This window comes from Mustela erminea, chromosome 19 (genome assembly GCF_009829155.1).
Source record: "Mustela erminea isolate mMusErm1 chromosome 19, mMusErm1.Pri, whole genome shotgun sequence".
NCBI lineage: Eukaryota > Metazoa > Chordata > Mammalia > Carnivora > Mustelidae > Mustela > Mustela erminea.
This window is the reverse complement of record NC_045632.1, coordinates 41,138,781-41,199,728: the sequence shown is the minus strand read 5'-3', so window position 1 is coordinate 41,199,728 and position 60,948 is coordinate 41,138,781. Positions and strand designations below refer to the sequence as shown.

The window sequence follows — 60,948 nt, the reverse complement described above, 5'->3', positions numbered from 1 at the left end:
CACTTGGGATTCAAGAACCGTTGATCTTGCCTCTTTCTTTCTTCCCTCCGTCCCTCCCTCGATCCTTTCTTGCTTTCTTCCCTGTTTTCCCCTTTCCATTTTCCAGAGTTGGAAATGCTGGCTGAGAAAGAACGAGATATTCACGGCAGATCTTGGCCCCAAATCAGTCACCGAATAATCTTTCTGCGAGGCCACTGTCTTGTTGATTTTAAACCCACAAATTCCCATTCAAGGGGTCTCCAAAGAAAACGGTTCTAAATTCCCTGAGAGGCACTGTTGCAGATGGAGACATGTATTTGTTGAATCAGTGTGTTGACAATGATCATAAATTCAAACAGGGACAAAAGTGACAATGATGAGTGTGTAGATTCTGGGCCAGACCCTGGACAAACTCTCTCATGCCTTTTTAAAAATTTTTCCTTACAAGAAAAATGTGATATTTGTTTTTCTATCCCTACTTTGCAGATGAGGAAAATTAGATTCAGGGGCAAAACTTTTTGTAGCAAGTAATAGATCAGGGTAAGGGGAAGTTTTTACAATAAAGAGACCTGAAAACACAATGTCTTAAATACAGTGATTTGCTTCTTCCTCATATGACTGTCTCCAGGAAAGTGATCCAAGGCAGCTGCTGGGCATGTCCGGGCTTGGTTCAGCCTATGGCTCCCGTCTCTCCATCTGTGAGGGCGATCATCTCCCAAAGAGCAGAGGAGCTTTAGAGCTAGTAAACGATGGGGCCTAGATTTGAACCAAGGCTTATGTGATTCGAAAGTCTGATGTTAAAAGACCCCTGGACAATCCTCCCCCGTTGCTCTGACCCTCAGTCACTGCAGACCAAACAGAAGAAGAAACTACCACCAGCTTAGGTGTTGGGCTTTGCTGGGGTGGCCAGCCCCCAAGGTGGTTCCCTGTGGTTCAAGCCCTTGCGTGGTTCTCTTCACGCTGAATAGGGCTGACCTGTGTGGGCACCAGAATATTAAGGATTTCATAGAGAGTAACTTTTGAGGAGACTAAGTCCCCCAAGACATTGAACTCTCTGCTTAGCTCTTGGATCCCTAGCTCTGGGGAAGCCAGGAGCCTGCTGTGAGGATGCCCACACAGCTGTATGGGGAAAGGTCCCCATGGTAAGGAACTGAAGCGTCCCACCAGCCTCTGGCAGCAACCCCACCCGCCACGGGAGTGTGCCACTGGGGAAGCAGACCCCGCAGTCTCAGCCAAGTCTCTGGAGAGTGATAGCCTTGGCCCTACCCTCAGATCCCTTCCTCAGAGTCCCTGAACCAGAATCAGTCAGCAGGGCTGCCTCAGATCCCTGCCTCATGGAAACTGTGTGAGATCCTAAATGTTGATTTTTATTTTATGCCACTACATTTCATGCTAATTCATTATGCAGCTCTCAATAACTAATCCGTTAATAGAGATGCTAGGTGCAGAGGATGCCCTTTTTAGAGTCCAAACTCCAGCCATCTCCTCAGAAAAGCCTGAACTGATTCCATCAGGGAAATAGCTCCCCGTCTTCCCTCTGTGTGGTCGCTTCTTTAACCACTCTCGGGGCCCTCAAAGCCGAAATCCGTACTTTTACGGGTCAGTTTCCTTCTCCAGACCCCTGGTTCCTCGATGACAGTGTCCTGTGTTCAGCCTCATCTTCCCTGTGGCCAGAAGGTGCCAAATTAAATGTGTATTTAAGTGACTGACTGAAACCTTGGAACTAATCCTCCGCTTGTTTGTTTTATAATATTATGCATAGATTTGCCTCAGACGCAGGCTCTAGAAGCATTGTCTTGCCTTTTACGTGAAGCCTCTCAGTTCCTTCTTTGTTGTAGTAACAGGCTTTTAACAATGCCCTGTATAAATAAAAGATAAATCTCCTAAGGGCCAGAGAGCATGCTGTTTTAGGAGCTTTTACAAATAGTTGGCACCTCCTTATTCTTGAAAATCAGGCCTGAAATCTCATCAACACAAATGTCCCCTGGAGATCCCCAGAGCTGGGATTTTTTTTTTTTTTTTAATCGCATTCTCTCTTGTCCCATTTAGAAGAGGAGAGAAGGATGGGGCACCTGGGTGGCTCAGTGGGTCGAGCCTCTGCCTTTACCTCTGGTCATGATCCCAGGGTCCTGGGATCAAGCCCTGCATCGGGCTCCCTGCTTGGTAGGGAGCCTGCTTCCCCCTCTCTCTCTGCCTGCCTCTCTGCCTACTTGTGATCTCTCTATATAGATGTCAAATAAATAAATAAAACCTTTAAAAAAAAAAAAAAGAAGAAGAAGAAGAGGAAGAGAGAAGGAGATCTGCCACGACCTTGCTCAGCTCAGGCCTTCCCTGTGCCCCTGGCCTGGGGGCTTCTGCTTGCTGATGGGCCCACCTGGGACATCACTGAAGCTACCTCCATTCCAGACTCTAGGAAGTTTGGGCACTTTGTCGAAGTTACATGGAATTGAATTTTGGTTCAACAAAGGGGGAAGTCGAAATGTTTTCAGGCGTGAATGTGGCTTAATAAGTGGAAAACAAAAACAAAAACAAAAACAAATACAGGGTATTTCGGGATGGACCGTGTTGTTCCCTTGCTGAGGAAGCCGTAGACACAATTCCTCCTGTGTATCCACATTCCCACCCTGACTGAGGGTTCAGGGCTGTGAGTCCGGATGGATCTGTACCCTTCCTCCTCCAAAAGCTGCATTTTTAAAAAATTAAATAACACGAAGGAGCATATTTCCTTCTTTGCCTGATTTTCATGGTGACCTTAATTAACTCACATGGGACGGTGATTAAGATCATGTTTATGAAACAGTCACGCGTCAGTGCATCCTCAGAGAGAGGGGTCGTAAATTTTAATCCCCCAAAACTGCCCCCCCACCCCAAACACTCCACACAGTGCGTCCCAAATGGGAAGTCTTCATATCTCAATTATAGACATTTTCCACACTTACCCAGATTGAAGACTCGATCAATCCACATCATTGATTGAAAAACATTGTATTCTTCCCCCCCCCTTTTTTTTTAAGGAAAAAGTCATCTACATTAATTCCTGAATCATTTGTAAGATGCATCCAGATTTTTTTAAGACCTAATGAAAATGGAAAAGAAATATTTGTCATATGTGTAAGGATGTTTGATAAGTTTCTTGAGAGGTAAAAAACTCCTTGATTTCTAGAGGTGATCAAGCGGAAACGTGAATGGAGGTTAATGGGCTAGAAAAAGGGCTCGGAACACATGTCAATATGCCTGTTTCCAACATAAGCCTGAAAGATCTTTGAGGGAAAGGATGATGTCATGTCCACCGCTGGGTCCCTAGCCCCTGGGTCGATGCCTAGCTCCCAGAGTCACCTGATTGATGATTATTTGTTGGAGGAATTAAATACTGGAGATCCCAGGACCTCCCTTATCTCTGCCAAGTTCCACCTGTGCCCCCGTTATCTCCCCGCCTCGCCAGGCTGTCACAAGCATCGAAGGGGATCACGCACCTAGAAAGTCTCAGTGCAAGTCCCGCTCCCAGCTCCCAGATGTCCGCTCGCTCCTTCGGCTCCTTTTCACGCTCCCCCCTTCCTTCCATGTTCTTTGCCTACTCAGGATCCTTCAACAGAAATTAAATTTTGCAGACCAATTCCCCAGGGCCTTCCCGAAGACATACTCTTTCTGGGAGAAAATGAGTTTATTGACTTTTCAGCCTCAGGAGAGCATGAGGTACAGCTCGCAGTACGGGGGTCTGGGGTCCGCACGGGGGCTGCTGGGGGCCCCGCTCCCTCGGGCTGGGCAGGGGGCAGCAGCCAGCACCACCGCAGGCTCCTTCTCCCCGTCCAGGCTGCGCTTCCAGGTGGGGTGACAGTGGGCTTTCCCACAGAGGGGCTTCTGTCACGTGCTCTCTGAAGGAAGCCCAGGCTCCTGGGTATGGCACTCAAGGCCCAGTCCTTTGACCTCAGCTGTACTTTTCTCTTTGTTTTCATGCTGTATCTATCGCATGCCTGGGCTGTGAGCAGAGCTCAACACCTTCACATGGGAGATGTGGAGAAAGAATCGTTCTCTTGCTCGTCTGTTGTCTCACCGAAGGGTGCTAGAACCAGGGTCACTATGGTTTGAAGCCCAGCTCCAGCCTTGTCTGAGCCCCCTGCCTTGTGCACTCCCTACCCCCCCCCATCTGCCCCCGATCGTCTTCCTCCCTCTGGAACGGCCTCCGTTCACAGCCTCCCTTATCACCTCCAGGCTGATGCGGCTCACAGCCTGTCACCTCCTCCCTGCAGCCCAGCGTATCAGCCTTTCTGGCGGGAAAAGGTCAGCAGCCTCCGTCTGCCGTAAAGGCGGAGATGGACCAGGCGTAGATGGACCTGGGATGCCGTGCTGGAGGGGAAGATCGTCGTGTCCCCCAAATGCAGTAGAAGCTGAAGAAGAATTGAAAGCCGGGGTTGGCAATATCAGGCTTGCGTGTTGCACTCTCAGGCAGCGTGCTGGCGGGCAGCTTCCGCAAGCGAGTGAGCAGAGGCACTGAGATCACTTAGGAGCGGAATCCAGTTTGGGTGTGCTGGCCTCCAACCTGTCCCTGGCTTCAGAGGGAAGCAGACTGTTCCGTTTCTTCCTTCCTTCCCTTCCTGCTCCTTCGTTCCCTCTTTCCTCCTCCCTCAGACTCCCTCTCTTCCTGTCTCCCTCTTTGTTTTCTGCAAACGCCTGCCATGGCTTCCAGACCCTGCCCTCCAGTGGGGTCCCCTCATGCCTTTGCCCCTGAAGCTTAAGGAAGGCAGCAGCTCCACCAGCCCTGGTCTTAACCACAGTCCTGCTTTCGGTTCCTTCTGTGTAAATACTTGGGGTGGTTTCTCTTTTTCTGTTTGGATCCTGAGATAGCAGTCTCTTGCAGTCATGCCTAGAAAATATGCGAAGGCCTGCATGAGAGTCGCTGGAGAAAAGGAGAAGGTTCGGAGATCCCCCCTAATTAAAATGCTACATAGGCTTGCAATGCCTTGTCTTCTGGACCTAAAGAGCACCCTTTGCCATTAAGACATGCCACCATTTGGAATACTGTCTCCTAGATCTCATATACTATTGTTCTTCTTCTTTTTTTTTTTTTTTAAAGATTTTACTTATTTATTTGACAGAGAGAGACCCAGCGAGAGAGCAGGGGGAATGGGAGAGGGAGAAGCAGGTTTCCTGCCTACTTCCCAGTGCGGGGCTTGATCCCAGGACCCTGAGATCATGACCTAAATTGAAGGCAGGTGCTTAACAACCGAGCCACCCGGGGGGTCCACCGTTGTTCTTTCAAGACCCCTTGTCATATCACTCAGCCTGTAGAGAATGATGCTTAGTCAGGCACAAATGCTTTACTTCGTCACCAGTTTTCATGTCTCCATGGGAGGAAACAGAGAAGGAGACAAAAGATGAAAACGGAATTGAGAGGAGAGACAGAGCATTGACCCGAAAGTTAATAGCCCAAGCATTTCTCTTTATTTTCTTTTTGCTTTGTATCTAGCTAGGTATCAAGCTATCTGTGTGATCTTGGGGGAGTCACTTTCCTTCGGTGGGACTGACTTTCTCCATCTTAAAGAATATGATCCTCATGTATCTTCTAGGCCTGGCCAAAAGTCACCATGCTCTCTACTGTTCTGGGAGCTTATCATGGACACCTCCCATTGACTCAATGAATTCTCACACTCTCAGGGCCTGATCCATGATATTAAAACCTGCATAAATGCTAATAACCTGGTTTCCCTTTGAAAAGCTATGAGAGTACAGATGGATTTTCCAGGCCCCATCTGAGCTTTGCACCCAGCAAATCAAGTATCACACATTTAAATGTCCTTGGCACTCAGTGTAGACAGAAGCCTTAGCCAGACATCGCAGGGAAGGTTGGTTCATTCACCACCAAGTAGTTCAAAGTCAGACCCTCTGTTTTTGAAATGAACCAACTTGCCTCTCACCGTCTGTTTTGTAGGACCTGGAATGATACACACTCTTATTTCCATTTGCAGGCTAATCTGTTCCCAGAAATATGTACTAGAAACCAGGAAAGAAATGTCATCCTTTGGCTGGTTACCCTAAGATACCACAAGCTACCTTCTTTTTATTTTCTTATTTTTTTCTATATTTTAAATTATCATAATTTTCTAGAAATATCTTCACTTGCACATATTTCTTGGTTTGGGAGGATGGAAAAGCGCACTTCTTCCCAGGCTAACACTAAGGTCCACCCTGGAGATGGTATCTCCTTTTTAATTAAGCCAAACCTCATTGGGACCTTTGCGGCACCCTTGCTATGTAAATTTCATGGAGGCATTTCTTTAGACATTGACGGCAACTTACCAACCCCTAAAATCAATGTGTACTCTGTGGCAATAACTTTGCTTATGTTTGGGTCTTCTGAGATTTAAGTTATGTGGCCCCTTTCATTGAGGATCTCAAATCTGATGAGAGAAACAGAGTCGTCAATAGTAAACGCTATCATGGTATTGGATCGCTCAGTGACTCTTGCAAGTCCTACCCTCACCCGAGGCCAAAGAGTAGCCTTGGTGGCCAATTACTGAACTGCAGGTTATAGAACCATGGAGTGAGCTCTCAGACTTTAGGACTGAAATTAGATCTTAACTTCTCAAATCTTGGCAAAAGAATTATTCCACTCATTTCTCCACTGTCGGAGTTTATGCACCTCCATGTTTGAAATGGATATCTGGATATGTTCAAAAGTTTGACCTGTCCATTTGGAGATATGTCTCAAAAGTCATAGAAATGGTTCGTGGACCTTGTCCCAACACTAGGAAGTTATAGATGCACTCAGAATGTAAATCCTATGTTCATTCCAGTGTTATTTACAGTAGTAACAGGAAAAAAAAATCACCTAATTATAAAGCGTGAATTCAGTTATGGTAGAGTGATATGGTAGAATGCCATGCATTGGTGATACAGGAAAGACTCATGGCCAGAAAAGAAACTTGCGATAAGTAACTTGATAAAATAGCAAGTGATGAAATTCAGTAAGTCAGTGAGACTGGATTCAAATACTTGTGTGTGTGTTTGTGTATGCTATACAGTGGTAGACGGAGGCAAAGGCATGGCCGCAAAATGAAAAAAAATGCAGAGCGTAGGCATACTACTGGTATGCAAATCATGCTGGTCATTTCCGGGTGGGGCTATGTGAGATGGCATTATTATTTTATTTTTGTGTGTATGCTGCAATGTACATGAATTGCATTTAAAATCAGAAAATATTTGGGGAGCCTGGGTGGCTCAGTGGGTTGAGCTGCTGCCTTTGGCTCAGGTCGTGATCTCAGGGTCCTGGGATTGAGCACCGCATCGGGCTCTCTGCTCAGCAGGGAGCCTGCTTCTCTCTCTCTCTCTGCCTACTTGTGATCTCTCTCTGTCAAATAAATAAATAAAATCTTAAAAAAAAAAGAAAATATTTTAAAAACCACAGGACTGGCTTCAGGATCTGCTGCAGCAGTGACAGTTGGTGGGGGCTAGCTGGCACAGCCATTAGAGAGATCTTGAGGCTCCGGGTTTCAGTACGTCCTTCCAAAATGAATGCCAACGTTGACATCACTTTGGGCCATTTGAATATGGACATTTCTAGCACATCTGTGTATGTAAGGCCGAGCGTAGTCGTAAAGATCTCCTTGGATGACATGGACGGTTGGTTGGGTTGGACAGACTGACTACGGAGAGCCTTGACCAGATGGAGTTCGCGGAACGGGGGCTCGTGTGAGTGCTTCCATCTGCTTCAGCTCCTTCTCAAGGCACAGCTGTCACAACAGGGGGGTAATTAGAGTAACTCTGAAGACGACCAAGAAGCTGCTCTGACACAGCCTCAGACTTCACTACTAAATCGGGGTCAGGGGACAGCATGGCTCTCCGCTTACCTGAGCCATCCTGGGCGCTGTGCGTTGGAGGCACAGACTGGAAAGCTCCTTACTCCCTGAGACTAGTCAGATGTACCTGGCTGCATCTCAAAACGGTGTCCAGGGGGCCCCATTCCAGAGGGAAAATCTGGAGAATACCTCTGCAAAGAACTAAAACAGCAAATCACCTGTTGTCCGGGATTCTTTGCTACTCATTGTACTCGTAGGTTGGTGTAGTCTCCTTGGCTCCCTTCTACCACGCTTCTCCCTTCTTTCCATGCCCCTTTTTCATGACCAGGAGGGAGGACGGAGGGGCTCATCTGAGCTCGGGAGAGCCGCCGAGACAGGCTTGGCTGTGGGGTGTGGTGACCGACTGTCCTTCACGACCAGTCACCATTCTTGCTCTCCAGCCTCCGCCCCCAGGGCTGGGCGGGGCCGACCCTCCCGGCCAGCTTTCTTCTTCCCTTCCCACTTCCCCTGAGTCCGCCGCTGGCTGGACCGTGGGACCCGAGCACCAGTTTTCGCCCCACTACAGCTCACTGTGCCACGTGAAGCAAGGCTGCCTGCGGTTTTCTCATCCAGGAACTCGAGGGATAGGCTTGGCACCCCCCAAGCTGTCTTGCACCCAGATTTCTCCACCTGCTGACATCTTGGGCTGGATAATTCTTTGTCGTGGGGCACGGGGAGGGGCTTCCCGGGCGTTATAAGATGTTTAGCAACGTCCCTGGCCAGTAACACTGCCCCCTCCACAGAGGGCAACCCAGAATGCCCCCAGAGCGGCAAGACTGGCCCCCTCTGTCAAAACCATGGCATTTCCCTCATGGCTTTCTCGGTGATCTTACACCTTCTGTTTGGCAGTGTTGGAAAGCAGCATGTACCTTCCGGATACGTGTGGGCAGGTTTCTCTAGAAAAGCCACAATTTAAAACTCTCGCCCTAGCACAGAGCCACGTGGAGAGGCCTGGCTCACCTCCAGCGGACTTCAGATACCCTGCGAGGGTGGGTTTCCCTCCTAGGCACCTTCAGCGCAGCCCCTGAGAAGCAAAGCTGGCAGCTGGCCACTGCCAGGGGAGTCGGGAGCCAAGCCTTGTTCTGCTTCCTGGCCCCTGCGAGCACATGGGGATTGGGGGGCTTGGCTCAGGGCCCACAGAGGGGAGAGGCCGGCATGGAGGCGTGAGCAGGGCAGCGATGAAAGAATGCAGGAGTGGGGTCAGGCATTTCCTTAGCTTCATTGGAAACAGATGCCTGGCTGAGGTGGCCGGCCAGAGCTCTGCTTCAGGCCAGCATGCTTGGCGGTGTCTCCTCCCCACAGCCCTCAACCTCCGCTCTGTTCCTCCCCGCCCCCGCAGGCGCCACCAGAGGATTCTTTAAGCGAAGGGCTCTGGTTTTAAGGGAAGCTATGGTTGTGTGATGTAGGAACAAAATCTCTCTCCATGAGAATGTGAGCGTGCGTGATAGGACCATATAAATGATCATAGATCATTGTGATGAAAGAACATCAGAGTTACAACGTCCTTTTCTGGTCTGAGTTCGACATCTCAATCTGAGGTCTGAAATCAAGAATAGTGTCCAGGAATCTAGGATGGTTAATTTTCCTGGTCTTACCCATAAACACCCAAACCTAAAGTCCTCCTTTAAGATACAAACTCATTAAGACATAACTGAGTACCCCTGCCATCCCCTGCCTGTGCCTATGACAGACATTACTAATTGATCACAGAACTCTTTCCTGCTGAGCCTTAATCCTGACTGACGATCCTGTATCTGTACAGCAATCTATATAGGTAGTGCCAATCAGAGATGACGTACTTGCCAGTGATTTGGTCTGTCGGGATCTTTCTAGAGATACAGCTGGCGCTCGTGCAGCATGGTTTTGAACTACGCAGGTCCACTTATATGAGAACTTTTCCATAAATACAGCATAGTGCTGCAAATGTATTTTCTCTTCCTCATGATTTTCTTAATAACATTTTCCTTTCTCTTAGTTCATCATAAGAATAGAGTATATAATATGTATACAAAATATGTGTTAATAAACGTTATGTTATCAGTAAGGATTCTGGCCAACAGTAGGCTATTAGTAGTTGAGTTTTGGAGAGTCAAAAATTATACGGTGATTTTTCACTGCAGGAGGGGTTCGCACCCCTAGCTCAGTGTTGTTCAAGGATCAGCTGTTTGTGGAAGTGAAGACCTAAGACTATGTGTTCATTTGAGATCATCTTTTGAGAAAGAGTCAAAGGAAGTCTGTCAGGAGTATATGCTACTCCAGGGCTTCAGACTTTAATGTGTACAAGAATGACCAGGAGAGGCCTGAGATTCCTGCAGGTCTCATGAGCCCCCAGGAGACACCGATGCAGGTGGTCCGTGGACCACACACTGAGTAACATGTCGTTCAGCCAAGTGGTTATTTTACCATTTGGAAAACTATGATTCCAAGTGGCTGAAGGAAGGAGCCCGGGCTGCTTCGCCATCAACATGACAAGTTGCTTGCTGCAAGAATTTCATTAACCTTTTGCTCATCCTCTGAATCTCTACTGGCTTTTGCCCGTCTCTCGACCTCTCCACTCATCTTGCGTCCACCAACCCGATTAACCCGAGGCATCTCAGAACTGATGTCCACCGAAACTGTGGTATGTTCAGACCCCGATCACAAGGAAGGGCTGTTTGTCTTCACATTTCTGATCCTTCCAGAACATTCTTTAAGATTCTGCAGGAGTCACCCCCTGCTGAGAACTGAACCTTAACCTAGAACAACAGAGTGGTTGGATAGTCACTGAAAGGTCTACTTCCTTTGAGCAAACCTCATTTATTTATGGAAATCCTGCTGTTGGGGGGGAAAAACGAATCAGACCTTATGTGGCCAGGCAAGGCTTAAGGGAAAGAGGTGGGAACTTCATTTTTTGGCTAACTAACCTCTGAATTTGCGAGAAAGTTTTTAAAATCCAGCCCGAGTAACAGAAAAAGGAAGAATAGTGAGGAGGGGGCATTTTCTTTCTCTTGAGTCAGTAATTGAGACATCTCACCTTACTATGGCATAATTATATTGTCAAATGGAAGTGGCTTCAAGTAATTAGCAACATAATTAGTCAAGCTTTTCTGCTCCCCATGTCCTCAACTAAAACAATCCTTGTAGCCAGTGCCCTTTGCAGCATAGGACAATCCTCAACACGTTCTTCCTTTTCTTTTAATGAACAAAGAGAGAAAAGGGCAACGTATGCCGGGTCTTGTAGGGCTGCCTCGGAAAGGCTGCTTGTTCGGCATTGGTTAGCGGATGAAGACTGGCTTTGTGGAAAGAGAACGTTGAGAAGCACATCATGGGGCCTTGGTCAGGTTGTTGTTGCTGCCGTCGTGGCTGTTCTTCGTAATAAGAGCCCCATCTCGTAGAACTTGGTTGTTCTTTTCTCAGAGTTTGCAAACTCACTCTCGGACAGCCTTGTCATCCAACACAAACCCTTGGAAGTTTCAGCCGATTTTGCAGAGGTTGTGACGACGTCTCTTGGTGTACCAGACCCTCCCTGCCCAGCAAAGTGGAGATGCGAATGAGGTCACGTGGGCTCTGGTCTCCTCCAGGGGAGGAATCTGCCTTCTGTCCACCAAACATAATGACATACGGCGGGCATCCAGTAAATGGTGGCTCCGTGAGTGGGAATTGGTACCCAGACCACATCAGCGGGGATACGATGGGGCAAGTTACCGTCTCCTGTGCACTTGGCCAAGAACTTCGCTGAGGCCTTCATATACAATAGCTCGTTGAGTTCCTGTAGCCTTCTGAGCAGACAGCTCTCACTTTTTTGAGAAGGAAGCTGAGGGTCAGTGAGGGTGTGCGGCTGGTAAATTTGCCCCATGCATTCTGCTTGGAATCTCACTGGCCCCCAGCTCCACGGTCTCATGATCATCCCAGTACACTAGAAGGATGATCGGCGTTTCTCACCTACAGGACTGAAGGTTCTGCAGGTCCCTTTCCCTCGCTGGATTCCTCTCTCCTACCCCAGGACTCGCTGGTGCGCTCTGGCTGTCAGTCTCCATGTGGCTTTCTGACTGTCTGGGCTGTGGGGTCTGAGGGAGTTGCGGGGAGCTGGGGTCTGCCGTACTGTGTAGTTGAAGCACGTGCATTTAGATTGAATCCAAGCTCTATGGAACGTGAGGCCAATTACTCCCTCTTTGTGAGTTTCTGATTTTCAGTATATTAAATGGGAAAGATACACAGATGGACATGGACTGATGCGGCCTAAAATCAGGACTCCCTGGTCAAAGGTCTTTGGGGAATTTAACCTGCTCTTGGAGATTCACATAGATAAGAGCCTTTGAAAGATCTTGCAGAAACCTGTTCCATTATCCTTGTTCTTACCATTGAGCATCCAGTGCTACTGAAAACTCTGCTCCCAGAGCCTACATTTCACAGGGGGTGTGAGCTTTATACATGACAGTCCAGATGACCAAGCACGCTCAATGTTACGTCCACTTCCGTGGTCATCAGGAATCTCACACGTGCTCAGGAAGCCTTCTCCAAAGCGATGAGGTGAGAAAAGCGGGGCTGGTATGACCGGCTGGAGCCAGTCATGGATTCCACGGGTGAATAACGGGACTCAGGCAGGTGGAGTGACTTGTCTAAGTTCACACGGCTTGCAGTGGGCAAGCTGGACCCCAGCCCAGGTCGGCCAGTGCAAAGTCGGTTTTCTTAGACCCACATAGACTCCCGCTCTGCAGCCCCGAAGGCCTTTCGTGTCTGCTTGGTTATCTCTCGATGCCAGATCTGTTGAACGAGGCCTGGGCAGACGCATGCGCTTCCCTTTGTGTAACGTGGAAACCCCGAGTGCACTTCACAGCCTGACAAGCGGCTCTCCAGCCAAGGCTAATGGAGCCGAGAGAATGATCGCACTAACGACGGCAATAATTACACCATCCGCGCCTTGGAGAGCCCTTTGCTGTTTCATGAGCCCTTCCACGCATGGCAAACTTTTTGATCACCACAGCACCCACTGCCTCAACGGGGTCGGGGACTTTTCTCCATCTGACAAGGAAGAAAACTGTGGTGCAGAGAGGTTATGGGTAGAGCAAAAACTCACACAGGATGTCAGTGGCAAGCCAGTGATCCAACACCCCCTCCTCTCTCCTGACTGTTTCTAACACTTGGACTAGCATCCAGGAGAGAACATGGTGGCAACAAAGCTTTCTCTGGCTGCTCTGCTTTTCCTTTCCTCCTCCCCCCTCTGTGTTTCCCTCCTTCCCTCCTGAATTCCACATGAAAATTTGAAAATACAGAGATACTCAAAGAGAACAATCACCCATCATCCCACCCTCCAGAGATAACCACTGTGTATTTGCTTCTAGTAATTGTTTGATGCACATTTGCTCTTATTAAATTTTCTCAAAAGCATAATTTTAAATGTCTGCAAAGAACTGCATTTTAGTTTACATAACCCATCTTTTGTTGTTGGGAATGTAGGATGTTTTCACATTTGCTGTAATTTAAATAATGTGCGAAACATCATTACACATAAATCTCTGTGCACTGTAAAAAATATTGTCCTTGAGACAAATTTCTTGAAATTTTAGAGAAAAAAGGGGTTCCAGATATTTAATACTTTTGCTGGATATTTCAAACTGCCATCTAGAAAAGTTTACCAGTTCCCAGCTTCATGAGCAACTGCTTTCCGACACTTAGTATTATAATTTTTCTTGACTTTTAAAAATTCACAGGCATTGTTTCAAGTTCTTAGAAATCTTTCTATATTAAGGAAACTAACATTTATGTTGCAAATATTTTTCCCTGGGTTGAAATCACCATGAGTTGAACACGGTGAGCCACGTTTTTAATGGATAAGAGAACATGCAGGGGAACAGACTTCAGCCCAGGGTTAAGAAGAAAGTTTTAGTGATGAATGAAAGTTATGCAAAGAAGGGATTGGTGGCTTTGTGACAACCCCATTTCTCGGAGAGGTCAGTCAAGACTCAGAGAGGTCGAATAACAGCAAAAAGCCTCAGAAATGAGATTTGAACCCAGATCTGCCTATCTTCACCTTCTATGTTCTTTCTACCATGTGGCTTCTTGGCATATATGGGGGTGGGGAGCAATGCTCCTAGTGGTGCTGCAGATATAAATCTTTTGCTGTCCCCAGAAAGCATGAGACCAGGAAAGAGGAGGAAAATGGAGAAAACTAATAAGAGACTGAGATCAGAGTCCTCAAATGAATACATTCAGAGAAGTGAAGGCAAGGGTGCTCATTCATGAAAGGGAGATGGGCTGACATGGCCAAACCACTTTCCTCAATTCCACGTTCGCCGACCCCCTCAGAACCCAGCCTCGGGTGCTTCTGAAGCCGACTCCTGCCTGTCTCTGGGCTTCACTTTCTCTAAGATCCGTTCTCTTAAGAAGACAGACACAGCGTCACCTTCTGAGCACACCCATTTCCGCTATTTCAGATTCTTTCTCATTTCTATTTCTTTTTATTTATTTTTCTTAAACTGCTGAGCCTGATAAATTAGGGCTATTAAGAGACTCTTTGTTATTCTGTCCTGGGTTACTATTTTAAGGGCTAAAAACACTCATAAATATATGGAGGCTCCAACTGTAAATGGATACGTTTTAGCCAGTGAAAAATTCATTTTCTCTAATATACGTTTTTAAAGTGTCCTGCTGAAATTCCGCACAATATCTCACCATGATCTTTCACTGTTCCTCCCATTTTTATCCGATAAAAGCAGATCCATCATCAATGCGGTGCCTTTTCTCTGCACCATAAATAACAGCTGGGGAAGGGGAGCATCTCCCACAACACAGCAGCAGCGGATTTTTAACCAGTTTGGGGATTTATTGTTAAGCCTTCTTGGGATGGAAGCCAGAAGTACTTGCATGCCCATCAATTACCTCATGGCCTTCCTGGTTTTGGACAAAGGCACTCCAAAGCCCAAGAACGGAGAAATCTGCATCTGATTTTAGCCTCACTTTCTGGATGGAAGATAGGTTGTTACGTGTCCCGGCTCGTCTGGGTCCGTCCTAGCTTATGCTTCTGGTCTCAGTGCAGTGACTGAGAATGACCTCGTTCGCTCTCAGAAGTGCCCTGGTGTAGATGATAAATCGTATGGTCCCCATAGATGTAGGCTTAGAAACACAGGGCCCCATATTGCCTCTCATTCTTTCCCCCACTCTCCACCAGACGTTCATTCTGTGTATTAAAACTCCTTCCCCATCCATCAACCCCTCCCCATAGTTAGGAGACTTATAGTCGTGGGGAACATCTCTGGACTGGAAAAAGTGAGGAAAGAAACACGGTGTTTGCTCCCACCGTGTGCAGGGCTCTATGCCAGAGCCTTTTTGGAAAGGTCATGCTTTCGTTGTAAGATCAGTCCCATGAAGTGCTAGAATTCATCAGTCTCAAGATACGCGTGTTTTTCATTCATTAATATCTCGAAATTGGTCTGTGCCTTATCACGGATGTCACCTTCTCACTGCCGTTGGTCATTCAGTTCCGTGACACACTCAGGGCTGTCTCGGCACGGACCAGCACCAGAGCCCCCAGAATGGATCCCAGAAGCGGAGAGCATTTTTTTTTAGTCCCCAGGAATCAAAGGTTTATGGAAAAGGAGGGGCAGATTTGCAGAATCAGAGGTGGTTAGCAACACCCAGAGAGCAGACAAGGAGAGGAGGCCAGTACCACAGCAATGCAAAGCCAGATCGAACATTCAGCAAACGTGCCTCTTGTTCTTTTAAAGATTCTGTTTAAGGAATGCTGCATCACCAATAATCTTGATGACACGGAGGGCAATTCTGTTTGGAAAATTACCTGTCTGATGATTTTGAATCACAAAGGGACTCTGAATGGGAACAAGGTTTAGGAATACTTTCACCCATTTAATTCGCTTACATTCTTTCCTTCTGTGTGCCCAAGTGATAAAATCTATGCCATGGGGCACCTGGGTGTCTCAGTGGGTTAAAGCCTCTGCCTTTGGCTCAGGTCATGATCCCAGGGTCCTGGGATCAAGCCCCACAAGCCTCTCTGCTCTGCAGGGAGCCTGTTCCTCCTCTCTCTCTCTGCCTGCCTCTCTGCCTACTTGTGATCTCTGTCAAATAAGTAAATAAAATCTTTAAAATTAAAAAAAATATTAAAAAAAAGAAACCTCAGTTTCTCAGTTCAACCTCAAAGAACATAGAAACTATGAAATAAAAACTTCAAGAGATTAAAAACAAGCTCCGAGTTATTTGAAAGTAGCCTTTCTTTCTTAGTGACCTAAAGGACAACAGGCAGGCTACAGCTGACAGTGTCTAACGGTGATTAAATACTGTGGGTATGAGTGAGCCCATCTCACAGGTGAACCTAGAAATATCATGTGGTTTGCTTGGCCTAAAATCACACCGTTAGCTGGGGCAGTGCCAGAGTCAGGTTGGAATGACGCTAAAAGTGATTTAAGTAACAGTCGCAGAGTTGCAACAAAGTACCAGACAGTGTCTGCTGAAACGTTTGTTCTGTGCCTTCACAGAGCTTCCTGTCCTGGGAGGAGAGGGCGAGTGCGGGGCAAAGAGACAGGTGATTGTGATGCACCCCAAAGGCTCTGATGGTAGCCGATGAGCCCCAAAGCTGGGCTCTGGGGCAGCATTCAGCAGGAAGGACCTGCCACAGCAAGAGGGATTGTTCCTAAGAGGAGCGTAATGTGTGAGGAAATAGCAAGGCGCCCAGCAGGACGGCGGGTCCCACACCTGCTGATTCTGCGCACAACCTTTCCGTGACGCACCATTCTGCCTTCTTGCATAGCTGCTGGTGGTTGGTTTGGACAGTAGCCCAGGGTGGACATCAGCTGTCCCCTGGAAAAACAACATTCCTCTGTGTACTAAGGCTTTGGACTGTGTTTCCGTCATTTTTACAGAAGTCGGGGCAGGCATTAAAAACTCCCAATTTGGGCACCTGGGTGGCTCAGTGGGTTAAAGCCTCTGCCTTCAGCTCAGGTCATGATCCCAGGGTCCTCTGCTCAGCAGGGAGCCTGCTTCCCCACCCCTCTCTCTCTGCCTTCTTGTGATCTCTGTCTGGCAAATAAATAAATAAAATCTTTGAAAAAAAAAACCTCCCAATTTTAAGGAAAGAAGAAACGACGTTCAAAGTGCTTCCTAGGGTGCCCAACATCACACAGGTAGTTAATGGCTGTGATTACATCTGAACCCCTATGGACTGAACTCCGAGTGAGAGTTTGTGGGGTGCCAGCGTGGCACAGTGGGTTAAGTGATCCATTCTGGGTGTCAGCTCTCAGATCCTGATCTCAGGGTCTTGAGCTGAGCCCTGGGTCGGCTCCGAGCTGGGCGGGGGGGGGGGGGGGGGGGGAGGCGACTCTCTAACTCCCCTGTGCGTGTGGGTACGCTCGCTCTCTGTCTCAGCCGGCTCTCCTCTCCCCTGCCTTCCTTCCTTTTCCCAACCTGTATTCAAGGTTCGCCCAAGCAGAGCAGACCACAACTTTAGAGCAATTACTTGGAGAGGATCAGGAGGGGCCGAGGGGATTCTGTTTGCTTATTTGCGTGAACCTAAAATGCCTGCTTTCTTAATTAAGCCTTAACTCTGGGTTTTGCCTCAAGCTTTTCATTTTTCCCTCGTTAACAGGTTTCAACTTTTCTTCCTCACTGCAGGCCTTGGGCTTTGCCCACTGGCTTTCTCTTCCTCCTAAGTAGCATCTGCTGCTGCCCCACCACGGAGGACGCCTCCCTTTTTATCCCTACTCCCCAGCTGCTTTTAACATCATAATTATAGCCACGAGCAGTATATAATCCTCGGTGAGTTAAGAGCAAGGGAGGCGGAGGGTTGTCTCCCCAGAGCGCCCGCCTTCCGGCCCGGAGCGCATCTCCAGGTGGCTGCAGGGGTCTGGCGGCCGTCCCTTGGCAGCGGGGTCTGCGCGGGGCACTTGGGTTCCGGCTCTCCTGGACCAATGACTTTGTGCTTTTTGCTTCTCCGTCTCCAGTGGCTGGCAAAGCGTCGCGTACACAGGAGATGTTTCATAAATGCCTCTTGAACAAATGAATGCATCAAGGAATGCATAAACGAGTAAACTGGGTCTGGTATTCAGGTGAGTGCAAGGGTCCGGGGCGGGACTTGTGCACGGTCTGCTCACATCACGTTAGCGACTGCGTTTCCCGTAAGGAGACATTTCCTGGCCACATAGTAGCTCATCGTGTTTTTGTTGGAATATCTACCCAACCGCCTCGGGCTGGACATAATTTATGCATCACTTCCTTCGCAGTCTTGATAGAGTCATTTAACCCCGCTTGCTGGGACTATAAAAATTCGGTTTTGTCCTTAGCTTACCTCTCCCCGCTAATTAGCAACTTCTTAGTTGTCCCAGGTGACTTTGTTTGTTCAATCTCTCAACTCCTGAGCTCCCTGCTGGAGATCCGGAGCCCACGCAGGCGAGCATGGATCCCGGCCTCTTGGGCCCCAGTGAGGTGGTGGGAGACGCAGACCGGCCGCTAGGCACGTTGTGATGAGCGCGGGTTGGGTTTCTTCGGAAACAAAGAGTGGGGGCACCTCAAAGGGACTTTCCTTTGGAAATGGCTTTCCAGAGGAAGGGCCATCTGAGGTAGAGGATGCCTGCAGAGTAGTCAACCAAGGGAAGGGAGGGAAAATGTCTGGGTTATCTGTTAAACTGCATAACCAACTTGCCTCCAAACCCAGTGGCACTGGGCATCACGTCTTGTCTCCCCGTTCTGGGGGTCTGGAGTTTGGAGATGTTTTGGGGATTCTTCTCAGCGTGGTGCTGTGAGGGTTGGGGGGTTCTTCTCTGTATGGTCCTCGGGTCATTTGATAACATTCAGCAGGAAGGTAGTCTGGTCTGGTGGGTTCAAGAGGGTTTCCCTCACGTGCCTAGTGTCTTGAGGACAGCTGGGAGCCAGCCTCTCTCTAGAGTCTCAAAGACTCTACATGAGTCCCCTCTTATGTCTCTAGCCAGACAGTCAGGCTTCTTACATGGTACCTCAGGGCTCCAAGGGTGACAAGGTGGCAGCTGCCAGGCTTCTAAGGTCTGGGACCACAAGCTGGCAGGGTGTCACCTCCCCTGAGCCCCAGAGCTCAAGGCAGTCACAAGGGCTCCCCAGATTCAGGGGGAGCCTCCCACTTGTTGAGGAAGAAGCATCAGAGGATGCGGCGCCATCTTGAATCTGTGTTCTTGGAGAGTTGGAAAGAGGGTTCCAGGCAAAGGGAGCCTGACCAAGCTAGGGAAGCAGACTTAAGTCCTCTGGTTGGACCTTACATGTCCTGAGTCTGGACTTGATCCTGGGACAATGTGAAGGCACTGAAGGATTTGGAGTAGGGGCGTGACATTAGATTGAGAAAAATCTCTTTGGTGGCTGGCTGGCAGTGTGTGGGAAAAACTTGTAGAGATTCTGGTTGGAGCCACAGATGCTGGCATGAAGTTCTGAAACAACTCCTGTGAGAGGTGTGGAGGCCCCCAAAAAGGTGAGGGGTAGTGGGGCAGGGCAGCCAGACAGCTGAGGGGCGGACACTGGGGGCTTGGACCCATAGGAGGACCTGTCCCTCCACTGGCCACGCTCTCTGACTTCCCAGCCTCGCTCCCTCCTGTCCCGCTCTAGTCTCCTGTGGGCCAGAGACCCCACACTTCACCATCAGGCAGTGTGGACGCTGGCCCAGCGCGCACCCAGTGGCTCCTCCGCCTCCCCAGCACGCACCCAGTGGCTTTTCGCCCTCCCCAGCGCGCGCACAATTGCAGGAGCAGCTGCGTCTCCATCCCAGTGCTTCCAGCAAGCACCAGTCCTCTTCTTTGGTGAAAAATGGGGACAATAATATTACTCACGACAGATACTTAACTGTCTCCGAAGCTGTGACCTCAACAGCAGCTTGGGAGGAAATGATAAAGTGGTGACAAGGACGGAAATCAGATTTCCGTTGGAGAGGTTGATAAAACATTTCATTTCTCTAAACAAAGAGTTTGAGATTAAACGGATTGATTTGAAGCACATTTTGGAATCCTCAAGTCCAGAGCTGGGAGGCTTGAGGGTTTCCTTGTCTCCAACTTCTCCCCTACATTTCTGACAGGTAAGTGGGGAGACCCGCAGAACATGGGGTTTCTGGCATGTGCCCCTGGATTTGAAACCTTCCACTCCCCTCCACAGTGGAGCCAGTCATCCTTCTGGGCTTCAGCTTATAAAACAAGCATAAGTGATCCCCGGGTCATACAGCTGATGTGAGCATCAAGAACTAATGCAGATGAATGTTGGACAAGCAGTGCCTAACGGACCCTCAGGAACATTCTGCATGTTCTGTGAGGTCCGACCCAGTTGAGCCGTGAGGGAATGGGGCTCCTACTGGAGAAGCAACTTCTCCAAGATGCTCTCTAAGAGGTTCTGCCACAGTGACATGACTGAGACTCCCTCTGGCTCTGTAATGACAGGCAGACAGTGGGGGCGGGGTACCGCATGGAAGCAGGTGTGAACTTGGTTTAATAACTTTCTGGAAAATAGTTAAGCATGTGTGGTAGTGAGCTCTCCATCGGAAGTGTTCAAGCAGAGGCTGAAGTCACATGGTCAGATTCCTGGTTGGAAGAACTTGGGACTCTTATGTGGGATCAGAACAGAGGACCTCTAAAGCAGACCCTGGAGCAGTGAGTCTTGGAGCCCTAACTTGTCTCAGGAACAAATGCTGAAATAACCACTAGGGGTTCTTCCTGTGACTTATGGACAACCTTTCCACCCCCACCTTGTGGCCTCGTGGTCGGAGGAATTGGCCCTCTGAGGGGTGGTTGGCGGTGACTCCCGACACTGTCTGGGCCAGCTGGGCTCCCCAGAACTCCCCAGCTTCCCATGTGGAACCCTGTTTACCCTACATACTTGCCAGCTTCTGCGGCTGCCTTTAGGGTTGAGGCGGCTGCCTTTAGGGTTGAGGCGACTCTAGGGTCTAGGCTGGGTGGCCTCTCCCCCAGAACGGAAACCCCCAGAGACTTCAGCTACCACCCTGCTGTGGAGAGGGAGTGACAGAAACTAACTCTGCTCTGAAGTAAGCGAGCGGGTCGGGTCCCAGGGCTAAAGATGCAGCACGCAGAAGTGTGTTGGATTTGAAGTTATGTCCTTCTCTCCTGGGTCTCTACTCTAGCCCCTGCTCCCGCTCAACACCAGTTTGCCTCACTTGAAGTGCTCGGCCAGCTCCTTCAGGGGTCAGAAAACTTGTTCTTAAAGAACCAGATAGATGTTTCCCAGCTTTGCAGGCTTTGCAGGCTGTATAGTCCTTGCCACGGCTACTCCTTTGCTATCTGCAAAAACGGCCTTAGACGATATGTCAATAAACGGGCAAGGCTGCACTGTCACTGCAATAGCCACTATGCAAATATGTAGGTGGAGATACACCTTAATTGACGAAAGAGGCTCCAGGCTGGATTTGGCCTACAGGAGTCAGTTTGAGGACTTTTTGAGCTCCGCCTCAAGGAAAGTCTGTCCCTTACACCAAGGACTGTGACTGTTACAAACTTGCTCCTCTGAGTGTGGTGTATGAAACTGGGTCATCCTCACCCTCACTATGTCCGTGGGAACTGTTGGAAAGGCAGAAGCTCTGTCCCTCTCAATCTTCTGCCCCTAAATGCCCCTCCCATCAGAATCTGCGCAGAATTTTCCAAATGATTCATATAAACATTGAAGTTTGAGAAATACTGTGTTTTAAGAGAGCAGTCTCGGGGTAGTGACAGACGCTTGTACACTCGTGTTCAGGTGCTGTGCATGTGGCTGTTGTGCTTATGCTGACTGTGGAGTTGAGAGAAAGTACTACAAAAGTTTAGACTCTGTGAAGAGAATCTGCGTAGAGAGGGTAATTGTAAAACCAATTTTAGCAACTGTTGTGATGATGGCTAGTTTTCACACAGTCTTTGGCATTTTCCAAACTGATCTAACAAAACTTCATGAAATTCTCACAAACCTCTCTGTATGGAAGGGCATGGATCTGCATGTAGTGGCCCTGGAGTTGAACAGTGCACTGCCTGAGCAGCTGTCCACAGCAGCCCTGTCTGTCTCAGGATTTCTGATGGGGAGGCCAGAAGCAAACAAACACATCACAATGGAAATGCAAATCCAAACCACAATGATTTTATCACCTTACACCTGTCAGAATGGATAGAATCCAAAAGACAACAAGTGTTGGCAAGGATGTGGATAAAAAAGAGCCCCTGTGCACTGTTGGTAGGAATCAAAGCTGATGCAGCCACTATGAAAAACAATATGGAGTTCTTTCAGAAAATTAAAAATACCCTACGATCCATTAATTCTGTTACTGGGCATTTATGCAAAGAAAACAGAACCACTAATTTGAAAAAAAATGCATGCACCGCTGTGTTTATTGCAGCATTATGTATAATAGCCAAGAGGTAGAAGCAACCCAACTGTTCATCAACAGATGAATAAAGATGTGTGTGTGTGTGTGTGTGTGTGTGTGTGTGTATGTAGAGGATATGTGTATATTACATATATAATTATGTAATACCTATAATAATTCCATATATATAATGGAATATTATTCAGTCATAGGAAAGGATGAGACCTTTGCCGTTTGCAACAACATGGATGGACCTAGAGGGTATTATGTTAGTTGAAAAGAATCTGAGGAAGACAAATATCCTATGATTTCACTGACACGTGGAATCTATAAAAAACCTCCAGGAATAACCCATAAATACAGAAAACAAACTGATAGTTGCCGGAGGGGAGAGGAGGGGCTTGAGCAAAATGGGTGAAGGGGAGTGGGAGATGCAAGCTTTCGGTTCTGGAGTGACTTCATCATGGGGATAAGCAGTTCAGCATATGGAATAGAGTTGCTGCTATTGTAATAGCACTGCATGGGGACAGATGGCCATGGTGAGCACGGCCTAACGCAGGAGTCAGATCTGTGTGTTGTGTGCCTAAGACTAATGCAATATTGTGAGGCTGGAAGCTTTTGAGGAGAGGGAAGCACCAAGCTCTGCTTTTTTTTTTTTTTTTTTAAAGATTTTTATTTATTTATTTGAGAGAGAGAGAGAGCATGAGAGGAGAGAGGTCCACCAGAGAAGCAGACTCCCTATGGAGCAGAGAGCCTGATGCGGGACTCGATCCCGGGACTCCAGGATCATGACCTGAGCCCAAGGCAGTCACTTAATCAACTGAGCCACCCAGGCGCCCCAGTAAGCTCTGTTCTGAAGAATGATCTTGAATGTGTAGAAGGGGAAGAAGAGGAAAAAGCATTTAGATACCACCGGCCGCGTGGCAAGCACGTTGGGCTTCCGATTCCCAGGATCCTGTGGCGGCGAGAGGGACTGCTGTTCATCCCAGCTTGTGCTTGAGGAGATGAAGCTGAAGGAGGAGTCCGGATTCCCACCCAGGCTGGGACCGCCCTTGGTCTGGTCCCCAGAGGGGTTGTCCTCCCGAGCTTCCCCAGGTGTGCTCCCCTTCCTCAGTGCTGGCGGGAAGGTTCGATGGTGATGGCCTTCCGGTGTCCTGGGTTAGGTTTTTTTTGTTTGTTTGGTTTTTTGTTTTTTTGATCTCCCTGACCTGACAGTTGCTTGGAGAGGGGTCTCCACAGAACACAGACAAGGCCTTTGGAGTGAGGTGCCTGGGATTCTGGGCTCCTCTCACTGAAGAGTGAGGGACCCCAGATGACAGGCTGCTTCTTTCTAAACTTTGTCTCTGGAGGCTGAAGTCATCGTGGGTGGAAGGCCTCAGACATGCTGTGGGTGTTCAGCGAATGTGGGTGGTTTCTCTCTTCTCTCTCTGGATGCTGGCCACGCTCGTGATCTCATGTCTCCCTCAAGAGCAAGCAGAATCCCGCGGCATTTAGAGATCTCCACCGAGTCCTATTTCTGTTTGTGGCCGTGCTCAGCCTGTTCTACCACTGGTCTAAGAAAATCTGTGTTTTGTTCCTTTTCATCTTTAGAAGATGAAGGGTCGCCTCCCCAGATCAGACAAGGAGTAAGCCAAGTCTCCTGTGTCTGACCCCGGGCGGGCCGGCCCTTCTGGGAGAAATCAGGCGGCTGGGGAAGCAGCAGCCCACGGGGAGCTCGGGTCCCTGGGCTGAGCGCCCAGCACAACACGCTGTGTGAGGGTGGATACCTCAGATCCTCTGGGAGCCTCAGCCCTAAGAAGCCAAGATGAGGAACCGCTAGGAGCAGGGACAAGGCCCTGGGGCGGATTCATCCCCGCCTCCCACGTGTTTGGGCCTGTCTGGTCCTGTCACACAGTGTGCTCACTCGTGTTCACCGCACACCTGAAGTCCTTGGAATTCATAGATGTCAAGACCGAATTTCAGATGTTGCATCGCGTGCATGAGGTCCCATAGCAGCTCCTCAGTGAGCCTCTCTGATGCTCTGCTGGACCCTTTCTTGGGAGGAGAAGCTGTGCAGCCTTGGGTTTGCGAAGGGGGCCCGTCCGTGAGGTGCGTGAGGTGGGGGGGTACTCGAGTGTCTCGGTCACCATGCCATGGTGTGTGTGCCGCTGACCCATGCCTGACGCGTGTGGCAAAGCCCTTGTCCAGCTCCTGGACTGTTCGCTTATGGTGTTGCTGAGACTCCAGCCAAAGATGAGGTCACAACTCAGAGGGACAGTACCATTGCTTGGAGGCTCCAAAGCCCTCATGTTCCTTCCAAAGCTCCCTGGTGTTTTCTGCCAAGAAAATATATCGTTGATGCATATTTGAGCACGCATGCATATACCACCTGCGTTCACCAAATCCCGTGTTTCTCCTCCATTTCCCTTCTCTGCTCCTCTCCAGTCTTCCCTTGGATTTCTTTGTACCTGCCCTTTGTACCGGTCCCTGTACCCCCAGGTAAAACTGACCCCGAGAGCTGCACATGGTCTGCATGAACACCAAGGCCACTACAGATGGAGATGAAGCAGTTCCCTTCCAGGGAATGGTCCCCTCCAGGCCCGACCCTCACTGATTCTGCTTATGTGCTGGAGTGTCCCTCCTAAGAGAACCTCCTTTCAGACTTGTGCTCTGCTTCCCTTGCTTTGCATTCTGTCCACGTGGGCGTCCACTGGGACGCTCCTTGCCCTTTCATCAGGCTTCTTGCTTGGCAGGTCCGCTGAGCGATGCCGTGGCCAGAGCTGGGGGCATCCTTCTCAGACCTCTCCTTAGGTTAAATTTCATTTTTGTCACAGGAGGCAAGAGCCTCGGCTTCAGAACTCCCCGTCCAAGTAACCTCAGGCAAGTCTCTTCACCTCACTGGCCCTCTGTTTTGTGTCTGTAAAGTGGGGCTGATAACAGTACCCCCCCCTTCAGGGAATTATTGTGAGGATTGTCTAACATGGTGATTTTTAAATCCAATGCATCCCAGAAGCTTTAGCGCAATTTTAAGCTTTAATAACTTCAGCGGCATAAATGCTGTAAACTTAATGGAACACATCGTTCGAACGTTGAAGTATTTTCATTTTTTTGAAGTATTAATTTTATGAATTGATACATTTTTAATTTTAATTTTTGTTTCGGTCAATACTTGCTGTGTCTAGCTGTGTTTTCTTTCTGGAAAGAAAAGGAAATTTAAAGACTTATTTTGTGAAAAATACTCAAGTGCATAAATGCAAAAGAAACGGAGACAAACTTTCAGGCAAGTTTTTGTGTATTGATAGCATTTGTATCTGAAGTTAGAAGAGCTTCTATGGTACTAAGGCAGTGTTGCCCAGAAAGGAGCGCTCCTTTTAATATTTCTATTATGCTCCTTTGACTATTTCTCCGTCGTCCTCAGTCTCCCCGTCATCATTTGGTCACAGCAGTCACAAAGGGAACTCTCTGATTGTCATTACTGGAGGCCCAGAAATCGTGGCCTGTTTCTGTCACTCTTTTGTGCTGCTCTGGACCCAGAGACCTCCCTGCCCACGTTCCACATGCCCTCCATGGAGCACGTGATCATGGGCTTCTATCATGTGCCAAGTTTCCTCTCTTCTGTCTCCCCTGCCAAGCTCCGGTGAAACATGCCGGGCCTCAGATGGGCAGGAAATGGGGTGAGAGCAGCGTTGCAGAAAACTTGTGTCCATGGTCCATTGTGAACCTAAAGGTCGTTTATTCCATCCATACACTTCCCCTAAATCCCACTCTGCCCTTGACCCTACTTACGACTAAGAGGACACGCCCTCTTGGACTGGATGCTGTCACCTCCTTTCTTAGGGCTTCTACAGCCCCAGCTCAGCCTCTGCCAGTCCTTTTACACCTATTTATTCCGACTCTGTGTTCTGGAACCTCCACTCCAGTGCAGAGTCCCCTGAAAGCCTTCACCTCCCCATAGGAACCTTGATCCTGATCCCCCAGTGGAATATTCCTCCCCCCCAAAGACCTCCACTCGGCAGGAACTCTTGCAAGTCCTGGGATTTTGAGTCCCACAGGATATCCGGTGTGAAAGGCAGAAGCAGAAGCAGCTCAGGGGGAATCTTCCGGCTTATTGCGGCTATGTTTGTCATGAACTCCCCTCCATGAAACAGGCTGGAAATGAATGCGTATGTTCTTGAGCATGGACAGCGTCAGGAGTCCCCAGAAGGCAGGCATCTGTAGGGAAGTCTGAATCTTCCAGAAGACAATCAGGTGGCGTTAGACCTGGGCCGCCCCAGACGGAGGTGCCGGCCGGGCTGTCTGGGAGGCTGTGCAGCATGGGCGGAGAAGGGACGAGGGTGGAGCCCAGGAGAAATACCGGATGGGCTGGCCTGGCAAAGATCCTGGCAGGATAGTGCCTGCGGTCCCCAGTGCCAGAAGCGGACAGCGATTCAGCAAAGGGGCAAGGAGTGGCTGGTCCTGGACGGAGGTCAGGAAGGACACAGGCTGCTGGAGGTGGCTCCGAGGAGATCGTGGGAACTCTGGAAGGAGCAGTTTCAGGAGGATGGGGACGATGGCAGAACACTGAGGGCTGAGAAAGGAGGATGGTGACCACAGCCAACCGTGGCAGCTGGATGGGGCACAGCAGAGGGTTGTAAAGCAGCCTGGACGTGAAGGTGTTGCTGACATGGGGATGTTTTGGAGTAGCGGTTGCCAGAGAGATAAGAGGAACTGTAGTTTGGTGGTGGTTTGGCTCCGCACACCTTTGGAAGATTTGACGGAAGCCAGGACAGACCCACTGTCTGCGAACTTGACCCACATGCCGAGGCCACCCCTCATGAACAGAATTCGCAGATCCTCCGGAGCCTACCCATGACCCCCAAGTCCCTCTGCCCAGGGCCGGCGCTAGGGAGCCTTCCCCTCTTTCTCTGCCTATCCAGCACCCTCTGCCCTCTCTTCTTCACAAGGACTGTCCCCGTTTTACAGGTGGGGAGACTGAGTCACCGAGGCTAGGTTGTGGGTTGCTCTGTTTCACTCCCTTCAGCAGAGGCCCGAAGGCAACCCAAGCTTCGCGAGTTGTCTGGTCTAATTAGCCTCTAATTGAGTTTCCTCTCCTTCCTTTCAGGCGTCACGGTGACATTAAATTACAGGGTTCAAACATATAATTTCCTAAACTTAAATGTGATTTATCTTAATAGGACTTCGTACCAGGTCACTTTATCATGCACAGTGTCAGAGAGCAGATCTATTATTCACGGAGACTATTACCGAATTGGAGAATCTGGAGCTAGGAGCGACCTTGAGAGGTCAGCGTGCTCAACTCAGCTGCCCTCAGCTCTGTGCGGCCCCTCACCCCTAGCCAGCTGCCTGCTCCTGGGCAGCTGGGCTTCTATGTGGGCAGAAGGGAGAAACCCAACATTCACAAGCCCGATATCTTGTTTCAGGTCTTACTTAAAAGCCCTATTGCTTTAGGGACTATAAATATAAGGCTAACCTTGGACTCGTATGCTGCTTTTCCTTCTGTTTGTCTTGATTCTGGCTTTCAATAACCAAGCTGGGCTATTCTTTAGAAAAATGCTTTGGAGTTACGGTACTTTTGAGCAGGAAGACCGTAGGTATATTATATAATTCATTAATTCATCCGTTCATTTATTCAGTCATTTAGTGGTTTATAGGACCTCTGCCAGCATCCCTTGCTGTAGAGATGGAGGAAAAAAAAGCCACAGGGGAAGGGACTTGCCCAAGGTCATGCTGGCCCACACTTAGTAGCAGAGCTTGGGTTCCGACCCAAACCTTCTCAGGACCAGGTCTTGTCCTTCCACAGCTGCCCACCAGCTGACACGGGCTCTTTGAAGGTGGCAGCTTGCATGTGTGTCTTTGAAGGGTGGTAGGTGGCTGATGTCTATCTCCATGATGAATGGAATTCCTGTTGGCAACTTGATCTTCAGCTGTTGCGACTTTGGGAAGACAGAGGGTGATCAAAAGAATCTGTTTTTCCAGTGAAAGACTCCTTTGGAAATCCAACACACCACTCTGTCAGCTCCCCGAGTTGGGGGAGGAGGGACGAAAAAGATCTGTTGTGAGCAAGCCCGCCGTTGACAAGTTGATCTACATGTGTGCAAGCTGTGCCGTCCCTCCCAGAGCCAACCAGAGTCCACACACGTGTTGAAGAAATCCACATGAGGAGGCACGGAGCTAGCGTGGCAGCTCTGGCTCAGGATGCGGCGCTGGAGCGGAAACCCCGGAGGCCGCCTTGACCATCGGATACCCGCGTGACCTGGCCGGGCAGAGGCTTCCACACTCACTGTCTTCGGTTTCCCGTTCTGTAGAGCAGGGGCGGTTGGACAGAGCCCATCAGGTCGTCGTGAGGGTAAAACAAGATCAGGAACCTTAAAACACTGAGCATGGGACCAGACAAATGCACCGTAATGCCTGCTTTTATGACACATGCTGTGCTTTGTTTTCCCAAGTCGCAAATGGATGGAGCTGGTTGGACTGGGCACCATGGTCCTTCCTGGAGTTGCAGTGACGTTGGTTCTTGTGAATCATGAGCGGTGTGGATACCAGGGCTCTGGAAAGTACCTGAGACCCAGGCATTAAGCTCTGACCCCCGCTGAGACGGGTGCTCGCCTTCCATCTGGGACACGCGTGTGGGCAAACTGCCAGGAGCAGGGTGTGTGTGGAAGGGGTACCAGGGGCCGAGGGGCACCTGTTTGAGGGCAGGTCTCTGGGTTCTGGTTGGGGTGGGGGGCTTCATAGAGGAGGCAATCTATGAGCTAATCCTTGAAGGATGAGGAAGTTCTGAGTTTTTAATTCCGTGTGACAAACATGGGAAAATCCCTGGGGAAATTGCATGGACAGTGGCTCAGTCGTCAGCAGGATCATGGCAGGCTCAGGGAGGGGGACTCAAGGGTGTGCGTGTGTGTGTGCGCGTGTGCGTGTGTGTGTCTGTGCACACGCAGATGTGTCACTTGGTTAATGCAGCAAGATGAGGAAGCCTGGATGGGGCTGGGGACAGGTGGCCTTGAGCACGTGACAGGCTTGGAGCATTTACTGCCTCAAATCCACAAGTCACCGCAGAAGCGGCAGCTAGCTAATCCACTCTGGGGTCTGGATGGCTTCTGGAGCGTATGATGTTTAAGCTGGGAACTGACGGCCTGGGGAGTGTATGACCCAGGAGGGGAGAATAACAAGGACAGAATCCCAAGGATTGCAGGAGGCAGGGAGGGAGGGACAGACAGCCCTGTCTCTTCCAGCAGTGAGTTGAGGGTGAGGTTAGAAGTAAGGAGATGATATGTAGGCAGAAGCTGGGGCCAAAGCACTCCGTGCCTTGTAAGCCCTGCAGTGGCTGGGGTGCAAGGCTGGTCACAGGCAGGTGGCAGATGGGATGCAGATTTTTTTTTTTTTTAAGATTTTATTTATTTGATAGAGATCACAAGCAGGCAGAGAAAGCGGGGTGGGGGGGTGGGGAAGCAGGCTCTCTGCTGAGCAGAGGTTCCTGATGTGGGGCTTGATCCCAGGACCCTGAGATTATGACCTGAGCTGAAGGCTGAAGCTTAACCCACTGAGCCACCCAGGCGCCCTGTGATGGGGATTCCTGCCCCAGCTGCCACATGGCCTGAGGTCCTCCTGCACATCCCAGCGGTACATTGCTGTCTGGTTGACTGGCCCTTGACTGTGTGGTCTGTTTACCTGGGCTCAGAGGATGCCAGGCATTGCTTAGGTTTTTAAGTGCTGATGGACACCCCCCACCCCCAACCTTGCTGGGTCTAATGCAGATTTGTGGCTCGTTCCACGGAATTCATTCTGCACTACAAGACTATGATATTACCCAATGTTTATGGATGGCTGAGTCTAAAATATCCATTCTAAAGCCCACTGAAGGATGAAATTCCTTGTTACTTTCATAGATTCTCTTGTCTTATTTTTTTCCCCCTGTGGAGGAACATAAAGCATTTGTATTTTTAGTTCGAGCCTGGTCATTTTTCTAATCACACCTGTGTTAGAAGGAAGGGCATCTGGGGGAGTGGGGAGAAGGGTGGTTTGCTGAAACTGTCATAGCCTGGAAGGGGTCCTCTAAAGCAGCCCCCTTCCAGCCACAGGCTCAGTTTGCCCCGTTTCAGCCACATCTGGAAGCTGAGGGCTGCAGCCCCGAATGTCTCAGCCACTATCCAAAATACCGACTCTCACAGGGGCTTGGGACTCCAATATTAGGCAGAAGCTTCTGCGCAGCCCAGCCTAGGTGCCCACCCAAGAAGGAAATATGATGGGGGCTGAAATCTTGAGTTCTTAGCCCACTTTCTCTCGCTCTCCATGGTCAGCCTGTCTGTGTACTTGGGGATCTTCTCAAATGTCCCAGTGCTCCGTAATTCTGGACTGAACTGCTTTTAACTCCGCTAACGACACTTGTCATGTGTCCATCCGGACTCCTTGCTCCCCAGCAGGTCCTGCTTTCTTGTTTGCCAAATAAGCCTTTCCTGCTGGTCTCAGATAGAATTATCCATCTCCTGCCTTTCATGCCCCAGCATGGCACCTGCCCCCCGTTCTGGTGCCTGATGCTGCCATAGCCTTTTGTCTTAACACCTTTGGGATCTCCTGGGTGGGGTATTTCCTGCTCCCCCCTCCCCACCCCCCATGCATGCTGAAGAAATGCATGAATGGATCGACTTGGAAGCCATCCCATGAATAGCCCGGAGCCGCCTCCACCATGCAGATGGCAGCCAGCCCCCTTGACAGCCTGGCTCCCCTTGCCCACGTGTGCACCCCGTACGTTGCGGTCAGATTGACTGATGTCCTCTCAGTAATGCCATCAGCAGGAATTCTGTACCCTGCTGTGCATGGTGGGGTCCGGAACTATCAGCAGGGGAGTGAGACCCCGTCCTCACATAGGCGCAATGTGGGCTGTGGACCACATGCAGGAAGGACAGAACCTTGGGTGGGACTCGAGCCAGAGCTGATGGGTTCAGGTGCTTTTGAGCTGGGTGGATCACAGCAGACGTAGGTGCACCTGCTTTCTCTCCAGAGGCCTCTTTCCCTTGATTGGGGGCCAAACAGCCAGTGGAAGGTCATCGTCTCTGGGGGAGGGGGTGCTGACCACAGCACCCTGCGTGCCTGCTCGTGAGGCCTCCTAGGTGTCCTGGGGAAGCGCCGCTGCCTCAGTGAGTCAGGCTGCTCCTCCAGGGTTCAGAGAGCAGCCCAGTGTGCCTGTGGGTTGCTGGTCCTCCTATAGCTTCCAGGCATCCTGGCCTTGGGGGTGACTGGGGGGGAAGGCACATGAGGCTGATCACCCCTCGCTCGTGATGCAGATTTCCGTCTGTCACTTAACTTCTCGAGGCTTCCTGGCTCTGCCTTACCGTGGGAATAAGGCTGGGTTTGAGGATTAACTACAAAAGCCTAAGCACGGAGTAGGTGCTTTGTACTGCCATTGCTTTCCCTTGCCGTTACAGAACACCCCAGAACGCCCAGGCCGCTCATGCAGCCTGGGCTAATGATAGTGCCAGTGCTTGCACGACGTCAGCCCTGGGCCATTCCCTTCGCCACTTTGCCGCCTCCGGCCACGTCATAAGGCGTATCTCACAGACAAGGAAACGGAGGCTGGAAGGGGTGACGCTACTTGCCCAGGCTCTCTAGCTAGTAAGCTGGGTTTCGAGCTGGCAGTTTGACCCCAGTGCGCTTGCTTCTGGACCCCGGCCCCGCCCAGGCCCTCCTCAGCCGGCTCCGTGGCAGGGGACGGAGGAGGCCTCTGTTTCCAGCGCTTTCCTGTGTTCTCGCAGGATGCTGTTATCAGCTGACAGGTGGCCCTGGGAAAAGCACACGGTTGTAAATAACCATTGTGGGAGAAGGGGGACTCGTTCTTGACGCCACATCCTGATGCATGTCCTTCTCTCCCCAGGCTCGCACTCAAGCTGGTGGAGTATCTGCGGGCGCCCAGATGCAGGCCGGCCTGGGGCTCAGCCGGCACACCCCCAGGCAGCAGAGAAGGTGACGCTGGGCCTTCAGTGACAGGATCAGATGTTCTTCCGAGGGAGATCCCGACGGGTTCTGGATCAAAGTCCTGCAGGCCTTGCCTACTTCTTCCGAAGACAGGACTCCGGGCAGAGGTGCTGCTTCAAGTCCATGCCCATGGCCACCATGTATGTGCCCGCCGCGTCTCACTAGGTTACCCACAGAGCCGAGCGGGGAGGTTTTCTGGATGAACAAGCGGGCGCTGGGGGGGGGGGGGGGCAGAGGGGTTGATGATTTTGCTCTGAGTGGCACAGATCGTAGGTACCTGCGTCTAAGATTAAAATTTCCGTCTGTCTGGACTCCAATCTATGCTTGTCCGTCTGGTTCCCGCTGGGTTGCTTCTTAGGCGGAGCACTGTGGGCCCAGGACGGAAGTTGTTGCTGTGGGCTAGGGATCGATGGCTGCCCGAGGCGCTTTCAAAACCCAGAGCAAGACCTCAACAGCAGCACCGGCCAGGGATCCCGCGCGGGTGTCCGAGGCACACCGCGCCTCCCCGCCGCCCCGGGCAGCGGGGTGCTATCCTCGTGCCCATTTTACAAGGAAGGAGATGGAGGAGGCCAGCGTGGCAGGAGAAAGGCTGGTCACTGAGTCATGAGGCGGCCCAGGTGAGGGGTCCGCATGGGCCAGGGTCCTGCATGGAGTCCTCGCAGGAGGCGACTGCTGGCTGGGAGGTGGGTGGGGTTAGTAGAGGCAGGGGAGCAGGGACCGGTGTGGGAGCCCAGCGCACTACCTGCGGAGGCCCCAGAGAAGGGGAGGAAGTGAGAGCTGTGTCTCCCGGGCGCCAGTTATCCGAGGCCTCCCTCTGGGATACAGGATGGGGCTGCCTTTGGAGGGAGGCAGAAGCTGTGTTCTCAGGAGGAGGCTGGGTCAGGGCCTCCCTGCAGGAACTGAAGTTTTAGGCGAGGCGTGGACAAGGTGGTGGTGGTGGTGGGGGGGGGGGGGGGTCAACGCTCTGTGAGAGGCCGGCTCTTCTTCTGTGGGCTGGCCTGCGCCTCTCTGTTGGGTCCCTCCGCCCAGCAGTGGGGAGGGGTGCCGCCCACCAGCTCTATACTGATTTCGATTTCTCCCCCTCTCCTGCGGAGCACGTGGCTGCTGACTTCTTTATAAAAGCAGGTTTTGCTTCACTGCCGGGCCCTGCGTGAACTTAAGCTCCATTAGTGCTTCTAGGAAGATGCCCCAAGGGACAAGGGAAGGGGGAGGATGAGCTCACCCTTCCGTTCCCTCTGGATGCACGGCTGAGCGCTGCTCGGATGGCCCGCTGTGAACAAGAAAGGCTCGGCCTGCCTTTTCATAAAGGGCTCTGGATTTTCCCAGCACATTACAGAATGACCCAGTGTCTCCGTCCTCAGGAGAAGAAATGCACCGGCAATAAAAAGATTGGGGGTTAAATGAGAAGGAGAGAGACAGGGACGGAGAATCAGAGTGAGTGGCGGATCATTCCGGGGCCGGAGCTTTAGGATGGCTCGCAACCGTGGTTTGATGTCGAATCCATTTCTGAACCATGCAAGGCATAGTCTCTCTGTCCTGGTGTGCTATGAACCATTGCCCTGTGCCCACTCTGCACGTGGCGCACCCGTGGTCGGCAAGGGGGCTTGGCATTAGGTGAGCTGGGACCTGGATGAGGGGCTCCGTGGGAGAGGTGGCCTTGAACCAGGACTCCTTTGCCTTTGTAAAACGGCTTTCCCTTCCTCTGGGCTATGGCCTCTTGCGTGGTTCTGGCTCCCATCTCTCACCACTCTAGGATTTTCCTCTTCTAACCCGACTGCCCTTCTACGTCTTGCATCTTGAATCTCTCTCTCTCTCTCTCTCCCCAAATCCCTCCCAGCACAGCCTACAAAAATGCTGAACTGCAGACACCAGCCCTGCAACCTCGCAGCCTTGGATCCACCTGCTTCCCCCCCACAGAGGCTCCTCTCTGATGCCTCCTTCACTTCTAGGTCAAGGGTCGTGTAAGAACTACCCACCGTTATTTGTCCCACTGTATTCCCTTTTATCCAGGTGTCATTGTCGCTTTTATCACCCAGCTCTATGGAAAGTTTCCCCCAAATTCCAGGGACCTCCTAGGTGTCCCGTTCTAACGACCCCTTCCTTCTCGTGTTTGACAGCGTGAGATTCTGCTGACGGTTACTTTCTGCGAAGACCCCGTTCTCCTTTGAACTTGGTGACACTTCTCTCTCCCCCTGGGTGCTTCCGCTTCTCTGCCCATCCCCTTGGGTGTTGGTGGTCTCCGTCTTCCTCGTTCCTCTTCTTGCCGTCTGGGTTCTGCTGCAGCAATCTCGAGAAGCCCCAAGGCTTGCTCCACCGTCTGTCTCCCCGCTGATGACCGGGAAACCTGAGCTCCTCACGGGACTTCACCGTGATGCGTCCCTGCAGAGAGGCAGGGGCGACGCTCTTGGTGAGCCAGGACTGGGCCTGTCTCACGGCGGGAGGACGGATGGATGTGGGAACTAAACGAGTTGCTGTGAGTGTTGGCGAAATAATAGCCTTTTGACTCGGTTTAGATAGGAAACAGAAGTGAATTGGAACCTGGTGGCCATAGAGTTTTATTTGCCCATTTCCCGGCTTATCGTGGAGCTTCGTAAATGTCAGTTGAATCTGTTGTAGATCAGTTGGTTATGCATATGGCTCTTTCCCCCCGCTCCTGCTAGTTGAAGGGATGAGAGTGCAGCTCTTGTTGTCTTCAGGTTTTGAAAAAGGTGGGTGAGCAAAATAGTACTTACTAAATGACGAGCTGAACACATGAGCGAGACAGTTAGCACAGAGGAATTGAGATCGCGGGACCTGTGAGTGTGTTCTGTTGGAAACTTAAAGTTAGTTGGGAAAAAAAAAAAACCATCAGTTTACTATAGAATTCCATTTGTTTCCCACAAAGTCGAGAACATCCCTTTGCAGCTAATTCGCACAATTGGCGGAATCTAGAGATTCCAAGGTTCATGAAGGTAGCAGAACCAGGCCGAAAAGACAAAATCATGGTGGATGTGTGCCCAGGTTTAAAATTAAAAAAAAAAAAAAAAAAAAAAAATTTCTTCATTGTGGTAAAATACATGTAAAATGTACCATCTTAAGCATTTTTAAATGTAAAGTTCAGTGGATTCACTGCATTCAAGTTGTGTAGCCATCACTGTCCTCCATCTCCAGAAAGCCTGTCATCTCGCAAAGCTAAAACTCTGTCCCTACTGCAGGACAACTTCCTGCCCCACCCCACCCCCCTCCGCCGCTGGCACCCGCCGGGCCACCCTCTGTGTCTGGGAATCTGACTCCTCTAGGTGCCTCCTGGAAGTGGAATCAGGCAGTATTTGTCTTTTCATGATTGGCGTATTTTACTGAGCGTCCTGCCCTTAAGGTCTGTCTCGGCTGGAGCATGTGTCGGAATTTCCTTCCTTTCTGGGCTGATGAATATTCCGTGACATGCATACGGCCTGCGCCCAGGAGCTCACCATCAGCTTCAAGCCGGAATTGGTTTGAGGCCTTCTTTTGTGTGATAAACGTGCGTGCTATCACTGTCTCTCTCTCTCTCTTTTTAATTACGTTAGTCACCATACAGTAGATTATTAGTTTTCTTGTGTTTTTTAAAGATTTTATTTATTTACTTAACAGACAGAGATCACAAGTAGGTGGGGGGGGGGGGAAGCAGGTGATGAGCAGAGAGCCCGATTCGGGGCTCGATCCCAGGACCCTGAGATCATGACCTGAGCCCAAGGCAGAAGCTTAACGAACTGAGCCACCAGGCGCCCCAGATCATTAGTTTTTGATCACTAGTTTTCCACGATTCGTTGTTTGCATATAACACCCAGTGCTCCCCGCAGTCTGTGCCCTCCTTGATACCCATCACTGGGTCACCCATCCCCCCACCGCCTCCCTTCTTAAACCCTCCGTTTGCTTCCCGGTGTCCAAAGTCTCTCGTGGTTCTTCTCTTACTCTGCTTTCCCCCTCCCTTTCATTTTTCTCTCTCTTCTCCTAGTGCCATCTCTTAAAGGAGCTTTACAGGAGGGGGACATGAAGGTTTAAAAGTAGCTTCCCCCCCCAAAAACGGACCCCTCTTTAGACTCTATGTTCTTGATTTTATTTTCAATTCTTTCTCCCTTACGATTCAGTGAAGTCTTCTCTTTTAATTATGCTAAAGGGAACAAAGAAAGAGGTGGTTGCTGGGCCTGAGTTCAAAGCAGAATACCATGCCCAGGGGCTATTGCAATAGGAAGCAAACTCTGTTACCCCAAGGGAGAAATGGGAACACGGAGTCAGAGCATGGGACCACAGGGACCTGACATCCCGTCCAGCCGCAGGAGTGACTCTGGTAGTTTGGGCCTGGTCTTCCTTATATGTGCCTGAGACCATGCTCAGCTCATGGCATGCAGGGGGGGAAGGGGCGCACAAAGCACACCTCACCTTGGGAGCCCCCCCCTCACACCCCAGATCAGAACCACACCTTTGACAGATTGCTGTTGGGAAGAGAACGTGTTATGTCCCAATTTCTATTTTATGATGTGCCTTTGTCCTTACAGGGCTACTTTTCTACAAAGGAGTATTTGTAGAAGTGCTGGATGCCATAGGAAGCTTTGAAATGAGAAAAATGAGGATTCTGTAAGCCTAATTGGAAACCAAGATTTGCCCAAAAGTTAAATTTCTTTTGAAAGTATTAAACCTGATTTTCCCTGGCACTGGTTAATCGCACATTTTCCCCTAACTCCCTCCCTACTGTCCCCCTTTCCTCTCCCCGCGCCCCCCCAAGTCCTCCCGCCCCCCTCCTTCTCACTCCGTCTTTGTCTTTTCCTCCCCCCCCCCCCCCCCCCCCCCCCCCCCCCCCCCCCCCCCCCCCGTCCCCCGAGCACATACTCACATATGTGCCACACAGGGAAAATGACGCTTGGCTCTTTTGCCCTTGTCCATTGAAAACATGACCCGTGCCTGCTGGCTCTCTGAAAACCTTTCAGGCTTGCCTCCCAGTAGCCCCTGTGAGTAGCTGAATTACCATTTCTCACCCTAACCTCAAAGAGGGTTTGTTAACAAAGCCTCAGGTGCAGAGAAGGCCAAGCAAACCAGCTCAGAGGCAGGTAGAACCATGAGGACTGCAGCAGAAATAGAAATGCTTTTTTTTTTTTTTTTTCCCCCTCTGAAGAAGGATTTTAAAGGTTATCAAGTTATTCCCTTTCAAAACAGAGCAGAAATACCCGATACTACCGTTGTTGAAGGAAAGCTGACTGCCAGTTTGAAGTTGGTCATGAGCTTTGGGAAAGGAAGCCATTCTTACCATACTGAAAGGACATAATCTGAATTTAGAAAAATAAGGTGTTTGGTTCAAACTCCAGCCCTCCTCCAGGGCCTGGTGAACTTGAGCAAATCATTTACTGTCTCTGGACTTCAGCAGAAAGATGCTTCATTTGGTTTCGGGGAAGCCTGGATTTTTCCAGGAGCTATCCGTCTTTAGCTGTGTAGTCTTGGGGATGCCATTTTTGCCATCTCTGTCTTTCTCTGTCCCTCTTTACTTCAACGTGGAAAAAATATAAAGCCCCCTCCTTTGGGGAGACTTTTGGGAGAAAGCTCTTAGTTCACTGAAGGTAGGTGAATGTCATTCTCAGAAAATGCCTGCAGTGAAGATAATGATAACTAAGTAGTACTTGCTGGAAATCGGGGTGCCCTCCCAATTCTCTCCTTGCAGAGTGCAGTGGGCTTTTATAAAAGGAGGCGTCTAACAAAACCTGACTCCGTCTACGTATGGCTCCACTTTGGGGCTTGGCCGCCTTTATCGTAACGGGCCGCGCCATTTTGAAACTGAACAAAACCTGTTCTTTTCTGATTTCTTCTAGAGAGTGTTTATTTACCCAACCTAGGTTGTTATATTTTCTTGTAGCGTATGTCCTTCTCCCACATTTCAAGGTAGAAGAGCCATTACACCTAATGAGAGCTCCTTTCTAGCCGGTGTGCCACTTAGAATGTTCAAGAGTGTGTTCGAATTTTAACCTTTCAATGCATCTTTGTAATGGCATGTCACCCTTAAAAAATGAGATGTCAGCTTCCTGCTGAAAGGAATAGACACTGATTTTCAATCCGAAAACCACCACTCGTCCTTCTAGGAGCCTCATTTAGGTTGAGGATATTATAAAATACCAAGAGATGGAAAGCCTGTATAAATGCTGCTTGTGGAACGCGTCCATTCTCGTGGGATCCGTGTTGTGAATGAGGCGAATACTTAGTGGGGTGACACGTTCCCATTTAAGCACTGCTCTAGGATCCTGCATCACATCGCCTTGAAATGCATTGCTAGCAACCCTGTTTTTAAAGAGGCTTCAATATCACCTAAGTGAATTAACGTTGCCAGGAAAAGCATTTTGAGAATTGATGCATTAGAAATAATTGTCTTCTCGCTGCTCACCAACTTGATGGATTCCTCCTACTCTGTTATCCCCATTGCTGTGGAAGCGGTCCTTCTGCCACTTCTCATCATCATTTACCATCCTGGAACTTTCTCCTGTCCAAGTGAAGCCTCTCTGTGCTCTTCAACCCTCCAGGCTTCACCTGAAAGGGAAAACCCTCCTCTTCTCCCAAGACCCAGTTCAGAAGTCCCATCTCTGAACTCTTCCCAGGTTCCCTAGCATAGGTTATGCTTACTTCCCTCCTTCCTCAGACATCCTCTAGAACTTTCTCACTTGACAGTGGCGCTGCCCATACTGAACGGCAGTCGGCTGTGTGCTTGTCTCTGTGTCTCTCAGACGTAAGCTCAGGGGTCGTGAGGATCGGGGGCTCGTTTTATCCATCTTTTGTCAGCATCTGCCCACTTGTGTCCAGGATATATCTGATACTCATTCAAACTCTGATGTGGAGGGAGGGAATGAAAAAAATGAGAGGCCTCCAAGAGATGCCAAATTGGTTTAGGGCGAGAGAAGCCAGGGATGGCTTCCGATACAAAAACCAAGTGGGAAAGGACTTCTCCTTTATGGTACACACCTACCCCTTCTACGGGGGAGGAGCTTGCCTGCCTGAAGGCACATGGGATCTGGAGCTGGGTCTGTCACTCAGCAAAGCAGCGTGTCCTTCTTCCCACAGCAGGATCTCAAAGGCATTGCCTTGAAGGAAGTGAGGGGCATGAAGTAGTAGTTCCTGGAGCACAGGAAAAAAAGAGTAATGCAGGCTGGAGGTTGCCTCACTCTAGCTCCCTCCATCCTCCATAGCTGTGAGAGACTAGGTCCTAAGGACATGTGTGCTTCCTTGGGACAGGAAAAGACACGTCTGCCATGGAACCTTGTAATGGTGGTCATGGAGTGGACACTGTAGGCCGCCTTGCCAGCTCCCTTCTCCCTTTGCTGTGGCTCATGGGCCCCATTCAGTACCCATGGTGTGTACTTCGGGAAGCTGGTAGGGATTATCCGTGGTGATTTCAATCCTGCATGGAGGTTCTACGCTCCTGCTAAGGCTCAGTGTAAGCAGAGGCATGGGTCATCATTCTGGTCAGTGATGACCGAGAAGGACCATTGCTCGGGTAGAGTGTCCTCACTGTCAAGAAGAAACTCAGCTAGAGTTGCCAGATTTGGCCAATAAAAATATAGGACACCCAGTTATATCTGAATTTGAGAGAAAAGAGTTTTTCAGTGTAAGTATTTTCCATGCAATATTTGGATGCCATGAAACATTCATGAGGTATCTTCTTCCAGAATCCTCCACAGTCTCACAGTGTTTGCCTGTGAAATGTTGGATGTGGAAGCAGAGTCACATGCAACCTATTCAAACTTCCTGGGGCTCAGGAACGACAGATTCCTATTCATGAAACATACTTGCTTTGTTCCCACTTCTGTCTTGGAAGGCTGTTTGGTCTTCAAGAACCAGAGTGCTTATTGGTAGGTTAGTTTTTTTCTAATAGAATTCTCCTCATCCTCTAGCCTCCTGTATAGTTGGCCATATTAATAGATGTCAGATTTCTTATTTCACCTGGAGGTAGGGCTGGGAGCAACTACTTGAAGCTATGTGGAAACATTTGTAGAACATCTGGGACATTCTGCGGACCGGCTTGAGGGGTGGTGAGTGGTCAGTATTTATTCACTGTTCTGCCTAGAGAATTCACTAGTTTGGCTTCCTCATCTGTAATATTGTAACTGACCCCACAGCTTTGTCCTGAGAACAAAAAGGGGAAACACGCAAATCGGTGCAGCCACTTTGGGAGACAGTGTGGCAATTTCTTAGAAAACCAAGCACACTCTTACCATATGATCCAACAATTACACTCGTTACTTACCCAAAGGAGTAAAAAACTTATATCCCCACAAAAACCTGCACACAGATGTTTATAGCCACTTTATTCATAACTGCCAAAACTTGGAAGCAACCAAGATGTTCTTCAGTAGATGAATGGATAAATAAACTGTGATACATCCCGACAGCGGACTACTATTCAGTGCTAAAAAGAAATGAACTACGAAGCCATGAAAAAACATAGAAGAAGCTTAAATGCATGTTATTAAATGGGAGAAGTCAATCTGAAAAGGCTACCTGCTGTACAATTCCAGTGTAGGACATTGTGGAAAAGACAAAAGTAGGTACACAGTGAAGAGATCAGTGGTTTCCATGGATAGGTAGGGAGGAGATGAGTAGGCAGAGCACGGAGGATTTTTAGTGTAATGACACAACTTGTATGATATTGTGGACACATATTGTCATACATTTGATCAAACCCACACAATGTACACCACCAAGAGTAAACTCTAATGTAAACTATGGACTTTGGGTCATTATGCTGTGCCATTGTAGATCCATCCATTATAACAAGTGGTCTACTGTGGTCAGGGATTAGGGTAGCAGAGCAGGTTAGGATAGATATATATATATATATATATATATATATATATATATATATATGGCCAGAGGATATATGGGAAATCTCTGTACCTTCCTCCTAATTTTGCCATAAACCTAGAATTTCTAAAAAAAAACCCAAGTCTATTTTTTTTTTAAGATTTTATTTATTTGACAGAGACAATGAGAGAGGGAACACAAGCAGTGGGAGTGGGAGAGGGAGAAGCAGGCTTTCCACTGAGCAGGGAGCCTGACACAGGGCTCTATCCCAGGACCCTGGGATCATGACTTGAGCCAAAGGCAGATGCTTATTGACTGAGCCACCCAGACGCCCACCAAATCCATTTTTTTTTTTTTTTTTTTTTTTTTTTGAAATAAGAGGTGAACCATGGTGACAAGCACAATGACAGGACAGAGTAACTATTTTGTGAATGGTAACTTTCTTCCCACTTGTCTGTTGGGGCAATGGCTCTGATGAGCTGTTCCAGTCTTCTCTCGGCCACTCTTGCTATGTTGACCTCTCTGGGTCTCCATCAGACTAATGATAATAATGTTGTGAGGAACGATTAACTGACTCAGAGCCAGAAGGCCTGGATTTTTGCCCAGCCTTCCACTGCTTATTAGATAATAAAGACCGGGGAAACAAATCCAGAGAACACAGCTACTGACGTGAAATGAGTGATGATGGTGACGGCGATGGTAATAAACACTTGCATAGTTTTCATTAGCTCTCAGCCTTCCCAAGAGAGAAGATGGCCCAAGGGAGATCTATACTTGACAATGAGACATGAAGCTCTTCACCTCATTCAACCAACAGGCCTATCTGGGGCACCAACATTGTGCCAAATTCCGTGCTGGGTACAAGGCATCCAGATGTAAATGAGACTCAGTTCTTGAATTCAAGGCGTATGAGTCTAGTAGGGCAGAGGTTGGTAAATTCATAATAGTGATGTCATACATTAAGAGCTAACCAGAGGTGGAAAACCTGGGTGGCTCAGTGGGTTAAAGCCTCTGCCTTCGGCTCAGGTCATGATCCCAGGGTCCTGGGATCAAGCTCCACATCAGGCTCTCTGCTCCAAGGGGAGCCTGCTTCCTCCTCTCTCTCTGCCTGCTTGTGATCTCTGTCTATCAAGTAAATGAATAAAAAAATCTTTATTAGCTCTGGTTAGTTCTTTTTTTTTTTTTTTTTTAAAGTCAGGTGTGAAACCCTAGATGAGAACAGCATAAATGAGGCTGCGTGGGAGGAGCTCAGGTTGGGGGTCTCATGGGCCTGGCTCCCTACATGTGATCGGAATGTACTTGAATAGAGCCAAGCAAATAAGAAGAGGGAAAAGGAGTGGAAGTAGATATCTTTAGGGTTAACTAGGACCTGCAGAATCTGTTACTCTTCTCAAGCAATCCGATCAGACTGCTCATAAGTTAGTAAAACTTTGTTAAGGCAAATGTGACTGCTCTGGGTCAGGATTTGAATCATGTGTGGTTGTTAAGTCCTTGGACCATCTTTCTAACAAATCAGTTCCAAAACTGGTAGATCCCATAGCTTCCTAATAAAAAAAAAATGGAAAAGTTTGAGAAATGTAACAAATTTTGAAACCATATTTGCATTCAACCTAGAGTCAAAAATTAAGGTTTTAATAATTCAGCATACTTTGATTCAGTCTCAAAAGTTAATTAATACAAAATGGAGGAATATTCACTATGTATACCACACCAATTGGAATTAAAATCTAGGGGATACCACATGGCATTAAATAAAAAGAAACAGAGGACACATTTGTATAGATCTGTCTCTATCCCTTGTCTGTGGTTCAATGGGAAGGGAGTATGTATTGACTCAGGGATCTCAACAAACTGGAGAGAGTGTGCAAAAAGCTTCACCCAAAAATCTCAAAGATAGCTGGAAGAAGTTGTCCTAACATGAAAACTTTCCTAGGTGAGGAAATTGGGCAGTTTAGGGACCATATTAAAGGAAATAAAAGCAAATGACAAGACTAGCTCCCAATTCATGTATTTAAAAAATTAGATACTTACTTTTCTTCAAGAATGACTCTCTTTGCTAAATATTTTATGTACTTTCTAGAAAAGGTTATTCTGAAATTTTTCATCAAGAACAAAACATCTTAAACCTTAATGGCTTAAGAAAATTACCTTTTATGGGTCTCATAATTCTGTGGGTTGATGGGAAGAACTCAACTGATTTGAGCCCGCACGTGCATCTGTCATTAGCTGGTTTGTTGCCTGGTGACTGGCTGATGGGCTGGGGTGGCCTTGCTCAAATCTCTTACATTTGATTGAATGTCACCTGTAGGGCCTTGGTTATCATCTCTGTGGTACCTCATCCCTAAGCTGACCATGTTGGGGCTGGTTATGAGGTGATAAGCAGATTTGGGCAAGGCTGGTGGTGTTGGTGTAAAGCCCGGAGTTAGACTTTGTATGTTTTAAGTTTGAAATGTCTACTAGACCTTCAAGTACTGATGTATAATTGGAGTCCAGAGTTCAGGGGCAAGGGCTGGGCTAAAGATACACATTTGGAAGTCCTCTGTAAAGATATCATTTAAATCCATGAGCCTAGATGACCTCAACATGCAAGTGTGAGTGGAAGGGGAGTCTGAGGAGTAAGTCCTTTGGCTCACTGCTGCTTAGTTGTTGGGGAGTGAGAAGAAACAGGTGAAGAAACTGAGAAGCGGCAGCCGGTATCGTGGGAGGAAAACCAGGGAAGAAGGAACTCCCAGAAGTTGAGTTGGGGGAAGGCGAGTGTTGGAAGAGGAAGGAGTCAAGTGCTACAAATCGATCAAGTAGAGAACTGGGAAGAACCACTGTGTTTAGCAATGTGAAAGTCATTGGTGACATTGACAAGAACTGGTAGATAGCGGTGGTGAAAGCTGTATTGGAGTGGTCTTACGAGAAATATGAAAGAAGGTGAAAAGAAATAGAGACCGCTTCCACCCCCCCCCACCAATATTGTACTTTAAACATTTTCAAATATGCAGAGGGGTTGAAAGAAGTATACAGAGGATTCTCATTTACCAACCCCAGATTCATAATTAACTTGTTACTAGATCTACCTTTTCATGTCTCTGCATCTATCTAATCCTATATCCATTTAGCAATCCATCATTTTTTATGCTAAAGAAATAAAGAAATGATGCAGAATTGAAGTAGAGATGGGGACAGAAGGTCTCTCTCTCTCTCCCTCTGTATGAATGATTATACATAAGGCAGCATATACTCTTTTTTTAAAAGATTTTTTTATTTATTTGACAGAGAGAGAGGGAGCGGTCACAAGTAGGCAGAGAGAGAGGGGGAAGCAGGCTTCCCGCTGAGCAGAGATCCTGATGTGGGGCTTGATCCCAGGACCCTGGGATCATGACCTGAGCCGAAGGCAGAGGCTTTAACCCACTGAGCCACCCAGGCGCCCCAAGGCAGCATATACTCTTACGTAATGAGATGATCAAGTATCGAAGTCACCTGAAGTTAATATTCAGAGAGATGTCTTTGGGCAGGCAAATGATTTTGTGCATCATTGGACACGCGGTTGTAGGTAGGCTCATCCCAGTAATGAAAGGGTAAAAAAATGTGGACAACTGAATGCATGAGAATGTCCTTTAAAAGCATGAGATCCAGCACCTCCGGCATTCGCTCTGGACCTGCCTTCTGTCTCCAGCTCCCATGCGGACGTGCTGTGATGCTCTGGGAGAGTAGCACAGCCAACCTCTCGGGTCTTCTGGGACCTCCGCTGCAAAATGAGAATAATTATGAATGTCATCCTGACCCTACAGGGAGCTTTGGAAATTATACACTGGGGATGTAGGTTTTGTTGTTATTTTTATTACCCACATTTAGCTAGGAGACTAGCATCACAAGCTATTGCAACTCTGCCCCCTACTCCGAGCAACACCTCCATATCTAGGAACTTCCAGATACTGAATGAACAACTTGGGACTTCACAGACTTTGTTCCCCATTAAGGTCCCTGACTGCTTAGCTGACAGACCGAGAGTAGACTGGAGGGCAGTGAGCTGAAGAGCTGTCCCAGAGGTTTTGAGTCCATTTCCACCTCAGAGCGGTGCCTACTCGTTACACCGAAGGACTATGGTATTGGACAAGAGCCGTCCCTCATGCCCTCCATCTGTCTGTTTCTTTGGATCACCAGAGCGGAGCCTAAGGCCTGCAACTCACTGTGGACTGGGTTTATTCTACCAAATGTGGCCATTTTTATACCAAAGTTTCTTTGTCCTTCGTCTTTCCACACATCTCTTCCTTGGAGTTATTTATGCCTGCAGGGAAGAGAGGTGGCTGACCCGTCAGGAGGAACCACACAGCACAGGACCTTGCTGCAGAAACAGACTGGATAAATTTAGTCCTGCTTAATTAGAATGAGCTGTCTAGGCTTCATTTTCCTTTCTGTATGGTGAAGTTTTTTTTTTTTTTTAAATCTTTTATTTATTTGAGAGAGACAGAAAATATAAGTTGCTGGGGACGGGAGGAGCAGAGAGAGAAGCAGGGTCTCCGATGAGTGGGGGCCCAACACAGGGCTCGATCCCAGGACCCTGGGATCATGACCTGAGCCGAAGGCAAGCATTTAACAGACTGAGCCACCCAGGCGCCCCTGTGGTGAAGTTTTAAATGAAAACCCAAACACTCTATGTTTGTATCCACTGTGATAGAAATCAGGTGAGTTAGGCTGAAACCTGGATTCTCTCACCTTGGACAAGATAGTGCATTACCCAGACTCGGTTTCCCCATCTGTACTCTTGAGTTAGTATTTTTCTCATAAGCGTGCTGGAAGGATTGAATGAGATTGTGTTTGTGAAAAACCCCAGTGCAGTGCCTAGAAAATAACAAGATTCAGGAGATACTAGCACAGTGGATTAATGAGTATGCCACCAGCAAGAATGAAAATAATTGAACACATTTGGTACTGAGTGTGTGGGGGGTACCAGACTCACTGTTCTGTGGTCTTCATGAATGACATTAACCTTGACAAAAAAAAAAGTTACACAGATACTGTTTTCTTTGAAAGTTAACTCTTCTCGATAATTATATATGTGTAACAGCCGATGACATTTGTGTCTCCAACCTCTATTTCAATAAAATCTACATTTTATCCCATTTAACTTTAAAGTTGTTGAATGATTTTCTAATAAGTTTGAAAGGTAAAAACACAGGATGCCCACTTAATTTTGCATTTCACGTAAACAAAGAGAACTATTTTAGTAATAGCGTGTCCCATGTAACATTTGAGACAGACTTAGGGTTATAAAATAAATTGGTCACCTGAAATTCAAATTTAACTGGGGATCCTGTGTTTTAATTTATCGAATCCAGTAACCCGAGGCCCTAGGAGATGCAGTGTCTGATATGCTTGTGTGTGTTCCAAAGGCAACAAAATCTTGACCATTGGGTTTGAACTGTGTGAGTGTGGCAGAGGTCGTGATGACCTTCTGAGAGAGGCTTTCCCTAACGCTGGCATCTAATGTCAGGTGAGCTATCAGCCACCCACCTCTTCTCCTATTCTCTTTCCATTCTTCCTTAACCTTCCACTAAGCAACAATGTATTCTTAGTTGTTATTTATCCCAGTAGATGGTTAAGAACTATTTTGGTTCCATTCATTCCTGTATTGCTCTGCCTAACAGAGGACCTGGTATATAGTAGGTCAATGAAACTTCATTGATTCAATGAAGAGTTGGTATCAATAGGACAATAACACAGGTTGTAATGATCAGTGACAGACTTTATAGACAGGGGATCAAATTTCAATGACCACCTACTATGTTCCAGACTATGGTAGGCAGCAGGATTCTGGGATGAACGAAATAGAGTTCCTGACCATCAAATGGGAAAAATAACGACCGAGACTACATTATTACTTAGTTGAGGGCTAAGGGTGAGTGCAGGGAGTTCTAGGGTTTTGTTGCTCTGTGCCTCAGTTTGCACATCTAGTAATGCGTTCCCTCTGTCTACCACAAAGGATTATGTTGAGGGGAAAATGTTTGTCCACATCTGTGGCTGTGTCTGCGTCTTTGTATCTGTACTGTGTGTGAGCGAGTGAAACCAACTGGTAAACAGTACATTTCCTCAATTAATACCAGTTTCTTTTCCTTTCTTCTCTGTTATGAAACCATGCCTATTTGTGCTTTGTTTTTACTATTTGCTGTCTTGTGAGCAGAAGGGCAGTGCCTTGACCAGAAAGGATTATGAAAGCCAGGACTATAGCACATGGGATTTTTTTTTTTTTAAAGGCTAAACTTTCCAGGATGCATGTTTTCGGTAGCTGAAAACTTGCTCACAGACTCAGATAAATATTGCCACCACCACCTTGCAGAGGGCCTCTCAAAATAGGGTGCTAATGATCTGATAAGATCCCTACCTTTTCTCTGGAGTCTCTAGGGTTTCCGACAGTTTTGTGGGGGGAGGGTGGTGATGAGTTCTTGCAGATGACTATTGTCTTTCATGAGACACATGGCGTGTGAGTCTGGAGTCAATTAAAACCCTGAAACTGAATGTCAAGATTCAGGGAATTTGTACCAATATTAGACTTCCTGTTTCTTGGGAGGGTGATTCTGACACCCTGAAGGATGGCTAGGGAGTTAATAATAACATCTTCAACACATTGCTTTTGTTATTGGAAGCTCATTGCTTTTTTCAAGCAGTTCAAAACCATCCACCAGCTACATGCCTTCAGTATGAGCCTAGGTAGTAAATGCAGACCCTTGGGCAATATAACAGTTTAGTTGAGAATGTGAATATTTCAAGGTCACAGGATTCCAAAAATAAAGACGTACTTATCTGTGCTCTCCCTGGTTCATATGCATCATGAGGCCCTAGGAAGTGCTGGTTCCACGTAAGTGTATGTAGTGTGGATGCATTAAGGTCTTTTTTTGGTCTGTTAGGCTCTGTTGAAGTCATTCGCTTATCTCAGAGGGTTGTATGTCTATGTCCAAGGGCTGCCTTGACTTCTGGGGGTATGATTAGGACAGAGTCTCTGAAAGATCACCAATGAGAACGTGGTCAGAGATTCATCCTACGTTATGGCTTCCTTGCCACATCTTGCTCCATCTGAGGAGAAAGACAACATTCTGAATTCTCTAGACCTTTTACAAACTTTTGTAATGAAAATTAGATTTTTAAAAATTGGGCCCTTTTGTTTCAAACCTACTCACTCCATCTAACAGCTCAGTTAAGCATAATTTTCCTACCTAATGAGAACATCATTTAGGGCTCTATTTGGTAGGGTCTTAATAATCGCAGATTGAAGAAGTAGATATTAGAAAGGAAGTCGATATTAAAGTAGATATTAAGGATTGTTGAAAGAAGAAATAGCAGCGATGAGTTGAATGGCAGAATGAACCCAGCAATAATTCAAACACAATAGAAGGTGATTTCATAGGATTGAAGAATCCAATTAGTTTTTAGATTGGAAGATATTCTTAGATGTCAAACAGAATAAATAAATGAAAAATTAAATCCATACGAGACACTGTATGGTGAAATCTTAGATCAGGGAAGAAAATTCCAGAAGCCTGTGGAGTGAGGCACAGTGGCCTTGGGAGAACAGATTACCTAGAAAGGGATGTGGGGCAGGTTGACACCGGAATTCGCAGCAGCAGCAATGGATGCAACAGATAATGGGGCAATATTTTCAAATGTCAGGGAGACAATTAATTTTAAGTTGGGATAGCTCTATCCAGTAAAGTTTAATTCAAGTTTGAGGGTAAAATCCATACATTTTCTGATATGCAAAGATTTTATGAAAATGTGCCAGTTGCAGATCCCTTGAAAAGAATTGTAAGCAAGGGAAAAATAAGCCCAAGGAAGAAGTAGGATGAAAGAAACAATTGTGAGCAAATAAACCAAAAAAATATGAAAAACCCTTATTTTTCTGTTTAAAAATTAATTTTCCAACAAAAACATTTCATCTAATTTCCAATGCAATGTGCTTGGGCTGTGGAGAGGAGGCAGATGGAATTTAGAGCATGCTGAGAGTCTTGTCTTGTTATGTGGAGAATATAGATGCTGATTATCTCTAAAAACTGTTCAGAATAACCCATATTCAAGTATGTTTATCTAAAGCATAAGGTAACCATTCAGAAAATAGGTCTAGAGTACAATCCTTCAAAGCACTAAATATTCAGGTCAGGGGAAACAGAGCAGAGGAACCTCAATCCAACAGACATCAGAGGAGGAACAAAGAATAAGAAGATAAGAAGTATCAGAAAGAGCAGGACATAGAGAATGAATGAATTCCTTCACAGTATTGTGATTACTAATATACTTGGGCTTACTTATGTCCAAGTATATTAGTAATCACAATACTATGGAGGAATTAATGTCCCTTGTTAAAAGACAGTGATTCCAGATGGAAAGATAAAACCCAATCATGCTCTTGTGCCATTTGCCCCAGGAACACGAAATCACAGTAGAAGGAAGCTGAGGAGGAAGGGACCTAATGTTCCCACAGATAGAGCAGAGAGTACATTTAGGGAAGGGGCTGAGAGTAGGACCACACACAGATCGTGGAGGGCTCTTCAGGGAGTAAGAGAAGCTTGGAATTCATCCTGAAGGGAAATGAGCAGCGATGTAAAGAATTTAGTGACTTAATGACATTTACACTAGAGAAAGATCACTATGGCAGCTGGGAAAGCCTGGGAGGCAGCTCAAGTGAGTGTGTGGGTGGCACTTAGGAGATAGTCAAGGTCCTCATGCATGAGGTGATGAGGGGCTGGGCCACGTTGTACAGTGGGAGTTGGGGGAAGGATGGTAAGTAATAGCGATTTTAAGAATATAGTCTCTATAAGATCAGTGATGTGGGGGAGGACAGCAAGCAAGATGGCACACGGGTTTCTGAAGTGAATGACCAGGTGGCGTCTACCACCAATATAGGAACACTCAGAGAGGAAGGTACAGGGAGTGGAGAGATGACGAACTTGGGCTGGTGGTGTCCCCAGATGGATGATAGTCAGATCTCAGGATACGGATTTTGGCTGGAAGGGCAAATCTTGGAGCCACTGTCTCACTGATGGAAGGGAGTCATCATGAATTCATACAGAGAGCTGGCATCACAGGGCTCGCCCATGAGAGGTCACGTTCTTTGGATCTGTCATGTGAGAAGCTGGAACTCTGGCAGGAGTCCTAATTTGCTCCCTTTACCTTCAGTAGAAAGAACACTGATTGAAAATAATCATGTCTTCCTAAACCCAATTAGGACTGTTCAAAGCTTGACTAAGCAAAGATCAGCATCTTGCTTCATTCTTTCCTCTGAATCCTTATGTCCATACAGGATGGGAATGATGTAGGTGAGAATGGGAACGGATGGTTCCTGATGCCGCCTCGCATGAAATGAACACTAATAGCAAAACATATAGGAAAATTAAGAAGCCCCTTGTTGCTCAGTGAAGAAAAGTAGTAGCCCCTTGGGTTAAATGGTTGCTAATTATTCTCCTGTCTAGTCATCAGTAGCATGTGATAATTGACTTCGTACCTTGCAAATGACAAGCCTTCTCTGAGCTTTCCCCACTGCCCTCCCCACCCCCCACATATAAAGTGAAGACACCCACAGTACAAGTGAGGGAGTGTCACAGAGAGATGGGCTTGGACATTCCCAAAGTCATTGTTGGGATAGGACTGCTAAGGTTTGAGAAGTTTCTCATTTACATTCCTTAGGCTTTTGAAGAGTTTCCCAGATTCCTCCTTTTCTTCATGCTCAAAAGCACTTCTGGGACAGACCTACATTTACATGACTTGTCAGATGCCAAATACAGTCACTTCCCAGGTCAAACTGTGTTCCCAAACCTATCAAAAGGAAGTCTGGAGGGAACCTAATGACCTTGTTTTCAGTTGTTGAAATTCACTGCACTTTCCGGAATCTTTACATTGCTCATTGGAAAGTCTTCCCTAAGGAGATGAATATCGAACTCCAACTTGAAGGAGGAAGGCATTTTCCAAGAGTGGAATGGCTTTAGGTTACTCTCTTTCGGGAAGAACTGAGCTCACCCTCTCCTCTGCTTCCACTGCCTGTGCAAACACTTCCATTATAATTCTCCATGTTCACTGGATTCATTTGTACAAGTGTTCGTATCCCTGACTCCTAGCAAAGTGCCTGGTGTAGAGTAGGACCTTGGTGGATTTTTATGGGGTAAATGAATGCAAAGGATAAAGACAAGGTAGAAAAATCTGCTTTATTCTGAAGTTTATGCTTTGAACAGCAAGATGTAGTCCTAAAAGTACTAAGAACTTGGAATCTCCTGGATAGAGCTAGGCAGTCTATTCACACAAGCAGCTGATGAGTGTGGATGAAACAACGGATGTACTTGGCAATGGGTCAAGGAAGTAGGGAGGGAGGAAGACCTGGTCAGTGGAGCGGTGGCCGTAATTCTGTGTCTATTTTCATTGAGGAAAAAAAGGTTTTCCCAATGGATTGCAATGTCTGTGAGGCTAGAGGGATAGGTCATCTTGAGAGCCTTTGCATGAGGAGAATGGATTCCTCAGAAAGACTGAACCCCCAGAGGAAGAGTATTGGGGATGTGAGTCTTCTTCAGTGTGAGCGGGTTGAAGACAGACGATAGGGCACATCTGAGAGCAGCAGTGAACTGGTCAGCTGATGTTTGGTCCCTTCTTTGGTCCAGGCAAGAAGGAAATCACAGCTTCTGAGAGAGATGTGCAGAGCCCAGGGCTACTCTGTTCTGGGTAAGCCCCCTCCTCAACCAAGCCCTCGGTTGTCCACAGTAACAAGAGGTAGGGTGTGCTTGTCCTATCAACAGTGGTGGCTTGGGACGAGGCAGAGAGGCTGAGCAGGAGGTCGGGGCTAACATACTGAGCTTTCATTCCGTGCAAGCTCTCGCTCAGAGCAGCTGGTATACACAGGACAGGACCAACATTTTATCTCCCAAGGAGACAGGCATAAATATGACCCCTTTGACAAATGAGGAAACTGAGACAGAGGTTCACTAATGCGCTTACGCAGACGTGTCCCTTAGCTAGGGTGTATGGACCCCACTTCAGCATTTTATTTGAGCGATAATACTTGAAGCTCAGAGGATGAAGCTTTTTTCCTAACAGCTCCTCAGCCCAAGGGCCACGTTTGGGTCCCGAGGTGGGTAGGGACAGGGTGGTCTGCATAGCAGTGAATGTAAGAACCAGAACTATCAGAGTCCAGTGGGCAGGTGCTCTGGAGAAATCCTGAGGCCAGAGACCAGTGGCATAGCTGTGTTTACAAAACTCTTAGCAGGCTGTTTCTGGGTCGCTGTAAGGTCTGTGGAAGGGTCCCACAAAATGGATGGATAGATTCGTCATGAGGACAAGTCACACACACTTGAGGTGGAGGATATATCGCTTTTGAGGTTTCTGTGCGGCAGTTGTGCACCAGAACAGGAGCTTTGGAGGCAGCAAGGAACAGGGTGTTGTGTGACGGATTAAAATGGACTTTAATCAAGAAGAGTAAGCCTTGTATCCCAGCTTGACCTTGTATTAGCTCTCTGACCTTGAATAAGTGACTATCCTTGCCGAATCTCTCGTTGCTCGTTTTTACAATGGAGACCCCCGGACTGTCGTTGCGCGCTTGCAGGGAGAGTTCCCCGGGATAGCGCAGATACAGCATCCGCAGTACTTGCCTCCTTCCACGTCCTCCCTCTTCTGGATGCCGTCATCTTGGCTGACGGAGCATAAACAGGGAGCACAGCGCACACTCCAGCGGAGCCGACTGAGCTCTTTTCAGGAACACCTGAGTGACACCCTCCGCTCATCCCAGGACCATCTGGGAGGGAAAGCGCAGGACGCTGGGACCTGTGCCATTTGAACCTGCTGCACAGCCAGCAGAAATCCCTTTTTAAAGGGTTACCGTGGACTTATTATCCTGCAGGTTCGCATGACCCTGGTCCACCCCGGTTCTATTTAAATTGGAAAATAAAATACACAGAACCACGTTAAATACTTACCGGGAAAACACTCGGGCCCTCTTGCTGGCAAAAGGATGCTGCACACTGAGATCAGTCCCTGTGAAAAAGGAGGGAATATCTGCTGGCCCTTTCCTGGGTCAGAGCCCAGCCTGGCCGAGGGCCTTCCAGCTGCTGCCACAGGGAGAAGCAATTTGTCAACTTTATACCTTTCTGCTTTATGGTCTGGTGACTTAATAGGATTCGACCTTCCCTAGATTCCATTTCAGTTGGGTCAGACACTGCACTTTAAATTAAAACTTGGGCTCTGAGACAGGTGATGAGGAGCCAGGAAGGTGTGCGGGCACGTGACTGGGGGAGGACAGTGGCTTTAGATGCCCTCAGCCAGCATGATCAGTCCCTGTGCTCGTGCTACGACCCAGCCTGAGCCCTGGACTTCTCATGATGCCAGAGCCATTCGGTCTTCACCTGGCACTATGGCGGACCCCAGATTTGGGGGAGTCTATCCATCCACCCACCTGTGGAGAGGAAGACTTGATTTTTGCGTGGTGAGGGAATGGAATTCAAAGATGGGCAGAGACCTTGCCACTGCAAAGGGTTCTTAAGATGCCATTCTTTACTTGGCCAGTCAGTAATTAGGAACACTCTGTGTCGTCACCATGGCAGGTAGTGAAAGGGACAGGGGATCCAGCCGTGCTGTTAAGGAGATTGTAGTTTGAATGAGACAAAGTCAAGAGCACAGCGGACTATAACAGAAGGCGTACAGTGATTGGACTAAGGGGTGGGGGGCTTTAAAACAAGGCGAGAAAGCAGGAGTTGGAGGTGTTGGAGGATAGGTAGGAATCTTGGAAGGCTTTATCATGGAAGTACCATTTGACTGAGTTTTTGAATAGAAGGACTTGGGAAAGCAGGCACTGGATTAGGGAAAGGTCCATCTGAGGGGAGGGAGGGGCACGGGCAGGGGAGCAGGGGTTTGGCATCACGTGCAGGGAACAGACCTGGGGCATTGCAGGAAGACCTGGCCTTGCACTGGGTATGTGGCCAAGAGCAAAAACTTAGTAAGGTTCCTCAGAGATCACTGTGGGCCACTGTTCTAAGCAACTTATATGTCCAGCAGAACTACAGATCTGGTATTGATATAAACGAATATAAACTAGACTTATTAAATCTTTATATCCCTAGTAGTAGTTGTTACTGTGTTACTGTGATTTTAAGGAAAATGAAACTGAGGTTGAACGAATAATACATCTAAGTAACTTGTCTGATGACACAGCCAGCAAACAACAGAGCTATGTTTCGAGCCTGGCGGTGTGGTTCTAGAGTTCAGGCTTGCACCCTCACTGCTGTTTCGATTTTGATGAAAGTTAGATTTGTAGGGTCACTTGCAGCTGCTCTACAGAACAGGTTTCAAAGGGGAGAGGCAGTAAGAAGCAGGGAAAGAAAGGTCGCTCTCTCCCAGGACCGACTCTTGCTGTGAATGGGGTCCATCGCAAGCGAATTTCTGGGCAGAGTCGGCTTGTGCAATGAACAGTTACTGCAGGGTGAGCGAGAGTCAGGCTAGCCCCTGTTCCCAAGTCAGCTCTGCTTCTCCGAGTCTCTACCATGGGCTTTGTGGCCGCGGGAGTCTCTGAGGCAGGCGCCCTTTCCGTGCATTATCTCCTGCTCCTGTCATGGGGTTGATACCTTTTGGCTGACACCTTTTGAAGGTGTCACTGAGACACCCAGCCCGGAAGAGATCCTCATGCAGCTTGAGTGAAGTAGGAAGGGGGTAGCTGGGGCAAGTGTTCTTTAGTGGACCTGAGGGCCTGTCATCTGCCCATTGTGTCCAGAGATGCATCTCAAGGGTTGACTTCCAAAGGGCAGAAGGTCATTTTCTCTTACTTGTTTAGAATTCCTGCCGGGGGTTGGCATCTACACCTGACCACTCACTAGGTTTTCCTCTCCCCCAAGAGCAACTGAAAGTAAGGGGTACGAATTTCTGGGGAAGATGGCCTTGGTCAACTTTTGGGACTGTCCCTCAGAAATAAAATGGGAGATTTTCATTATAAATGGTTATTGTAGTACTGTACGTATTAAACACACACACACACACACACACACACACACACTCTGAAAACCACTAAAATGACATCAATCCATCAGTAGAACTCATTAAATAAACTGGTATTTTGGTGCATCTGCTCTGTAATATAACAGAAACTACTTAAGTGAATGAGAAAGATCAGTGTGTGTTAATGTGGAGAGATGTCCAAGAAAACAGTGTCAGTGAACTAAGAAGAGTCCGCAGGATAACGTATGTGATGTTCTGATTGTGTGTGTGTGTGTGTGTGTGTGAGAGAGAGAGAGAGAGAAAAGAAAGGAAAGGGAGATGAGACAGAATAAGGAATCCTATCTGTGTATGTCTGTGTGTCTGTAAGCACAGCAAGCGAGGAGCAGAAGGAATAAAATGATAGGATTTGTTACCTTAAGGCCATGGCTTAAAGGAAAATAAATTTTAAATTCTTTCTAAAGACTTCTATTTAACTTCATAAAAATTATGCATTTTATAACTGAATCCCAATAAACCAGGCATTGTTCATGGATGATAGTGAAGGAGGAAACAAAGTGGAGTTAAATTATGGCATATGTGAAGTTCCAGAATATAGACTTCGGGCTTCGTGTTACACACCAGAATTTTTAAAGGCAGTTTCTGTGTGACCTAAGTATCACTGGAATACTGCTAAAATAGTTTTGTGATAAAATAATTTTTGGAAAAAAAGTTTTTGGAATGTTGCCTAATACAGGACACCGTGGAACTTCAATACACTTGCTTACCAACATCTTACCAAAGGCACTGAGAAGTTCTGAAATTACGAAGTATTTTTTTCAAAGTATTAATCTAGCTTCCCACATGTATTTTTTTTTTTTTTTTTTTTAGAAAATCTTTTTGTATTACATGCAGCCTGCAGAACACTTAGTAAAACCCTTGAGAATAAAATCTTTGATTTTATGTGAGGAGCTTCTGGTGGTTTTGAGGCAGAACAGTAAGACCTGAGCTGAATTTTAGGGACCTGTGTAGCAAAAGGCTGATGTGTTGGAAAGGTGAAAGGGGTGGGGAGCAAAGAGGACCAGCTGGGTGGATGTTTCAGCAGTTCAGAGAAGATGTGATAGTTGCCTAAAAGGACAAAGCTGTGGGCTCTCTACCTGGCTCTGGTAGAGAGCGATCCTGTCTCTCTACCAGGATGTAACTTAGAAGGATCATGTTCTAGGGGTTGGCCAAAGAGGGGCCAAGGAAAGATTGAGGAAAAGGATATAAAGAGGTTGTATGTTTGGTTGCTGGGTATGTGGTGCTGCCTTGAAGTGAGGAATGTTAGACAGGAGGAGGTGTGGGGTCCAGGAGAAGAGGGTGACGAAAGTGTTGGATTGGAGGAGCTTGAATAAAGGTCCTAAGCAGTCTGGCGCAAAACTGCCCGACACAGCTCTTCTGAAACTCCCTGAAGCTGTCTCTCATCGGGAAGGAGGTTATTGGTCTTCCAGGACTCTATTTTCATCTGATCATCCTCGGAGTCCATAAAATAGGACTGAGGTCCCTTCTAGAGGGGACAGGTCCCCAGCAGGAGAGTCTGACCTCAGAGAGAAAGCACCTGGATCTTGCAAAGTGAGCCTCTGACAGCCCGAAGGCTGGAGGGAAACTCGTGGCTTTTTCAGAGATCCATTCCCCTGGATTTCTGAGTGGGCCAGCATCAAGCCATGGGCTCCTGGGTGCTATGATTCCAAAAGCGCCTCACGGAGGTAAACCCAGTGCTGGAATGGAAATGCTACCCAAGGTCCAGAGATCAAGTCAGATAGAAGTCAAGGGATCTGATTTTCAGCATCGCCATGATCCTCGGCTATTATTTCCCGTTTGTTATCGCTAGGGCTTTAGTCCGTCTGAGTTGGAGATCCAGCCCCTTTCAGCTGTGCCCCGAGGAATGGAGAGTGGCGGCGGCCGACAGGGAAACCGCACCTCCTGAGGCCCATGTAAAGCCGGGCACAGGAGCTGGTGAGAGGTCTCTTGAGGATGGTGGTTATCAGGGAATGACTTTCGGACTCTGAGGTCCAGATGCTCTCCCCATGTGGGCATTTTCCTCTTTTTAGCCTTAAAAGAAGGTTTTCCTTTCAAAGACCTACAACATTAATGAAATGGCTCCATTCCTCTGGCCATGACCCATCCTGAGGTCATAATCCATTGATTTCTCTGTGATGCATATAGAACCCTCAGAGCCTCTCCCGTCCTGTTCAGAATAGCCACCAAGACGCCCTCATCTCCCCGAATTCATGAGAAAGATGGTAGGCCCCTGGAGGACGGATGGGTGAGGTTTCAGGTTTTTCCATTGCACCCTGTGTAGAAATATTCTGTGGCAGGAAGTAAGGCCACTGTTCCACCATTCACAAGGAAAGGGCCGAACCATCACGGCCAAGGCTCGCCCCATACACCCTCAGTCTCTGCCTAGACAGAGAGACGTGGCCGCACAGGATTCTGGGGGATCCCAGCGAGCACCTCTGCCAAGCTGCAGTCTGGTGGGAAGTGGCTTTGTTCGGAGCAAGATAAGTGCGATTGATCTGAAGATGGGCTCTCAGGCGGCCAGTGGGCCCTGGTGTAGGACCAGAAGGAACTGGCTGACACATAGGGACTCCCTGGTTACTGAGTCCAAATCCAGTTAGCATCTGCGCAGAACTTTTTATTTTTTTTCCTCTTGTGAAAAAGCTGCCAATCACATCGTGTGTTTTGGAGTATATTGCCCCAAGTAGCCCCTGAGAGCATCTCCTCTCTGGCTTCCAGCTTCAACAAGGAACCCGCGTCTGAGAACGGGAACTGGTTTTGGTCCGAGATCCCACAGGTTGTTGGTGGCAGAGGCAGGCATCCTGGCTTCCTGGCGAGTATCACTCATCATGACACAGGTCTTCCCCAAATGAATGAAAAGCCCATGTTGGAGTGTCTTCCAAGTGCTGGGCACCCTGCTTCGGTCCCAGGGAAAGGAAGAGGGTAATGAGTGTTTTTTTGCTGGAGGCACAGACCATGCACGGGGGAGGCAGGTGTTTTAACTGAGCCTCACGTGACTGGGCAGTCCTCGCACCAGAACACTGATGCCATGAGGGAAGGCATTTAGTTTCTCCGGTCCACGGCTGTACCCCAGGGGCTGCCACAGTGCTGGGCCCATAGTGGGCTCTGCACACGTGTGTGCAGAGTAAATGATGGCGCGAGAGGCTGTGCTCCTCCCACATTTGAAAGTGATTCATTCTGCCAACAAAGTCACAGGGATTCAGAGCAGGCTTAGGAGAGGTGTGCTGGTGACATGGATTTTGGAGGATGAAGGAAAGTTCATAGGGAAATGTAGGAGCAGATTCTAGATAGACAAAACCCAGCACCGTCAGGAGTGGATCTTGATTTCATGGCCAGGTCCCGGGACGGGGATGTTCTCGGCTGTGTCTATGGTCAGAGCCCACCTGTGGGTGGACCCAGGGCGGCAAGAACAGAACACCTGTAGGAAGAGACCTGTGGCCTCTTCGTGAAAAGTCCCTTAACCTGGCCATGGAGACTTGACTGGCAGTGGGCAGCCAAACGGAGACACTTCGCTATAGCTCACCGCTTTTGACCTGTGGAAAAGGGTAAAAAATAAAAATCCTCGTTGGTGACGGAGGTGTTTCTCCGAAACTGCAAATGTTCCAGATGAGACCGTCGAGCAAGTGAAGACTGAAACGTCTCCTCGCACTCGTGGCAGATGTAGTCTGCTCTGGTGCCTCTGGTCCAATCTGGTCCCTTGGAATCCAAACCGCCCCTACGTTCCCATCGCGTCTGCAGGAGGCTTAGCAAGCTCGCTCCCATTAAATGCCAGATTGCAGAGAAGGGCTGGGGGAGAGGTGTGAGCTGTGGGTACAAATGATCTTTACAGTAAGTGCAGGAAAAGAGTGTGTTGGAGAAAGGAAAAGGAGACAAACATTCTTAAAATGTTAACTAGTTTGGGGGCACCGGGGTGGCTCAGTTGGTTGAGTGGCGGACTCTTGATTTCAGCTCAGGTCATAATCTCAGGGTGGTGGGATCAAGTGTCGGGGTCCACGCTCAGTAGGGAGTCTCCTTGGGATTCTCTCTCTCCCTCTGCCTGTCCCCCTGCGCGCTCTCTCTCTCTCTCTCTCTCAAGTAAGAAGCAAACCTTTTAAAAAAAACCCGTTAAGTAGTTTTGTTTAGGGTAGCCTTGAATGGGGTTTGAGGTGACATCTGTATTGGAGATAAGTGGGCTTGGACTTGAATGCAGACTTTGTCATTTAATACATAGGTGATTGGGTTTTTTGCTTCACCTCTAGGAGCCTATTTTCTCTTCTGAAAAATGTGGATAATAGAATCTTCGTATAGAGTCATTGTGAAAGTGAAATGTGATGCTACTGCGTGGGTCTTGTTCTGTGTCTCTTTTCTTTCCTTCCTCCAAGAATGGGGCTTGGCCCTCAGGGCATTTGGAGAGGGAGAGCTGTTCTTCCTGGCTCTTAAATGATCCAATCTTGGGGCACCTGGGTGGCTCAGTGGGTTAAGCCTCTGCCTTTGGCTCAGGTCATAATCTCAGGGTCCGAGACCCGCATCGGGCTCTCTGCTTAGCAGGGAGCCTGCTTCTTCCTCTCTCTCTCTCTCTCTGCCTGCATCTCTGCCTACTTGTGATCTCTGTCAAATAATAAATAAAATATTTTAAAAAAAAAGATCCGATCTCCTTGGTGGGATGTGATTGCCCCTCTCATGGGGTGGATAACAGCCAAGGTGTGACTAAGATCTGGGTGCAGGGCCCTTGGGTGTTCAAGGGAGGGAAGAGTCCAACCTTCCCACTAGTGCACAGGAAGAGTGAGGCGGGCCCGGAAGACCTTGGGGTTGAAGGGTGCTAAGACTTTGACATTTGGAAGCTGAAAACAAAACACAAAAAACACACACACAAAAAAAAGAGGAGAGAAACTTTTGAGCAAAATGTATTCAAGCCTGACTGCCGTGTAAGGTATTTTGGAGGTGAGGTGGTTTGGGGAAGTGAAGGGAAACAGTGGGCTATGAAACTGCAGAGATATTGGGGGTCATTTTGGAAACCCTAGAGTCCTGAAATAGGGATACAGGGCTTCCCGAAGTCCAGAAATAAACTGAAGCCAAGAAAGAAAAAGGAGAAGAGACTCCCCTATCCACTTCTTTCATGTTCTCCCTTGGTCTTGAGACTTAACTTTCTCGGTACCTTTGGGCCAGCTCTTCAACGGAAGGTCCCCGTAAGATCTTCTGTGCTGGGTCTTCACTAGATGAGAAGAGTGGACTGGGGTAGGCATCATTATCTCCTCCACCACTTCCTTCTGAAACGAAGGAAATAGTTTCCTCAGTTCCCTGGTGGACACGCACACACTCGTGCACACACACGCCAGGTGTATGCTTTCCTGGAACGAGCCACCATGGCCAGCAGCAGCCTGCTGGGAGTGGGCACTCTGCCATCTCCCCAACACTTCCTAAAGGAAGTTTCTCTTGTGCCCCATCCTGAGGTCTGGCCAGTGTTTAGATCAGATGTTGCCTTCCAGGAGCCTGGGCCAGTTTCCCAGTGGAAAACCAGTGCTGACATTTAATTTAAAAGCTAAGATGCTACTTGGTAAAGTTTGCTTAGTTACATCTCAGCTCCTGTAGACCAAAGCTCCTTCCAAAAATCTTGGGTGCCTGAGAATCTGAAATACCTCTCTGATAATTTTCCTAACAATGGGGACATGTGAATAATGGGGCACCATCTTTCCCGCATGAAAGAATGTTAGGATGGAAGTTACATTGATTCTGTTACAGATGAGAGAAGCAAGGGTCAAATAAAGCAATAGACTTGTTTCTTCAAAACACGTTCACTAAGTGCACTCGATGTGAAACTTGGGGGTGCAAAGATGAAAGAGGCTCATATCAGAAAGTCTGATCTTTCCAGCACATTAATTAGATCATGGCACTGTGACAACCTCCCTCTTTATTTCAAACAACCTCCTTCATCAGTTTAGTAAGGTCCTGTATGATCTGTCCCCTACATATGGCATCATACTTCACTCATGTTTCTTGTTCCTCTTCTCAAACATGACAAGCTTTTTCTCCACAGGCCCTCCTCATACCCTGTTCTTTCTTACTGAAAACTCCTTTCCTCTGTTCTTCATACAACTTGTTCCTTTTCAACCTTCAGTGTCTAGTTAAAAAATGTTACCTCCAATAAGAGGTCTTCCATGACCACGCTAG

The 60,948-nt window shown here is 48.2% G+C and overlaps 1 long non-coding RNA gene across 1 annotated transcript; it reads left to right on the top strand.

The window, feature by feature from the left end:
• Positions 1 to 17,191: 17,191 nt before the first annotated feature.
• Positions 17,192 to 32,213, top strand: LOC116580280. Its single transcript, XR_004281584.1, has 3 exons — positions 17,192 to 17,555; positions 17,741 to 17,845; positions 31,934 to 32,213. It is a non-coding gene; the product is annotated as an uncharacterized LOC116580280 (long non-coding RNA).
• Positions 32,214 to 60,948: the final 28,735 nt, after the last annotated feature.